The sequence below is a fragment of the Hevea brasiliensis genome, chromosome 3 (genome assembly GCF_030052815.1).
Source record: "Hevea brasiliensis isolate MT/VB/25A 57/8 chromosome 3, ASM3005281v1, whole genome shotgun sequence".
Classification (NCBI taxonomy): Eukaryota; Viridiplantae; Streptophyta; class Magnoliopsida; order Malpighiales; family Euphorbiaceae; genus Hevea; species Hevea brasiliensis.
This window is the reverse complement of record NC_079495.1, coordinates 6,566,694-6,638,782: the sequence shown is the minus strand read 5'-3', so window position 1 is coordinate 6,638,782 and position 72,089 is coordinate 6,566,694. Positions and strand designations below refer to the sequence as shown.

The following is a 72,089-nucleotide window of genomic DNA, read 5'->3' as shown; positions in this document are numbered from 1 at the left end:
GGTATGTGAGTGCTCTAAATTATCTTTTGTGCGAATATTATTTGAATTGTTTGGAAATATGTATGTATGTTGCATTTCATACATAGGAATGCATTTAGGCTTAAATAGTTATAAAAAGTGTATTTGAAATCAATGGCTCACTCTATGGGTTGAATGGTCACTCTTGTTCAACTATTTTTCCTTAGGTGATAGGTGGATTCTTTTAACTCCACCTAAGTAGTTTGCGCTTAGCCGGTCCCAAGCCCGGCTAAAGGAGAAGGGTTGTGGTAGGTGACAACCAGCCTAAAAATTTTGTCACACCTTATGATATGGATTCAAATGATATAAATATTGGGGCATCCTGTACTTACGATGCACTACATCGAAGCTCGGGTGTAGTGAGAAATATGCAAGGGTGTAGGGCGTTTGCCGAAAGCGACGCGCCATGCCAGTGCCCGGGTGTGGTGTTAAGTGAGCACGAGTTCCCACATCATGGACGGGAGTGGGTAAAGAAGTTAGTCCATAGGATAAATAGTAGAACAGATAGTGAAACAGAACACAAGATAGACATAGAAAACAATAGAAGATATCATAGAAAGAGACCAATTAGGAAGGAACAGGATAGGAGGAGGATCAGGATTGGTAGTTGGAATGTTGGATCACTTACAGGAAAATTAATGGAGCTTGTGGATACCTTGGAAAGGAGAAGGGTAAATATTACTTGCATTCAGAAAACTAAATGGGTAGGAGAGAAAAGCAAAGAAGTGGGTAATTCAGGGTACAAACTGTAGTTTACCGAAAAGGAGAGAAACAAGAATGGAGTGGGCATAATCATAGACAGGACATTGAAAGATGCTATAATAGCTATGAAAAGAGTAGAAGATAGAATTATACTAGTAAAGCTAGTACTAGAAGGATAAATAATAAATGTAGTTAGTGCTTATGCCTCACAAATAAGACTAGATAGTGAGAGTAAACAAAGATTTTGGGAAGATATGGATGATTTAATGCAAAGCATACCAAATGAAAAGAATGTTTTCATTGGTGGAGATTTGAATGGACATGTAGGAAGTGATAGGCAAGGTTATGAGAATGTTCATGGAGGTTTTGGTTTTGGCAGTCGAAATGATGAGGGAAAAAGCATCCTAGATTTTGCTATGGCATACGACCTAATACTAGCAAATACCTACTTTATAAAAAGAGTGTCACATTTAGTGACTTTTAAAAGTAGGCAACATAGAAGCCAAATCGACTTCCTCTTAATCAGGAAGACAAATAGAGCTCTATGCAAAGATTGCAAGGTCATTCCAAGAGAGGCTTTAACAAGTCAACATCGGTTAATGGTCTTGGATGTCAAGTTTAGGAACAATTCAAGTAAGGTCAGAAGAAATAGTGTAGCTCGAACAAAGTGGTGAGAGTTTAAAGGAGTAAAGCAAGTGAAGTTCAAAAATGAGCTTCTCGAGTCCGAAGCATGGAAGCTGGATATGGAGGCCAATGATATGTGAATACAGATGGCATCAAAGATTAGAAAAGTAGCTAGAAAAGTACTTGGAGAGTCTAAAGGACATGGACCACCCTCAAAAGAGAGATGGTGGTGGAATGAGGAGGTACAAAAGGCAGTGAAGAGAAAAAGGGAATGGTATAAGAAATTACCTAAATGTGATAATAATGAGGCATATGAACAGTACAAGATAACAAAGAAAGAGGCAAAAAAGGCAGTTAGTCAAGCAAGAGCACAGGCCTTTGAAAATTTATATGAGAAACTTGGAACTAAAGAAGGGGAGAAAGATATTTATATATTAGCAAGGAGGAGAGAAAGGAAATATCAAGATCTCAATCAAGTTAGGTGCATTAAAGATAAAGAAGGAAAAGTGTTGGTGAAAGATGAGGACATTAAAGAAAGATGAGGACATTAAAGAAAGATGGAGAAATTATTTTAATAATCTTTGTGATAATAGTCAAAATGGTAATAGCATGAATATAGACTATAGAATCATAGAAAAAAATGTGAATTATACTAGAAGGATTAGATCTTTAGAAGTAAAGGAAGCACTTAAGAGAATGAAAGTAGGTAAAGCCTGTGGACCTGATGGAATACCAATTGAAGTGTGGAAGTGTTTGGGAGATATGAGAGTGACATGGTTAACTAAATTATTTAATAAGATTCTAAACTCAAAGAAAATGCCTGATGAATGGAGGAGGAGTATTTTAGTACCTATTTTTAAAAATAAGGGAGACATACATAGTTGCTCAAACTATGAGAGAATTAAACTCATGAGCCATACTATAAAGTTGTGAAAGAGAGTTGTGGAGCATCGACTACATCATGATACTTCTATCTCTCTCAATCAATTTGGCTTCATGCCCGGTCATTCAACTATGGAAGCGATCTTTCTCATTAGAAGCTTGATGGAGAAATATAGAGATGTGAAGAAAGATCTACACATGGTTTTTATTAATTTGGAGAAGGCTTATGATAGTGTTTCAAGAGATGTTTTATGGAGTATGTTAGAACAAAAGAGGGTATTTATTAGGTACATACAAGTGTTGAAAGATATGTAAGAAGGAGCAACTACTATTGTGTGCACAGTGGGAGGGGACACAAGAGATTTTCTGATCTCAATTGGATTACACCAAGGATCAGCTATAAGCCCTTACCTTTTTATATTAGTTTTGGATGAATTGATGAAACATATACAAGAGAGTATTCCTTAGTGCATGATATTTGCGGATGATATTGTTTTGATAGATGAGACGCGAGAAGGAGTTAATAGAAAGCTAGAGCTTTGGAGAAGTACTCTAGAGTCAAAGGGCTTAAAGTTAATTAGAACGAAGACAGAATACATGCATTGCAAGTTCAGTGAAGGCCAAACTGGTGATAGGGAAGGAGTTAGTTTGGATGGAGTGGTACTCTGTCCTAAAGTAATCACTTTAAATATCTCAGCTCAGTCCTTCAAGTAGATGGGGGATATGAAGAGGATGTTAGTCATAGGATTAAAATTGGATGGTTGAAATGGAGACGTGCCACGGGAGTTTTATGTGATCACAAGATTCCCAATAAGTTGAAAGGAAAATTTTACCATACAGCCATATGACCAGCTATGTTATATGGTAGTGAGTGTTGGGCACTGAAGGAGTCATATGTGTCTAAAATAAGAGTTGCAGAGATGAGAATGTTAAGGTAGATGAGTGGCCATACTAGACTAGATAAAGTCCATAATGAGAGTATTAGAGAAAAGGTAGGAGTGGTGCCAATTGAGGTTAAGTTGAGAGAAGGAAGATTGAGGTGGTTTGGGCATGTGATGCGTAGACATACAGAGGCTCCAGTTAGACAAGTAGAATACATTAGGTTAGAGGATAGAAAGAAAAAAAGGGGTAGACCTAAATTGACTTGGAGGAGGGTAGCACAACATGACCTAAAAGCATTACACATTTCTGAGGATTTAACCCAAAATCATTTAGAGTGAAGAAAGCGAATCCATATAGTCGATCCCAAATTTTTGGGATAAAAGCTTAGTTGAGTTGAGTTGAGTTGACAGGTGGATTCTTTGAAAATAACATGCTTTCTTTCTCGCAGGTCTACCAGAGAGTTTAATTGTGTTTTATTTCCTTGTTGAGTATTTCTAGAACTCCACATGTACCAGTAGTGTACTGATCTTGTTTGGGATTATAATAATTTAAATCTTTTGATGTTGTAAACTTATTATATGGGTATATTTGGATGTATGAGATAAATATTTCATTGGATGAGGGAGCTGAGCTCCCATTTAACTACTTATCTGCTTGAGGATTGTGACGGTGAGCTGAGCTCTTTAAATTGAGTTATTTTGTGTTTACAGGTCGGGTGAGTTAATACTCCCCGTTGGATAGTCCAATTTATGACTGGACTTTGTCTGTTTGTTTTCTTGAAATTGGACTATAGTTATGAGCCTTATGATTAGGCTATGAATAATCAGGCTTACTACGGGTTTTGGAGGCCTTATTCTGACCTAAGTCCTAGTGTCAGTCTAATCCAAAATTTGGGTCATGACATTTACACTATATTATACCTTAGTTCCTGTAATTTTAATATATAGAATCATTTGATTTTTCTATCGATGGATGAAATTGTTGTGAACATAAAACTTATAATAACTAAATTATTTTATACATTAAAATTAAAGGACTAAATAATTTATTTTTCGCAATTTAAGAACTAATGTATAACATAATACAAAATATAGAAACTAAATAATTATTTTCTAAAATTCAAAAACTAGCAAAATTCAGGAATCAAATTGTAATTTTTTTTTATTTAACTCGATGGGACTATATGACCCTTTCTATAATAATATGCTAACTAATTTCTATTGATAATAAATTAGTATTTATTTAATAATAAATAATTTAAAAAATAGAAATAATAAAATTAAAATAATATGTGAAAAATATTTATTTTTATTTTTTTAATAACAAAAAAAATCAACAATAAAATATAGAAGGGCGTGCTATGAATATATAAATTTAAATTAATTTTAAATTGTTAAATTTATTTGCTTAGAATTATTGGATGCAACAAAATAGCTAGCTAAGTGAGTGTTTTGGCTAATTATTAGGTAAATTAGAGTATTAAAAAATAGTACTCCATTAAATACAGTAAAATAATTTTTCTAATTATAGAGAGGTAAAATTTATATTTAAAAAAAAAATGATATATATACATCGGGTACACCTAATAATCTTTCGATATTTTGGGCATTTGGAATGCCATCTAACCATGAAGTTTTAATTAATAATATGTAATAACCTAAAAAAATTTTAAAAATAGATAATTTATAAATTAGACTATTGTGATATTATTTTATTAAATAAATATATTTCATGAGATTATTTTTTTTAAGTTTTAAAATTTAATTTTCGGAACTTTTAAAAGTTTCTATGATTGTGAAATTCAATAATTTTATATTTTAGAAATTTCAAATTTATTATTATTATTATTATTATTATTATTATTATTATTATTATTATTATTATATTTTAAATGTATTAAAATAAAATTGGACATAGTTGAAAAGAAGTTTTGGACTTGTTTGAAAAGATCTAGAAAGTTTATGGATTATTTTATAGTTTTGATTTAAATTAAAAAAAAAATAAAAGTTAAAAACTACATCAGCGCGTCCCCTCCCCCTCCCCCACTTTCTCTCTCTCTCTCTCTCTCTCTCTCTCTCTCATTTTCTTTCTTTCTTTCTCTTTTCCAGCCATAACTTTCTTCTCCGGTCACTGTTTTTAATGTTCTTGATATCAAAACGCTCTCTCTTCATGGGCATCACGTAGATACCAAGTTTACTTGGTATTATTTCCCTGTTTGTACGAATTAAGTTTCAGAAGTTTTAGCCTATTTTGACTTCTGGGCTGAATCTCTCCCAAACTGTAAATTCTATCAAAAATCTGATACCACCAGCATGCTCTACTCGTCGAGAGCTTCGCAAAAACACCAAGTTGAAATATTTCTGACATCGAAATTTTGGTAGGTCCCATGAGCTTTGTAGCATTTTTTTGAGCCTTTAATGAGTTTGTTTAATTAAATAAAAATTATATTCTAACTCCTGGTATTGTGGACTTCGCGTAGGTGTTCTCATTTCCATAGGCAGACGGCGGGCTGCCAGACTCACTTTTGAATTAGCTCAATGTTACAGTACTTTCCACTATTTTCAGACGCTCCAAATGCATTCCGGTGTCAGAATTGGCATAAGTAACTCCGAACTTTAAATTGCCTTATTTAACTAAAGTCGAGCTTAGGATAAAAATTCATAAAATATTCATAGGCAGTCAGAAAATTATAATTCCTTTTGCAATAGCTTTATAACATCGTTAAGGACTACAGGGCATGTTTATAGAATTTTTGAAGTTGGTTTAGATAATTTTTGAAAAATGTTAATTTTAAGCCTTATAGTTAAATTGCATAATTACTTGAGTTTTGTCTCGATTGGCTGGCCCAGGAGGGGCTATGTGATGTTGTTGGAATGTAGGCCTGAGGCCTTTGATTTTAAAAGTGTCTTTAAGTTACTTTGCAAATTGGATAGGTCATAAGTACAAGGGAAATTTCGCTAGATTTTTGGTATAAATTAGGATATCTTTGATTCTTTGAATTCTTATTTTGTGTCAATACTGATGAATTCATTAATATAATTGTTTAGGTGATCAAAATCAGCCTTCTTCTTCCTCCCAGTCACCGCAGTGATATCTAGTGTATTGTGAGTAGATATTAATTTTATTTACAATTTTAATATTATTATATATTCAAGACATGCTCATGCATTCACTTATAAATATATTTATATAGTTAAATACTAGGCACGCTTTGTGTTGTATTTTATTTGATGAAACTATTGTGAATGTTGCCTTAAGGTAATTTGGAATTGTGTGTGTGTGTCGAGTAGTATGTTTATGGATATGGGTAGGACGGGTAGTCGCGGTTGGAGCTTGACTCACTGGGACCTGATCCTTGTATGTGGATAAGTTGGGGTGAGTACGGCTTTGAGTTAATCTCGTTGACTCCCGCACTTGGATTATTAAGAGAAAGCCTGGCTCGAGTTGATCTCGTTGGTAGCCATTGGAATTGTAACAACCAAAAAAAAAAAAAAAGGATGGGACTTGGAGTGTGACAGTGGATTTCCACTGTCACTGCCAGTTTTTTTTTTTTTTTAAAAAAAAAAGGTCAAAATCGGGAGGACCCCCCCCCCCCCCCAATTTTCTCTCCTCTCCTCTCCTCCTCTCTCTTCTTCTTCTTTCCTTCTCCGGTGACCGGCCGGCGACCTCTCAAGCGGCTCCCCACCCGGCCGGCGACCCTCCAGCGACGGCCAAGACCACCAGAAACGGCGGCGAGAGAGGGATAAGAGAGAGAAAATGGGCGCACAGTGGGCAGCGGCTTTCCGGCGCGATTCCGGCTTCATCTGACGTCCGATCGAGGCGATTCAGGTGGCGTTGGAAAGCTTGTTCCAAGAGCTTTCTTTTGATACCAATTTTGCAGCAAATGGAGGTCGGATGAGTGAGATATGGAGGAGAGAAGTTTTGGGTTTTTCAAGCTTTTTCATCATATCTAGGACGATCCGACCGTTGGATCGACGATCCGAGACCACCTATGGACTGAGGAAGAGGGGACGAACATGATGGTATGATCAGATCCAGCAAATGTCACCGGCGACCGGCGGCCGGCCACCGTGCATGGTGGCTCCGGTGGGCTTTGGAGATGACTCAACTTCCAGAGGCTTTCTCATAAATTTTTGGAATTTTTGAGACACAGATAAACTTCGGGTAAGATTATTTTCATTATTTCTCTGTCTGTGGAGCATAAATACAGTGTTTCTTAAACAGGAAAATTTGGAGAAAAATTCTAAGAAAAATATATGATGAAAGTAAAATTATTTGGAGATATTCTATGGTGTTTGTTGAATTTTTGAGTGATTGTAGAATATTTTTGAAAAATATAGATAGATTTTAGTTAGATTTTTAGCATATGGGCATATAAGATTATTTGAAATTAAGATATTTAAATTTTATATGGTTGGTTGAAGCTTGAAGATGGAGGTTTAAATATGTGAATATTGAATTGGGTTGAATTAAGAATATGTTAGCTGTTGGAAACTTATGAAATTGAGTAATATTCTCGAATAAAATATTCATGGGTGATTAGAAAATTACAATTCATTTTGCAATAGCCTTATAATATTATTAAGGATTGCAGGATAAAATTTTAGAATTTTTAGAGCTTGTTTGAGTAGATTTTTACAAAATATCAATTATAGGGACTAAAACGTAATTTTTAAGGTTTTGAGTATTGCTTGGTTTGGAGGGCCTAGGAGGGGCCATATAATGATGATGAGATACGAGTTGAATTTAGAAGTGTTATTTGAGCCTTTTTGCAAGTTGGGTAGGTCCCAGGTATAGGGAAAACTCTGACGGATTTCCGGCATAATTAGGCTGTCTGTTGCCTCTTTAGAGTTTTATTTTGACTTAGTACTAATAAATTTATAATTTAATTATTAGGTGATCGATGTCAGCTATTTTTCTGCATCCAGCAACCACAATAGTCATCGGTGTATTGTGAGTAAAATATTAATTTTAATTGTAATTTTGATATTATTATATGTTCAAGCATGCCCATGCATCACTTATATGCATATATCTATGTAGTTAAACTCTAGGCACTATTTATGTTGCATTCATAACTGTTAAAGTGCCATGGATGTTGTTGTGGTAATTTGGAGCAGTGTGCGTGCGTTGGCGTGCGTGTGATGTGGTGTTGGCTATGGATAGGACGGGTAGACACGGCTTGAGATCTTCCCTGGGACCCGGTCCTTCGGGGTAGACACGGCTTGAGTTCTTCGCTGGGACCCCGATTTGGTTATTAAGTGGAAGTCTTAGCTGAGTTCTTCGCTGGCACAGGTTGGATTTAAGAGAGCTGTATAGGGGATCAGCTCCCATATATTTATAATTTGACATTACTGGGTGCTTGAGTGCTCCAAATTACCTTTTTGCCGTTATGATGTGAAAATATTGCTGATGTTGCATTTCACTCTACAGGGTGCATTAGTTTTAGATAGTTATAGAGATTATGGTTAAAATTGATATTTTACTCTCTGAGTCGAACGCTCACTCCTGTTCAATATTTTTCCAGGCTACAGGAGGAGACCTTTTTCAGAATAACCCGTCCCTTTCCTCTCAGGTTATGAAAAGATTACTTAATTGTATTATTATTCTCCAAATTTGTAATTTAGGACTCCGCATGTGCTAGTAGTAGCATTAAGCCTGTCAGGGACTACATGAATTTAAGTTTTCGTATTAATAAATGATTTTTTTTTTTAAGTTTTAAATGGTTGTAAATGAGATAACAGGGTTGAGCTGGGCTCCCCTAATTTTAGTTTCTGATAATTACTGGGTTAAGTTGGCTCAAAATACAATTATAACAGTTTAATTTAAATCATTTTATATGCATATTGGGCCTAAATTGTGGGCCTAGTCATGAGTTTGAGAACAGGAAGGCTTACTACGGACCTCGGGGGCTTTATGCTGGCCCAGGTCCTAGTACCGGTCCGGCCCATAGGTTGGGTCATGACAAAGTTGGTATCAGAGCTTAGGCTCTAGATTCATGGGAAATAATATAATTGGGAGTGTAAAAGGAGTCTTGTTAGGATGTTACATGCGGAGTATAGGATTCTGTTTCATCTTTTTCTGTAATTCTTTATTTCTAGATTCTGCGTTATACCTCGGGAAATATAAGAGTACCTCAGTTAGTGTTTTGATTTTCGTGGAGTACATAGAAACATGAAATAGATTTAGCAAACTTATTGAGGTCTACCATGGAAACACGTACTCCAATAAATACTATATTTTTATCAGTATGGGTTTAAATGGTGTGCCCATTTCGTGCAAGGCACGAGTACATAAAGGTGAGTCTTGAAAGTACAGTTGCCCTAGATAAGGATGAGGATACTACTGCTGGCAGTCATTAGTGGATGACCCAATCAGAATAAGTTTATGATAATAGAAGATTCAAGAGAGATAAGAGATTAAGAGACCTAGTCTGTCAGGACGTATCGTAGTAACTATACAATGTTCTCGATGTCTGCTCTGTAAGCTGCAGATTACAGTACCGACATGAGATTATTGTGTAGAGCTGCGTGCATCCCCGTGGTGCTCCATAACGAGGGTGTTTGCGGATGGCCTCTGTTTTGGTACAATTGTGCCAGAACAGAGTTTTATATCTGCAAAGGAGTTGGGAACTCCTGGTTAGGGATCTAGAGCTAGAATATCGAAGGTCACAGTTGGGTGGTAACTAGAGTCAGTGACTCAGTTACCCTAGCATGAGCTAGAGTTGCATTAAGAGTTGCCATCAGACTAGAGGTTTCAGACTAGTTGCAAAGTAAAGGTGACACCTATAGAGTGAGACCATCTAGTTTTCGGTATGGAATTTTGGATGGTTTTTGCAAAACGACAGACGTTTTGCTTAGAGCTTAGTGAGAATAGAATACCTTGTGTGTATTAGCAAGGTGTAAAGTACAACCCTACTACCTAGGGAAGGTCGAAACTATGAATTGATGATTCACTGAGCTATGATATGATAGGAGAGTCATTAAATTGACATGGTTTGGGCAAGGTGGTAAATGTAGTACCTTTGTTGCAGTAAGTTAGGTATAGTCCTATCTTTTTAGAAAGGATCGAAGGTTATTACTAATAATGGTGACCAACAAAATAGTGCCCCATATGGGACTATAGAGTGTGGTAGAGAGTAGTTGGCTTGGGTATTCTGGAGAGGATACAAGTTCCATTATAGGAATCATATATAATCAGATCACGATGGATGTAAATCCTTTGAATTGGATGATGGGTTTGGGTGCCCGGAATCTTAAGTTTTGGCTAATTGAGTAAACATGGAAAAAAAAATAATAATAATAATAACAAATAAGTAAAATTACTGCAGAATCAGTTCTCGAGGTAGTAAGGGTATTATGTAAGTTAAAGGATAAGAATAGAAATCATACGATAAAGGTATGACTGCAATTTCCTGAGTTCCTTTCTAACTTCATATTGTTCAAAACAATAGTATAATCTAATTATAATAGTGTTAAGAGAAATAAATTAGCGAAGATAAATTATAGAAGGCCAATGGATAGAGAAAGTGCAGAATGAATGTTTGGACAATTGGTGCCAGATGCAATATAATCTAAATGCCAGTGGAAGTACTAGCTAGAGTGGTCAAAGGACCAAATCTGAGTAGCACAGATATGTGATAAAACTCTGAAAGATATAGTTAGCAGGTACAGCTGTCATGTTAGGAAGAAGAATGGAACCAGGGATAGAATAGTCAAGTTCTATTTTGGGTAAGACAAAGGAAATAAACGGAAGGACAACCTGAAGAGCGCATAATAAAAGGAACAAAGTTAAGATATAGGTTAGGCTAAGTGTTATTCTTGGCAAGGAGAATGACAAGGATGGAAAACCCAAAATGGGACCATATTAGTGAGAATAGTGATGGAGGTATGGAATACAATAATAATGAGTAAATGCTAAAAGGTGTGCGATGGTATTGCGGACTACCTAATTAGGTAGAGAAAGAGAAGTTAGTAAGTAGTAAGTTGAATAAAAGTCAGTCTAAGGGATCAAATAGGTATAATGAGAGGAAAAGAATGATAGATAATGACACATAGGCTTTAGGTTAGACTTTTGAGATAGTGAGAAGGTAGTTAGGGGTTCGTTATGAATGTCAGGCAAACATTTTTAGTGTGATCAACAGAATCACTTTGCAGTGAAGCAATAACGACAGAACAACAGTAGGGGTAGAATGAAAAGTGACAAGTCTGGGTGGTTATAAATCACTAGAAAGTTCAAGGATCAAATTAATGACCATAGATAAGGGTGGAATTAGTGCTGGAAGAATCTATTAGTGAGAGAAATCTTTCAGGATTCAACAAATGTTAAGGGCCCAATATAAACGATGATAGATATGAATCATAGGTCGAGTATAAGTAAAGTTAATAAATTATAAAATATTATGTCAGGAAGGACAATGGTACGGTAAAGGGTTCATGCAAATGATACCTTATAGGTAGAGCACAATTGTGCTAGGAGATGATGAAATTTGAAGAGAAAGACCAAGAAACATAGGTTAAACGTTATTATGTGGACAATCGGGCGTAGTTGAAAATAAGAGGATATTTTTCTTTCTTTTCAAGTTTAGCTTGTGCTTTTGGTTCTAGAAGGTTATATAAGGAACAGAGACTGAGTCAAGGAGACCTAGTTATTTGAGAGTTTGGTAGGCACCAATTCATACACAATTTCCTGATATGAGAATGACAGTAAGTACGTACCTAGTGTTAAGTATGAAAGGACGATCAGAATAGTGACAGGAGTCAAATGGAGTTAGCTACCAAGGCTTGCAACCGTTTTAAACTATGAGCTAGAGGAAGTACTATTTATGGATGAGTTTCAATAGATGAAATTGTTTCTAATGGGAAAAGTTGAGGCTGAAGTTTGGAAAGCTATAGGCAGTATATGTGATTATATTAAGGAGAATGAACACATGAAGTATTTTGTTTAGAATTAAGGCATGGCACACATTTCCCACAGCCGTGTTAGTTCAGATGGAACTTATAGTTTCAAGGGCTCCTATCCATCCAGGATGAGCAATTTCCTACTGAGGCTGGTGGGGAATGATAATGTTCTGATAGTTAAGTTGGGAAAGGGGATACAAAAAGAATTTTCTATGGTTAATTATAAGTGTTACAAAAGGTGAAGAATGTGCTGGTAGGAGTAAACCGTAAGGTTAGAATTCCCGAAGTAATGGAACTAATAATCAAGATAAGACTAAGAAATAAAATGAAAGTTAAAGTTGATGATGGGATGGACATCCTTGAAGGAAAAAGGTGTAAGGGTGAAATAGGACTAAGATTAATGAATAAGTACAGCATGTTGAAAAGATATCAACAATAGCAGAAATAGGAAAAGGAAGTGGATAAGATCCAAAGGACAAGAAGAAAGCACGATAGAGCTAGTTATAATGATGAGGATAAGAAGGAATAAGTATGCTAGGAACACACTAAGAGGTGTTTAAAATAAGTTATTATGAGATGATAGACTAAAGGAGTAGTGGAGCCTCAATCTAAGTGCCAATGTGTCAGAAGTAAGCCACATACTAAGAAGCTATAGGAAAAAGTCTAGATATTCTCATTCCAGAGGAGGAGTAAGAATTGATAAAGTCGCATGGATTGAGTTGTCAAGGAATATAAACACTTTTGTTACCTAGAAGAAGAGACCCAGTTCACTTTCCAATGTTGATAAAATGATACACTTGGCCCTTGGAGGAGACTCTACCTGACTAGTTACATAAGATGGGCAAAGGTTGGTCTACAGACCTTAGTAATGACACAAAAGAGATTGAAAAATTTGAAGTATCATGGGAGTGAAAAGATTTATAGATATTGACCACTGAGGTCATAAAAAGAGTGAAAATCTCGAACAAGATGCATAGGTGCTAACCATTGAGGTCAAAGGACAAGTAAAGATTTAGAATAAGATACCTATGATAGGTCCTACAGGAAACATCTTATAGAACATAATAGGGTAAGGAACATAAGTTATGTTTTGAGAAAACAGAGATTATCAAAACAAAAGAATGAGGACTAAAGTCACCAAGAGACACATTAGGGCGTAATAAAAGTGAGATAAGCGCCAAAGTTGATTGAAGTTATGAGACATCAAGTCAAGAACAATGAGGTATAGCGAATATTTGAAATGTCAGAAAAATGGTCAATGAATAGTTACAAGATAAAAGCATCTCTAGAAAGAGATGATGACAAATAGGACACTATAGTAGAATCAGAGAGCAGTAGAATGTCATATATAATATACGAAGAGTTTGAAGAATAAATGTTTTACCAATCTCTGCATAGCTGGAGGAGTAATGATTGCACTTGTTCTAATAATCTTCTTTTCCTTATTTCTTTGTTTATTCGAAAATTCGAGGACGAATTTTTCTTAAGGGGGGAAGAATGTAACAACCAAAACAAAAAAAAAAGGATGGGACTTGGCGTGTGACAGTGGATTTCCACTGTCACTGCCAGTTTTTTTTTTTTTTTTTAAAAAAAAGGGGTCAAAATCGGGAGGAGGACCCCCCCCCTCCCAATTTCTCTTCTCTCCTCTCCTCCCCTCTCTTCTTCTTCTTTCCTTCTCTGGTGACCGGCCAGCGACCTCTCAAGCGGCTCCCCACTGGGCCGGCGACCCTCTAGCGACGGCCAAAACCACCAGAAACGGCGGCGAGAGAGGGAGAAGAGAGAGAAAACGGGCACACAGTGGGCAACAGATTTCCAGCGCGATTCCGGCTTCATCCGACGTCCGATCGAGGCGATTCAGGTGGCATTGGAAAGTTTGTTCCGAGAGCTTTCTTTTGATACCAATTTTGCAGCAAATGGAGGTCAGATGAGTGAGATATGGAGGCGAGAAGTTTCGAGTTTTTCAAGCTTTTTCGTCAGATCTAGGACGATCCGACCATTGGATCGACAATCCGAGACCACCTATGGACTGAGGAAGAGGGGAGGAACATGATGGTATGATCAGATCCGGCAAATGTCACCGGCGGCCGGCCACCGTGCGCGGTGGTTCCGGCGGTGGCTCCGGTGGGCTTTGGAGATGACTCAACATTCAGAGGCTTTCTCATAAATTTTTGGAATTTTTGAGACACAGATAAACTTCGGGTAAGATTATTTTCATTATTTCTCTGTCTGTGGAGCATAAATACAGTGTTTCTTAAACAGGAAAATTTGGAAAAAAATTCTAAGAAAAATATATGATGAAAGTAAAATTATTTGGAGATATTCTATGGTGTTTGTTGAATTTTTGAGTGATTGTAGAATATTTTTGAAAAATATAGATGGATTTTAGTTAGATTTTTAGCATATGGGCATATAAGATTATTTGAGATTAAGATATTTAAATTTTATATGATTGGTTGAAACTTGAAGATGGAGGTTTAAATATGTGACTATTGAATTGGGTTAAATTAAGAATATGTTAGCTGTTGGAAACTTATGAAATTAAGTAATATTCTCGAATAAAATATTCATGGGTAATTAGAAAATTACAATTCATTTTGCAATAGTCTTATAATATTATTAAGGACTGCAGGACAAAATTTTAGAATTTTTAGAGCTTGTTTGAGTGGATTTTTACAAAATGTCAATTATAGGGACTAAAACGTAATTTTTAAGGTTTTGAGTATTGCTTGGTTTGGAGGGCCCAGGAGGGGCCATATAATGATGATGAGATACGAGTTGAATTTAGAAGTGTTATTTGAGCCTTTTTGCAAGTTGGGTAGGTCCCAGGCATAAGGAAAACTTTGCCGGATTTCCGGCATAAATTAGGCTGTCTATTGCCTCTTTAGAGTTTTATTTTGACTTAGTACTAATAAATTTATAATTTAATTATTAGGTGATCGATGTCAGCTATTTTCCTGCATCCAGCAGCCACAATAGTCATCGGTGTACTGTGAGTAAAATATTAATTTTAATTGTAATTTCGATATTATTATATGTTCAAGCGCCCATGCATCACTTATATGCATATATCTATGTAGTTAAACTCTAGGCACGATTTATGTTGCATTCATAACTGTTAAAGTGCCATGGATGTTGTTGTGGTAATTTGGAGCAGTGTGCGTGCGTTGGCGTGCGTGTGATGTGGTGTTGGCTATGGATAGGACGGGTAAACACGGCTTGAGATCTTCGCTGGGACCCGGTCCTTCGGGGTAGACATGGCTTGAGTTCTTCCCTGGGACCCCGATTTGGTTATTAAGTGGAAGTCCGAGCTAAGTTCTTCGCTGGCACATGTTGGATTTAAGAGAGCTATATAGGGGATCAGCTCCCATATATTTATGATTTGACATTACTGGGTGCGTGAGTGCTCCAAATTACCTTTTTGCTGTTATGATGTGAAAATATTGCTGATGTTGCATTTCACTCTACAGGGTGCATTAGTTTTAGATAGTTATAGAGATTATGGTTAAAATTGATATTTTACTCTCTGAGTCGAACGCTCACTCCTATTCAATATTTTTCTAGGCTACAGGAGGAGACCTTTTTCAGAATAACCTGTCCCTTTCCTCTCAGGTTATGAAAATATTACTTAATTGTATTATTATTCTCCAAATTTGTAATTTAGGACTCCGCATGTGCTAGTAGTAGCATTAAGCCTGTCAGGGACTGCATGAATTTAAGTTTTCGTATTAATAAATGAATTTATTTTTTTTTTAGTTTTAAATGGTTGTAAATGAGGTAACAGGGTTGAGCTGGGCTCCCCTAATTTTAGTTTCTGATAATTACTAAGTTAAGTTGGCCCAAAATACAATTATAACAGTTTAATTTAAATCATTTTATATGCATATTGGGCCTAAATTGTGGGCCTAGTCATGAGTTTGAGAACAGTAAGGCTTACTACGGACCTCGGGGGTTTTATACTGGCCCAGGTCCTAGTGCCGGTCGGGCCCATAGGTTGGGTCGTGACAGGAATTAAGAGAGCTGTATAAGGAATCAGTTCCCATATGTATATATGTTGTTGAGACACACAGGTGTGTGCGTATTTCAAATTATCTTTTGTACGAATATTGCTTGAATTGTTTGATACTATGTGACTATGCTGCATTTCATATCCAGGCAATGCATTAGTTCTAGATAGTTATAAAAATTGTATTTAAAATCAATATCTTACTCTACGAGTCGAACGCTCACCTCTATTCAACTATTTTTCCATAGGTGACAGGTGGGCCCCTTTTGTGAATAAACTGCTTCCTTTCTCGCAGGTTTACACAGCAACAACTTATTTGTATTTTATTTCCTTGAATTATAATCTAGAACTCCGCATGTACTAGTAGTATTCTAATTGTGTTGAGACTGTAATAATTTATTTCTTTTGAAGATGAAAACCTATTATATGGATATGTTGGAATGAACGGGATGAGTATTTACTCTGATCGAGGGAGCTGAGCTCCCATTTAATTATATACTTGCCTTGAAGATTGTGTAGGTGAGTTGAGCTCTCAAAATTAAAATATTTTGTGTTTACATGTCGAATGAATTAAAACTCTCCATTAGATAATCCAATTTATGGCCGAACTCTGTCCATTTATTTTTAAAAAAATTGGACTATAATTATGAGCCTTATGGTTGGGTTAGGAACAGTTAGGCTTACTAGGGGTTTTGGGGGCCTTATACTGACCCAAGTCCTAGTACTGGCCTAATTCGGCCCATTATGGATCGTGACATAATATTACAATTACTTTTATGGTAGTTAAATTATGAGTTTAAATTTTAATTAAAATCTAATTAATAAAAATAACATAAATTTGACATTTGTTAATAATATATTATAACGGTTGGGGTGAGAATTGCTCTTCTCCCCATCCTATAAAGAATCAAAATCGAGACAAAAAAACTTTTTAAGAAAGAAACACAAGTGTTTTACGGAATTTTTTAAATTTTTTATTTTAATTTACCATTATAAGATTAGCACTCAAGAAAATTAGCAATTATACAAATCCAAAAGATGCAACTATGCAACTATAGAAAGTTTAAATTTATATGAAAATAAATTTAATAATTATTAAATTAAGTATTTATCTCTAAATTCATGTATTTATTGTATACACTATAATTAATTTTGTATAAATTTCAAAATAAATATTTAATCTACTTATTATTAAATTAATTCTCATATAAAATTGATCTTATATTAGATAAACTCAATTAAAAAAAAAACAACAATTCTGGCACAATTTATTAATATGACAAGGATGTATGCATGTCCTTTTCCAAGGCCCAAAAACAAGGTTGTCAAAACCTAATTGCCCTCTCAATAATTACTTTTGATTTGAATCCTGCAATCTTTTTGTAACATCTATATTCTTTAGGCTAAAAGATTGCCCAATTGGAATATGAGATTTGCCCAATGCATACGCAATGCCTCAACACTCTTGTCTTGGCCTACCACCACCACAACTGCCACCACCGCCACCACTAGGCCATGGATTGCCTTTAGCTGCATCATCTGTTTTCTGCTTAATCCAAACTAGATGTAGGGATAAGGATCTACCCACCAAATACACTTAAGAATATAAAAAATTTAGAATATATAGACCATTATAATTCTAATGAAAATATTAATGGAATATTGAAGAAGAAGTTTAATTTCCATAGTGTAGGGATTCTATGGCCTTGGAGCCCGATGTTTTGTCCAAAAACTATTCAAGCTTTTTAACACATAATTTTATATAGAATTTCAAACCTTGGTTGCGTGACTTTGCTACCATCTTTATCATATATGTAAACCAGTTGGAATTACAATGGTTTAAGTTTTGGTTTTATAACTTTCTTTTTTTCTCTTAGGTTTAGCGGAGACATAATAGATTATAAAGTGTTTATCCACTTGTATTTTACAAAGGGAGAAAGACTAATCAGATTACCCCTCAACTAACCGTAAACCTCTTCAAGATTTTTTTTTTATTTTAAGGTTCAATATTTAAAAAAATCTAAAACTTTATGCCTTTTTACAATTGTAACCAAACTTTTTTTTAATTAATTTTAAACTAATTTGAAATATTAGTATTTATAATAAAATATTAATTTTTTAACTTATAAAATTAGAAAAATTGACAAAAAGTTAAAAAAATTTCAATTTTTTAATTATTAAAATTATACTAAGTCAATAATAACATATAAAATAATAATATTTTTATCACGTCAATAATATCATATTAAAAAATAATATTTTTATCACATTAGCACCTCAAATTCCTAATTTTAATGGATCATAATAAGTGTTAAATTTTTAAATTGAGTTAAAATTGATAAAAAAAAATTTATTATAATTATAAAAACTAATGTATCTATAAATAAATTATTCATTTTATTTTAATTATAAAAAAAAAAAAGTTTAAATGGGTAGAGAGTCTATGGTCTAAGCTAAGACTTAAACTGTGTTAGTAAATTTCCATGACAATTAATTTTGTTATAATTTACAAATGTATAGATAAATCATAAATGTAAAAAAGCTTCTACTTATAATCCAAATTAATATCTATGCGATTCGTGGGTTTAATCACTGACGATTTTTTAAGTAGACTTCACCTAAATCTCTCTTTATTATTTCTCCTATATCATTCTACATTTCTAGATACTTCTGAAGTCTTTGAACCTCAGACTCATTTTAGAATCAGCAATGACTAAACAATCATCAATAAAAAATAAAAAAAATAAAAAAAAAAATCTTAAACTCAATAAGGGTGAGTTGGTATGTTTGAGTGTAACTCAACTCGCATAAATTTTCTGGTAGAGCTGAGTCTTGAAGCTCTCACGTCAGTTATAAAGCGTACGTTCATATAATTTATATAAATTAATATATCTTAATAAAAATATTATAATTTTACTAAGAAGTATGTTCTATTCTTAAATCATACATGTGTATCTATCTTAGAAAAAAAAAATACTTCTTCTTGATCGGTTTGATTTCAATTGTATTTAAAACTAAAATCCCGTAATTTAAAAATAATATTAATATTATTAAAATAAAATTTATTAATAAATTCTTTTCTATTAATAAAAATAGAGTTAGCTAATGGTATCCATCAAATCAAATAGGTGAAAATATTTCTATTGCTGGGAATTGGGAAATTTAAGCTTTAAACGAACCGAAGGAATCCATGATAAAAGATAAAAGGAATTATTTAAAAGGAAGTAAGCAGAGATATATTTAAAGGTCTGAAATTTACATAAAATTCTACACAAGATAGCATGTGTATTCTGCTATCAAAATAATAATATTTAAATCTTATATAAATATTAATTTAAAATTTAATGAACTCATTTTTGTTAAAAAAAATTTAGCTTATAATAATATTTATTTTTATTCCTATTTTAAATGGCAGCAGGTCATATATTTTTAATATTTAAGTTGGAATAGCGTATAATTGTAACTTTGATGCGAAGTTAAATTTAAGACTTCAACCACAGAGCATGGTAGACACCACTTGATGATATGGTTAAATCTCACTCCGATTCTCTGTACTGATAATTAAATATTATATTTACTTACAATTACAGTGAGAGGCGACAGCAATGATTTAAGTTGAAAAAATTATGACTACAATAAAAAAAAAAAAAAAACCCTGTTTTTGTTATAGACAAACAAAAAAATTTAAGACTTCAAAACTCCATAATGCATATATCATAAATCAAATATTAAAAAAAAAAACGATTACTAAGAAATATAATTTGAGTAATAATATATATTTTTTTTCTTTTTCTTATTGTCAAACATTAGACAGAAAGACCGGAAAAAGAAACATATCTTTTACACATGAAATCACAGAATTACCCTTCTACAGGCTCAAACGACGTTAGATTCCTGAAATTCTCCCACGTCTTCTCCCAAACCACCGCCTCATACTTCTTGCTGGCTTTTCCCTCTTTTACCGCCAATATCAGCCGGTAATTCATCCCTGAAACCACCTGCTGTTCGCCCTTCACCAGCTTTACCAGCGTCAGATGGGCGTTCGATCTCTTATTATACTCCTCCACCGCAAACTGCCCGATCTCTACAACGTGCGGGTCTTTCAAATTCTTTATAGGCTGCCATCCGCCGAGCACAGCGGCGGAAGCGATGGCAGCAAAGAGGAGAAGGGCGAAAAGGAGGCAATGGCGTTTCATTTGTAACCGTCAGTCGGGGGTTTCGAAAAATGGGGCAATCTTGTATGGGAGAGCGTGGAGAGGTAGATGAAGGTATTTATAACGGATAGTTGTGAGATGATTAGACATTGGGTCTTACATTTGGGGAAAATTACGGGTAAACCAGATACGCGGCAATAAATATTGGTGGCCGCCCACCACCCCACCGTATTTAGATTTAGGTCCGCGTGGATAGTGTCTGGAATGGACGTGGACCAGTGGTTTCACTTAGCTGCTAGGTGAAGATTACTACCAGTGGGCCCCATTTTCAAGTTGGAGATTTGTTTTTTTTAATATAAAAATAATAGGATTATCATAACTTTGGTTTTTTTATTTTTATTTTTTATTAATAAAATTATTTTTTATTTATATTATTTAATTATATAATATTCATATAAATATTTAAAAATTAAAAAAATAATTTATAAAAAACTAATCTTAAAGAGTAAATAAGATAATATTATTATTTTTATATTTAATAATTACTCTAACCATTATTTTCAAAACATAAGTATTTATTATAAAATAATTAATTAACTTCTAAAAAAAATCTCTTCTAAAAAATCTCTTATAAAAGTTATAAGAAAATTGGAAGTACTAATTATCATATTAAATAAATATATTTTTTGATTCCTTAAGATGGGATTTATTAAACCTTCATCCATGAAAGTTTTTGTTATTTCTTTTAAATTCATTAGAATTAATTTCAAGATTTGAGTTTTTGATAATAGTAGTGATTTTATTAATAATATTCAAATGATTAATTTTGTTAAAATATATAAAATTTAATTATGTCATATATTATAGCAGTCGAGTGAAATACTTTTCTCATCAAATTATAAGTTTAAGAGTAAAATTTACGATTCATTTAAATTGATTTAATGAATCTAAATTTTAATTAAAAAAACTAAACAAATAAAATTTAATATATTTAATTTAAAATAATTCAAATTCATAAAACTCAGCTAATTCAATCCTGTTACAAACTAAACACGCATGAAAAGAAATTCCAACCTTTCTTAGTGGGTAGTTTCTTGGCTTTTTTAGTTGGCGACAGCTCAGACCAGCAGTGAGGGGAAGCGCCACTTGCCACCCATTATTGATTTGAAGCGTCCAATAAAGGGTGAATTATAATTTATTTTTATAATTTAACATAATTAATAAATTATTTTTTATATGTTCAGATTTAAATGAATCAATTTTTATATTTTTATTTGTTAATAACATAATATTTTTGTTCATAACGATATACTTCTATTTAAAATATATATATATATATAAAGGTATTACTATTTAGACTATGCAATAGATTTTGAGTCATACTATTGTTTCCTTTGAAACTTATATTTTCTTGTTGAACCCAAAACTAAGGCATTCATTAGCAATGCCACTAACCACTTGCTATGCAGGGAGCTTAGAGTAAAGGATAATGACATACACTAAGCCGATGGGCATTTCTATCAGCCAAAAAAAAAAAAAAGAAAAACCATTGAATAAGGCATAACATATCTTTTCTATGTGACAAAGGTGGCATGATAGCAAGCAGATCATAGCAAGCATCTCACTACGAGATACCTGCAAAATGACACATGGGCCATGATCTACCATTCTTACAATTTACTTAATTCCTTCCTCCAAGACAATCATCTTCAGCATCATTAGACCTGCCCCAAATTAAACAAACATTTTGTTAAAACAATTCTTTCATAAAGCTCTCACAAGAACCAAATGTGTAATACATTACATAAGAAAGCACATTCAAATTCTAGTAAAAGCATATGCAATCAAGAAACACAAAGGACATTTACACACGGAGTAATCACATCAGAGCCCAACCTAAAAATGTTTTGGAATTAGAGCAATAACTGTTTATGAATCCAATTTCTTGGGGTATACTTGAGAACCACAACTTCTCAATCCTATGTTTTGTAAAACAAAGTTTGCTCCAGTCTATGAATTCAAACAGAAACTCTCATAAACATAAAACTCACAGGGGAAAACATAGCACAGGAATTTCCAGTGTATATCTAGATCTACAATTCTTCAACATATTCAGTGTTTGAAACCATATCCATAGGTTTAAAAAAGGAATTGGATAGGCAAAGAAGGGTTTGCTAGATGGTCAAGAAAACATTAACCTGAATTAATTTAATTTAGAAAACTATAAATGTCAACATTAAGCCTTTCACAAATTATCATATGCAATTAGAAGGGTGGAACGGAAAACTTCAAAGATATTTTAACCACAGGTTCAAGACTACTGAATTCAATGCATTTTTAGAAAGTATCCATTTTTTGAAAGCTTTAATATTGTTTCGGCAATGCTTTATTGAAACTGAGTAAAGTTTTTATTTTTTCTATTCGACTAACCTTCCACCATTTGGCTGTGACATACCAGACCAAAATGATCCATATTGTAATAACCACAAGTTACAAAAAAAGGTGACATATCATATAAAAAAAATTTAAGGAAAAATCCGCGGAAAACGTGATGCAAGTAAAATTATTACCCAGCCTGGATTGTCAACGTCTTGGTCTAGGCTTGCAACGAAATTCAGCTAAAAGAGCTATATGATCAGAGGACCACTCTGGAGAAGGAAGGGCTGTGTCTTTCCTTAAGCTTTCCTCATCCAAGAGTTCCAACAAGGACTCCACTGTCAGAGAGTCCGCTGAATGCACAGAAGATACGAATTCAATTTGTCAACTATCAACACTTTCCAGTAAAGTTGGAATTGAACAGCACGACATGGACAATTGGGACAAAACACAACCATGGATGGAAAGAGATGGGAAAAAAAAATCGTCTGAAAGTTCACCTGTGTAAAATATGTAATCTAGGGTGCCAATAAAATCTCTGGTGCAGTTTGTAAACAAGGGTTCATTCGTTGCAGGGTCTATTCTCCTCCTCTGCTGCTCCAAACCAAGACCAACGCCCAGCCTTACCAAAGATGAATAAGCACTGACCTGCAAGACTAAGCATGTCACAACCAGTAGAATCCATAGAAAGCCAGAACAAATGTGAAACTGAAAAACAGCCCACCACCCAAAACAGCTCTTCCATTCCCTTTAATATGCATTAACCTTCCACTCTCCACACAAAAAAATCCACAGAAAAGAAAATGCATTGCATACAATCGCATGGACTTGCCATTGCCAAAAGATACTTTACCAGAGGTAGCTGATGTGTAAGCTTGCTGTAAGGACGTAAGATTCCAAGAGGATCTACCACTAAATCTGGATGCAAGGGATCCACCTTTCCCATAGCAAGAAGTGCATGAGGAGCACTGCAACAAAGTTCAACACTACCTTGAACCAAGCAATATAAAAATAATGGTACAAAATTATTTGTCTACTAATTATTCTAGAATTATATAACAGCTGGCAGACCTTCCAGGGACGGAATTGAAATCTCCACACACTAACATTGGAATGTCTGCACTGGCAGCTATTTTCTCCAATCCTTTCAAGAGAGTAAGAACCTAATTTCACATAGAATAAAACACAAATGAATAATAATCTTCACCATATGAATATACAAAGGTTTATATCGAAAGGCTAAGGGATAAGAAGAACCTGCCAAAGCTTGACGTCCTTTAAATCTTGATGGACATTCACATGTGTATTTGCCTGTATTTGAAAACCAATACAAACATGGTCAAAGATAATTAGAATAATATCCATGCATGGCACTAAAGAATAACATTTCTTGCAATTAGATCAGCAGTTATTTAAGGGCAATAAAAGGGAAAGAACATGCATGCGTTCAAGCAACCAATGTAAGATATACAAATAATCTTACGATATAGGGAGAGAGCACTTGAAGAATGAAAGAAAGAGTATTATGGTCAACAGGCTCATCAACAAGTTAAGGATAAAAAGTTGAACGTTTTGAAGCATGAAAAGAAGCACAACTGTTTCAATTGAAAGAACAATTGGATACAATAAAAAGTATTGAAAATATAAAGACAAAAAGTCTTGAAAAAGCAAGGCAACAACAAGAACAACAAGAGAAGCTTGATTGAACATACACCTGTTGAAGAGCCTATTCTTAGAGCAAGAAACTAACGAGGTTATTCAAGCCATGGAAACTTTAACGGAGATTGAAGAAAATTAAGTTATTCCTAATGATTTGAAAAGCCTTTCAACTATTAATAAGTTTGATTTTATTTGTCCAGATCCTTTTAGAGATGCAAAGGAAGGCATGAAGTGCTTGATTTCAAGCTTGTTGCTACCATACAAGAATGAAGAGTTGATTGTTCTCCTAATGCAGATTTTGATTCTTTCGCACTTCAAGACTCGAGGTCGAGTTTTTTCCAATCAGGGGATAATAATGTAAACTAGAAAGCTTAGAATTTCATTTAGGAATTTTAATTATTAAAGAATTTAGGAAATTTAAAGATTTTTTATAGTTTAGAAATTTTATTATTATTAGGTCTATTATTTCCTAATTTATCTTATTTAGTATTCCTAATTAGAGTTAAATTAGAATTTCTATTCCTAATCACAAACTATCTTGAGAGGAAGGAGAAAAGAGTTTTAAGTTATAAGACCATTAGAAACCTCAAATAATATCTAACCCAGAGTATGAGCATCCTCAAATACAAACTGTTAAATTCGAAGAGAATGCTGGACAAATTACACATTAATTCATTTTAATATAAGTTTATATAAGTGATTGGCAGATTGGGTTACTTTACTTATTTAAATGATTAGCCACTTCAGTGTCACAATCTAACATTTATATTTACCCTTTCAATCTTATATTTTCCCGATGTGGGATAACATTCCCAACACAAACCTTATGACACGATGCGCAAATCAAGACTAGGCCTAAAAACCTACGTTTTCCATATTTCACAAGAATTTCTAATTTTAGTTAGATTCTTTACTTTCTTAGGTAAGTTTTATTTATACTTTCTATTTTATTTAGGACTATAAAATAATATTCCTATTTAGTTTAAATTTTTTAAATTATTTCCTACTCAAATTAGGATTTAGAACTCTATAACTATTCATTTTATTATCATTATGCAAAATCTTTCAAAATTATTCCAATGGAGTTTTCTTCTTTATAAAGTTGTCTTTACTTTATTTATCCTTACACTTTGGATTAAGTATTATGTTTATCCTAAGATTTTGGATTAAACCTTATTTATTTTCAAGAGTTTAACCGCGTATCAATCCTTTTTTACACTACACACTGTGTCAAGTGGTATCAAAGCAAAGATTTAACCCTCATTACAATGGCCAATGATGGTGGTGGTGGTGACAACTAATCTCGTGATGATGATCAGACGTTATGAACAACAAAAATCTAATCACAATATTGAGGAGCAATTATTTGAGATTTGAAAGCTAATGCGAACTGTAGTGGGAGTTGGTGACCATGAGAATAGGAATAATGCATTGGATCAGGTTGGAGCCACAGCAGATTCAACAATGAACCTACTCTTTTAAATCCTAGGAGAGCAAAAGTTGAACAAAGAGATATACTTCAATTAGAAAAACAACCTGAAATTGAAGCTCCTAAGCTTGAAGGATAACTCAAAGATTTTGAAACTTTGGTTAGTCTTGTCTTTCTCTACGGTGGATGACGAAGAATTTGAAGAAAACGTCCAAGGGAATGAACAATGAAGAACAACAAACCATGGAAATTGAAGAGGAACAATCCATGGAGACCATAGTGGAAATTAAAAAAACTAAAATCATGGAGTTTATGGAGATAGAAGATTTTTCTAACCCTTCAACTGTTATTATCTTGGTTGATTTTATTTGTCCAGATATTTCTGTGTATAGAAAGGACAACATGAAATTGCTCAATTCAATTTTATTCAAGTCAATCTTGTTCATATCATTCAAGAAGAAGACATGGTGCAATCTTCCAAGAGTGTTTTTGATTATTCAATACTTCAAAATTTGAGGTCGAATTTTTTTCAAAGTGTGGGCAATGACGCAATGCGCAAGTCAATACTAACTTGAAGAACTACGTTTTCCATATTTCACCAGAATTTCTAGTTTTAGTTGGATTCTTTATTTTCCTAGATAAGTTTCATTTATATTTCCTATTTTATTTAGGACTCTAAAATAAAATAGTTGAGTTTCTATCTTATCAACAAGTTATGACAGAATCCACACCCTTTACCATGAAGTAACAATTTTATCAAATAGTGGAGACTGGAGACACAATGTGAAAAGTAGTCAAATAAATGAGATGCAATCTCTCATCAAACCACAAAAAATTGCATCTTTCTTATCAGAAAAACAAGCCATAGTTAATATGACCATTGGCCCAGTGGTATTTCATTCCAAGCCTTAGTACTTGGGAGTAGTGATGTCCAAGGGTCAATCCCCATTCCCCAAAGCTTTAACTCCCTTGTGGATGATGAAAATTACTATTCTAGTTAATCTAAGATGAAATGGACACTAAGACACACACAGGCAATTTCAATACAATAACAGTATTTAGAACGTGATTACTCACAACACAAAGAAGTTGCCGTTTCCCCAGATTATCTGCACCTTGGTTACTGAATTTTGCTTCCAAAACCACTATCAACGCAACATTATCCTATTAACAGAAAAGAACTTACATGAGACTGTTAGGCCAAATATACATTATAAAACTTGTCCGCAACACAAACTGTTAACAAGCTCACTGCAAACTTACCTTGACCAAACGATTTAAAGCAGTTTTTCTCTGAGCACTTGGAACAACAGCTTCAGTCAAGGACTGAGCAGCTTTATTAAACTCAACCTGCATGTATGTGCACAGCCTCTTAACACATGAAAGAACTATATAAAAATAAGCTCCACATGCAGAACACTTCCAAACCTCGTATTTCTTGACATGTGAAAACCTATCTCTTCGAAAAAATGTCGCACAACCATCAATAGTATGGGTATTTCCACTGTAAACCTGCAATTATAACATGAATTAAAATTATAAAAACAGTTTGTAAATTGCTATGACAAGACGAGGCAAGACATTCTAAAACAACCTCATTGGTTTTTCTCTTATAAAGAGCTTGGTAACCATGTTTGTCCAACTCAGGGGCAAAAAATTCCTCATAATGATCGCTTTGAACCTGAAACCAGAAAACAAAGAAGCTTTTATTACTGGTGGTAAACTCTTTATAATATTAAACACTCATGATAACAAAGACCATTTTGAGCTTAATAAAAAGCTAAAATTTAAAATAGGAATTTTAAGAATGCTAACATTCATTCAGTTCACACCATTGCTGGGATATAGAACTTGTAAGAATTCGATCCATTTTTCACTTTGTTGAACTAAAAGAAACAAAACTACTAGTTTAGTAGTAAATAATAAAAAGAATGAAAACCCAACCTTTTTCCCTATACTAAATTTCTATAATTTTTTTAGCTAGAATGTATGTGGAAATAAAAATCTGACTAAAAATTTCCTCACTCACTGGTAATACCCCATAAATAAAATTACATGATACTAATTTCCTGTTTTACCTCCTGAAGACAAACAATGTCAGCACGATATCCAACTATTTCCCGCAGCAAATTCTGCCGGCGATATGGCCAAGATAGAGCCCATGAAGGACAATAACTGTATGTCTCACTTGTTGCATAAACATCAGACAAAATGTTGTAAGAAAGCACCGTAAATGTTCCTGATGATGAAATATGTCCATCTGAATCTAAATGCCCCATCACATCAACTCCACTGACTGAGATCAAGCGACGTGGAGTAGGTGAAGGAGCAGGAATCACACGAGAAGTTAGAATGGTGTTGGCATGTCCTACAGGAGATTTAGTTTCAACATCTACCACAACGCATTCAAACTTTAGAACATGGCCTATATCATCAGCTGATGGAGTATATGTTTTAGACCGTCCAACTTCAAACCATGTTTCACCACCATTTCTTTGTGTAACTGCTGCAGGATATAAAGGTGCAGAACCATTAGCCAAGCTAGCACTTGACGCAGAACCAGACAAACTAGTATTAATAACTCCAGATCCAGAATTATTGAAACGCCCAAATAACTCTTCCTCCTCATTTCCATTTTCATTTACAGCACTTGCAGCACGGTCATGTAGAACACGGTGATGCTGCCATGCATCAGAGAAGCACTTGGGAGAGCAATGGTAACTTTTGGCAACAGGTATTTTGGCCTTCACACAACCTAGGCACTGCAATGTGGCTAGCTCAGATGGATGTACACTACATACAGCAACTTTTCTATCACTTTGTATACGATACCTGCAAAACAAGCACAAGAATGAAGAACTATACACCATATCAAGCAACATGCACTAAATTTCAAGTTTTAAACTGTTCACTAATTAAGACAGATGCCAAATCAGACACTATTAAATGAATGACCCAAAATAAACAAATAAATAGTCAACAACAAACCTATATGTTACATAATAATATCAAAAGGCAACTCTTCCGTCTAAAGACTAAAATTTGAACTGTTGTGATTAATATACAGCAAACATGTTATCTAAAATGAGACAACACAATATCCTCAACCATGTTCCTAATGAAGTTTGAGGGCAACCAAGTTTTCAGCAGGATAAACTAAAGTGCTAACTTCTAGTTATTTATTAAATAGTTGGATTTTACCATTAATACTAAGATCAGTTATCCATTATCAAATCAAATATATTTGGTTCAATCCTATTGCAATCTTTACCCGATGGAACTACAGCCTGTTTTATTACTTCTATGGGATTTGCACAAACCTTCATGACTGCAGCAGATTTCCAAGAATCAAACCAACTGTTCTCCCATAACTATACTAACCACTCATTCATGTTAAACGCACATCTATGTTAAGGCATAAAGTTCCACACAGCTCGCAATAAAGATGACAAATCATACCAGGTCCAAGTGTATCTGATGGCATAACCTGACAAACCTCCTCCCCAGCCAGCATGTTTAACATGACAAGTTCCAACAATGCTGCTCTTATGCATAAAAAAAAAAAAAAAAACACAAAGGCATATCCAATAGACCAATAGTACATATCCAATCATCAAGTTGCTGAATTTATATTTTCTCCAAGTCAGCATCTCCTAAATCTACTGAATTCCCTATTCTGAATTTATTTGCTGGAATTGCCTCAAGGTCCTCAAAAGAGAATCTGCTAGTATTAAATCTCTAGTAGCAAAGGATGGCCAGATCTGAAAAAACTTTTATGTAATATGATTCAAGTTTTTTAAATGGTTGAGGAAAAAATATTTGTGAGATTATACCTTATCTACGCTTATATAAATTTTTGCATTTAATGGATAGCTTTAAAAATTTTTTTCCCATTCACCAAATTGTTAACTTTCAAGGAAACTCTAACAAAAATAATTTTTGAAAAAACATATTTAAGATGTTGGCAAAACTCTCCATATATATTCTAACTAAACATGATTGCATATTATACAGGGAAATAACTAGCACAACAACTTATTCTATCTATTTATATGGCAGCTAATGGGGTAGATGCCCACATCATATGTTGAACACAACCATCCATCATTGTATCCATAGCATACAGAGCATATTACCCCTCATTGCAAACTAGCCATTAGAAACGGGGTGTCAAGTACTCAATACCAAGGCCAGCACATGGCTTAGGGGCATGCAAATGCAATGGCCAAGGCACAGAGGCAGGGCTGCCACATGTCGCCATGCCTATTTCCATGCTCAAGGCCAGGACATGGGGGTATTGGAAGCTGCGGTAGTTAACTCCCCAAAGGATATGAAATACACCAATACCACTCTGTGGTAAAATAACATATAAAATTAGAAGATAGAAAATCAGACTTTTATTTAAGGCTATTTTCCCATACTGAATTTACAAACACAATCTTGAATAAATCCTAAGTAAGAAGGAATAGAAAATCTTAGATGATGATGAGGAGGAGGAGGAGGAGGAGGAAGAGGAGGAGATAAATTCAGAGGATAATCAAAACAACGTTATTTTCACAATCTAGTCAATGACTTAGGAATTTGAAAAAGAATCTAATCTTTATTACCAATTTGTCCTCATCTTTATAATTCTGCTTATGATTTCATCTAATGCTTTCATTTTTCATTGTCACCTCCACATCATTCTCATCAAACATGCTTATTTCTTCAATTATATTGCAGAGACAACTGTTTGCATCCTCAAGTAATGATATTACTGTAAAAAAGTATTGGATGTACAACAAACAACCCACACTAGCCTAAACCCACACTAGCCTAAAAAATAATAAAGTACTCAAACTAGACAAAGGAACTGTAAACAACATCCCAATGAAGGAAAACTTTCCAGAACTACATAAACACTGTAAATCAGTTAACTAAACATGTAGCCAGTTCAAATGTTTTCAGATGAAATTTAAAAATAACAACTTAGAACTTGCTAGGTCACTTCGAATATGATATAAAATAGGAATTTAGCAATGTCAACATTGCAGCAAATTAGCTATTTGCCTATTTCAATTATATCACCCAGATGCACCAAGATCATTATCTTTACAAGGGTTTGACAAGATTCTTCAAAGCACAATTTTTTACTTTTATATATAATTTTCCTCTTCCAATTAATAAATAATAACAACTTACCAATTGGCAAAGAGGATGATTTAGCATTCATTACCCATAACACATCAGTACAGTGCCAAAAATTGAACTGATATAGGAAGCGGAAAAAATAGTGTTAACTAGAGTACACAACACAGAAAAGTATCATGTTAGTTGTGATGCTTTAGTTCTACCATAAATAATGCAAGACCACTTTTCTCAGCCGATATAACAAGGTCAAACGAACATTTTCTACTAAATAAAAAAAATTCCAAAAAAAAGCTCAACAATTTAGAAGCCGCTCCGAGAAGACCAAACAATGCAAAAGTAAATCCTGACAAATTGAATTATTATTTCAATTTTCCATGTCCTTGCCACGACCTTCGTTATAAGCATAAATTCAATCCAACATGAAACATAAAATGATAGTCTCATTAGTATTGCTTTTGGATTTCATAAAAGTTTACCCTTTCCAAGTACACAATCGAAAACGTAGATCATTTGGATACTAGCACTTTATGCTAACACTTCACATATTTATTTGTCCAAAATATAACTTTTCCAAAATTGCAAAATTAGCACGAATAAAATAGTGAAACAAAAAAAATTAAAAATTTCTTCTAGCACATTCAGATTTTTGCCTAGAAACATATTTGGCAGCCTCATAGCTCTTGAGCATGCAAGGAAATAATGATAAAGGAAGGTTCATTTATTTTATTCAATGCTTTTGACATCTTCATAACAGAAATTAAGCAATGGCATCAATTATTCTTGACAAAGTATTAAAACTGTATAGGTTGTTGGCAATTCCTCTAATTCGCTATCTAGAATAATAATGTAGTCAAAATATCATTACTAATGTTAAAAAAAGTACAGAACTTGAGAAAAAAAAAAAAAACATGCTCCCCATTTTGTACTTAAAATTTACTAATGTTGCAATCTTCATTCTTATGGCGACCACAATATAGCAACCCCAATAATTAATCACTCAAGACTATTCATTGCCAAAATTCCCTATCAATAGGCAAGCAACTAAACCAAATATACATGGAAAATCTATTAATAATAGAACTCAGGCACAACTCACCACCAATAATGTCCACAAAGTTCCCTCCTTTATAACTGTGTACAACGCGAATTTGATAAACACCCACAACCTTATCACAAAATCTGAATAAAAGACGACTAAAATGGTTCACATCTTCACTAAAATCCCAAACTATTGAAAACACGAAGACCCTAATTTCACAAAATCAAAAACAAACGTCTGGGGGGAAATGAAAAACCTAAATAGCAAGGATAGCAAATTACCACTTATATCTCAAGAAATGGCCGTCGAGAGGGGCCGACTCAAGGACATCGTCGGTTGTGACGGTCTTGTCAGGTCGCCGTAAGAGGACGTACGGCGTTAACTCACAGCCTACAATGGGGATATCCGACGGGAGGTGCACACGTAGCACGCTGAGCATGCTTTTTCACTCTTCTCTTACCTCACCACTGTGTAACTCTATCAACTCCAACTCCAACTCCTCCAAGAAAAACAGACAAGAAAAGGCAGCAATTAACAGTGGGCGGATACTTGGCGGATCCGCCATTTACTTAACCCAAAATACACGCCAGCCTTGACCGTACCCCCGAAAACACGGCGATTAAAAGAAAAAGCAAGCAAGAAAACAATAACACAGATCTTGTAATCAAGAGCAGATAGGCGACGGATTTCAGCACGACACAGAGAGAGAGAAGGAGAGAGCGCTAAGAGCTAAAGAAAGAAAGTGAGGGTTTGGGAAGAGTGATGAAAGTAGATCGATAGGCGAGAGAATCGAGAATTGTAGAGAAAGAGAAGTTGGAAATTTGGAAAAAGAAAAGGAGGAATCGACAATTAGGGTTTTACAGAGGAAAGCGTATCTATGGAGATGGTGGTAATGCGGGAGAGGTGGTGTAGTGGAGCCCTTGTATGTTTTGAGACTTTGAGACTTCGAGAGAAATGGGTAAATATTACATGCGATATATATGATTTTTTTTTTTTTTCTTTTCTCTATTAACCTTTGCCCTATTTTATAAAAACTTATTAATAATTAAATAAACTACCTCACATAATTATTTTTTATATAAATAATTATTATATTTAATAAAAATAAAAAGTAAAATTAAAAAAATAATTAATATGTTTTAATTTTTAAATATAATAAATAATTTTAAATATAAGAAAATTTAATTAAGACCGATAAAAATAAACAAAAAAATATATGGTAACTTAAAATTTTACATTGAAATTTATGAACTTATTATTTTAATTATATATATATTTTAATTAATTTATACGAATTTAGTTATAAGTATTTTATTTAAAATTATTAAATATATTTTAATATAAAATTAAATTTATATTAAATGCATTCTTAAATTAATTAATTAAACATAATTGATTTTGTATAGTTACATGATTGGAATTAATTGTTATGTAAAAGAAATTTATAAATTTTAATCATTTAAATTTAATTAATTTTGAGTTTATGGAAAAAAAAAGTGTGGATTTATACTATGCAATTATTGCATATGATTGCAATGCAAATAACATAACATATACATTTAGAAATAATCAATATTCTTATATTTATTATTTTTCAAGAAATGGCAAAAAATCCAAACAAATTTAAAATTTCATGCCATACGTCAATGAGGAGAGGTGAAATGATGGCAAGTTATAAAATTAAAATTTTACCATTTAGGATTATAATAACTTCTTTTTGTTACTCAAAACATATAATCTAATCATAAGGTGAGTCCACTTTAAAAATGAGGAAAATATTCTAAAAATAGTTATTGAGAGGTGTCCATAAAATGGTAAAAAGAAAAAGTGAATGGACACCAAGGTGTTCTTTGATGTGTCTATTTTTTGTAATGCTAGAAGAAATACTTTTTTATGGGAATGTCATATAAGAGTAATTCTTATTTACATTTGAGTATATATATCAAGCTAATTATTAATTGTTATTTTAATTTAAATTACGGTGGGTTTGACTTAAAAATACATAAATATAATTTTTTATTAATTGAGTATTTACACTTTATTGTAAGTAAGAAATTTTCAATAATGTAAATCTATAATTTTTTTTGGATTGAAATACTAGCAAGATATAGATTTACCTTTTTGCTATTATTTAGGAGCCAATAACATTAAAATGTGTTAAAAATAGTAAGATCAACTCAAAATTTTTATTTTTGTATTTTTTTAAAACGATAATTAGAATGAGGATTTTAACTTGACATCCTGTCAGATGAATGACGTATCTTTAACTATTAAATTAAGTTAGATTAGACCATAGTTTCAAATAATATAACAGTTATTGCACAACATAATGACCATTATTTACAAGGTTTTTGCAAGCCTTGTTACTGTTACTCCATTATATATAGGCAAATTTTGAATTTAGGTGTAATAATCGTTATTACCGTTATGTAGTGGTACAATTAAATAATGATAATAGTTGTTACCTCAATTATGTATTTGCCACAAATTTTTTTTATTGTTTGGTTGCTTTAGCTTTTTCATCTGTTGTTTTTTTCATATTCTCTCAAAATTTTGCTCAAAAATTTTAAAGTTTCTTCTATAAAACTGTCCCCGTTATTTTATTAGCTAAGATCATTAATAAATACATCTATTCTCCAAAGCTACTTCTTTGTAAAAAGTGAGTTTTTTTTTTAACTATTTCTTTTCATTATGTGCCCTTTTTTGCATATTTGATGAGGAAAATTATTGTTGCTGTTAGATTTGTTACTAAATTTATAGTTTGAAGGATTAATTTGATCGAAATAAGGTTAGCTTTCTATCATATTTAGCTATAAATTATTTAATACTAATGATGTCTAAAAATAATAGATTTAATGTCCTTATTTAATATATTTATGCCTATTATATAATTGTCTTTTTTAGTTTTAGTTATATCTATTAATATCTAGCCATTTTATAAACTTTGTATTTTTTTTTTAATTTGCATAATACTGAGTTGTAACCATTACCTTACAGTTTTTACAAGCCTGTTTCTAACCCGTGACTACAACGGCGATTTAAACCATAGGCTAGAGTTCAATTTGTATTATTGATGGAGAACAACATTATAAAATTAAAAATCATCCATATTTCCCAATTTAAATGCTCTTAATCTTGCAAAGATCATGCATAATAATTTACAGTACAATCAATAAGGAGAGAAGAAAAAAACACTACAATTAGCTCATCTTGGGGCATGCAATCTCTGCCAAATCATGAATCATCTAAGACACTATCTTTGGCGTCGGCATGTTCAGAAGTGAACACCAGAGGAAAAAGAAGCTGCTGAACGGGCGAGGCTGTTTGCACAAAAATTGCCCTCTCTAAAAATGTGTAGAACAATAACATTTCGGCTACTTTTAAGCAAACTTTAAAAATGTGTAGAATAAGAACATCCCAACCATTGTTAATTGGTAAATTTTTATTTAGACGAGTTAATTACAGATCTAAAATATAAATATATGAGATTTATATATTTAATAGATGGGTCCTATTATAAATCCTGTATCTTGTGTTTATGGTGAATCCGATTTAGGTAAGAAAAATATTTGTTAATATAATTGTTACGTATATATAACTCTCAGGTGTATGCAGTGGCTTGAATATTTTTTTAGTAATGCTATAAATAATTATTAATTATATATAACACTAAATAAGGTATAGTCATCTAACATTCCATATTTTGAATTTTATAATTTAATTTCTATAAAAAAAAAAAGTTTAGTTAGAATTATAAAACTTTATGAAAAACTTAGTGACTTTGATATGGAGTTGGAGTTTCTAACTAGAATAAATATACTAACTATAAATATGATGTCGAAAATAGACCAATTTTATATCACCCTTCAATTGAATTAGCAAAAGCAGTATCTCATTGCATGATATGGATGCAAAACATTCATGGTTTAAATGTAAATGAGTTGAATTACTTATCTCTTGGTCTATTAGTGAACTATCTCTCAAGGAATTGTGAAAAATATTCCACTAAAAATATTATTGTTATTGCTTCGACTCATATTCCCCAAAAAGTGCAGTAACAGCTTTTTGAATCTATTCAATTTGATTTGGTATTTTATCCATCATAATCATTAGTATTACAAAAAATATAATGTCTTTATCCATTCAACTTGCCTCATGCAATTTATTTATTGGTTTTAAAATCATAGTAGCATACTTCGTTTGGTATCCTCATAAAGCGAGTTTCAGAGGTGTCTAATCAGGTTTGGGATAAATTTAAATTTAAAAAATAATATTTTAATGAGTTTCGATCGAATTTAGATTTTATATATTGGGTATCTATTACTCATATCATTTATATAAATACATAATTAAATATATAATATATATTTTTTATAATATTATTTATAATTTTCATATATTTTATTTTATGTAAAATAAAATTTAAATATTTTATGAAATTATTAAAATTTTAAAATATAAATTATTAATCAAAATAATTTTTATGTAGATTATTAATTAAAATATATAAACTTAAATGGATTCGGATTTTTTTTAATAATAATTGGATTTTTTATAAGTTCGGATAGTTGAGGATAAATTTTAATTAGGTTTGAGATAGGTTCGAGTTTTGAGAATATTAATTAAATTCGAGTAGGGTGATTTTTGTAGATACTTTATAGGTTGCCATTCCTTAGTAAATTATTTATTAAATATTTAATAAAATTATGTCTAACTATTGCTATTGATTTCTACTAAACTGCTATTGATATGCAAAATAATTAATAAGAATATATATCATATAATTTATTTGCTATTGAGATAAATATATAAATATTAATTTCTTATATTGTATCATTTATTTTATGTTTAAAATAGATAAATAAAAATTAAAGAATAAATCGCCAAAAAAAACCCTTAATTTTTGATAATTTTTATAATTCTACTACATCTTTTTTTTTTTTAATAATTTCACCCAACATTTAGCACCCAATTTTATTCTACGACATACAAATGATCGAGATTGAAGAACAGTTTGGTTGTTGCAGCTATGCATAGGTTAATGGTGTTATGGGTCTAGAAGCTAATACTTCTCGATGGGAAGGAGTTAAGCTTGGTGTAGACGTCAGTTTCTCCAGGATTTTTGCACCTTTTCCTCTTTGCTTGAAGGCTAACCCCATGGCCAAAAGAAATTGAGAGGCCAGTAAGTAAAACCACGTCACTCGCCTAGCCTTGTTTGCAATGGTGATAGAAAGTCAATAGCCATTTTTGGTGTGAGCTCTAGAGGTCCTTGAGTGGTTCACATATTCTCTTTGAGTCTTTAATCGACAGAGTATCTTCCTTCTCAATCAACATTCCTGCTTGGTGCAGAGAGACGAGTGGTAGACTTGATTCTCCTTCACCCTCAGGTTTCTATTTAGATTTGGGCTACGTCTATTGTTGTGTTGAGTTGGCTGTTCTTCATGAAATCTCTAAAATATTCCCCTCTATTATTCTTTCCTCCTTTTTCTTTTCCTCTACTTTTCCCTTCTTTTTCTTTTTCTTTTAAGTTATTTATTTTTAATTTCTTGGCTCAATTTTTTTTCTAGTCATATTTGTCATCATTTTCTTTACTTATTTGATTTAATCTACAAAGTAAAAAAAAAAAAGATTTATTGATTAAAAAAATTGTTGGTTTTGTTTAAATATGTTGAGTGTTTTTTTTTTTTAATTTTTTTTATTAGAATTTCAAACAAAATAATGAAGCTAAGTTGTATATAAGGACAGTAATGCCATTTCAAATTCATTTACAATATATTTTTTGAGTGCATCTAATATAAATTCGAATTCATATGAGAACGAATCTAATAATCGTTAGATTAAATATTTATATTGAGATGTATAAAAAATTAATTAAAGTATATATATATATATAATATATGAATTTATATGTAAATACTTAATTTAACAGTCAATAAGCCTATTCTTATATGAGTTCAAGTTTATAATAACTGCACTCTATTTTTTTAATAGATAAACCACGTAATAAATAAAAGCAAAATACATGGAAATTATAATTTAAATTTAAAACCAAAAAGAATCTACTAATAATTATAATTTCAAAAATTAAAGCATCATTAACTTTTTATTTTAAATATTATAACAATTAATTTTTAGTTAATTGGTCGGGTATTTTTTTTTAACGATTTGGTCTTTAAAGTTAAATTTTATTAAAAAATTAATTATTATCGTTAATTTTTTTTTCAATTTAAATAATTTTATATTAAATATAAAATAAATAATTACTTAAATATAAAATTTAGATATAGAAATTATTTTACTAACAAAATAAAACTTAAAAAACTATTTTATCAATAAAATAAAATTTCAAAAATTGAATTGTTTTAAATTGAAAAGTAGTTAAAAAAGAGCCATTTAGACGGCAGGGAATAATTAATTAACATAATTAAACTTTAAGGAGCAAGTTGCTACTTAAAAACATATCAAGAACTAATATGTAGGTTGTTTTATATCTCATAGATTTAATTCTAAATTACTCTCTTATTTTCAAAGTAATTAAACACTTACTACACTACAAGAATTTAGAAGAATGATCAAAATTGAAGTTGCTAAACTAGATTTGATCGGATCATTAATAAATATGTTATATATATTTTATTTATTATTTTCTATGAAAATTATTTTAGAAGAAAATATTTTCCATTATTTCTTTACGATATTAAAATATTAGTACCTGTAACATTATTGGTATCTATTTATAGGGGTGAGCATTCTATTCAAACCAAACCGAATTGAACCGAATCGAATTAAATTATAAAAATCGAATTATATATTTTAGAAATCAAATCGAATCAAACCGCTCTATTTCGATTTGATTCAAATCGATCGATTTTGATTTTTAATTAATTTTTTAATTTAGACTTGATTTTCAAGTTATTTACTCTAATTTTGACTTTGATTTGAACCTAAAAACCATTAATCAATGAAATTAAACAATTTATATATATATAATTAAATATAATTCATAAATTTTTCATAAAAATAAATCAATTCAAAAATCGATTCAGTTCGATTTAATTATATAAAATTACCATTCGATTCAATTATATAAAATTACCATTCGATTCAATTCTATTTAACTGATTTTTTCTCTTCAAAATTGAACCAAACCGAAATAACCAAAATTTTTATAATATAAAATCGAACTGAACCGATTAAATTTTAAAATCGAACTGATTGAACTGAATCAACTCGATTCGTTTCGATTTTTCAATTTAAACCGAAATATGCTCACTCCTACCTATTTATGTTATATATATACAAACATTTTCATATTTTAATAAGATTGTCGAAATCAAGAAGATAACTTAATTCTTTATTTGACTAGAAAAATATTTTATATTGACTAATTTTTATAAATGCTCCAAATGTTAGAAAATATGAAAAATATTTTCCAGGAAATATTTTCCATAAAACAGAGCCTTAAAATAATTAAACTTTGTTCTATATGCTATGTGCTTGTATTGTCTCAAATCAATAACATAACCCAGCCGTAAAAACCAATTCTGGTTCACTACAAAATCTATTGATGATGAATGAAACCCAAGTAGAGTATGGAAGGCCCCAATTCCACTTTCAAACAAAAAAAAAAAAGAAGAAGTGAGACCCAAAATCCACACATCCAAACACCTCAGAATTAAAAGTTACTATGATTATACAACAGTTCTCTTTTTTCTGTCACAGAGGAGTTTGCAAAACCAACTATTATGTGATGAATAAATAGTACCCAAATAACATATATTTCTAGGAGTTCTATCACATGATGGCAAATAAACTAACAAATTGTTCTTTGAATGTCTTTGTCCTTCCATATTACCTCACCATGATTGAAGATTTTCACCATGCCCTGGAAAAATCATTGATAGGTTTAGCATCCAACAAAAACTGGCTGTCTGAGACATGAAATTGCTTGTCCACATAAGCGTGCCTGATAAGGGTTCAACATTAAAACTCAAGTAATACAGCTAAGTGTAGTGGTTCCTGGCTCTAGCCCTCTATCTATACTATATGATCACAAATTCACAATCAATTTGTCGACATACCCTTAGAGTAGATTTAAGATAATCAAGAACTAGATGGGGGCAAAAATCAGCTACCAATGAAACTTGTTCAAATAGTCTTCAATAGCATTAACTAATATAATATGTTTTACTATGATGACGCACATAACCAGGGCAACCTGAAGCTTAACGTGGTTTTACAAGAGCAATTCACTAGCACAAGAATAAAGGAAACAAGATTTACATCCTCAGGAGCAAGATCAGGTACTGACATTACTACAGAGTGACACCATCCACCACAAACAGGTGGGCAACACTTAGGGGTCCATTGGTGGGGCCAACTATGAGTGGGAATTTTGATATAAAATTAGAGCACAAAATGCTACCTCAATAGATCATAGGAATCCTGACAACCAGAAAAAATTGGAGATCAAAGAGAATAAAATGATGGCATAGAGCATTGCCCCGGCAAAATCGAAGGAATCATGGCACCCAGCACCAGAATTAACTGGTGATGTAGATAGAACGTGAAGCAGAATAATTCTAAATCAGGAAAGTAATAAGGCCACTTCCAAGGAATCAAACATCAGGACCATTAATTTATATTTCTCGTTATCCTTTTGTTCAATAATGCCATTAATTTATTAACACGGACATTAAGCAAGAGATATAGGGCCAACATTGTGCCGAGAAGAATTTGATGTGGCATGAACCCCCACATTAGCAAATTATGACAGTGTTGATCCAGGTACAATTTTATAAATTCATACCACATCCAGCTGAGAATCAAATGCTCAATAGGGAAATGTGATAAGTTAGTAGGGGAAGGAATGAGAAGGGGAAAGGGGAGGGCTCAGATGAAGTGGAGGGAAGTAGTATCAAAGGACTCACAAGTTCAAGATATTGATGCGGACCTAGTATTTGATAGAGCTGAATGACGAAAAATGATCCATATAGCACCCCAACTAGTTTGGAATTAAGGTTTAGTTGTCGTTGCATACCACATCATCTCTATTTTAAACATTGACAGAGGATAAAATTGTAACACTAATTGAAATTTATGACCTTAATAAAAATACAAGAATTTGACATAATTGTAAAATATGCAGAGGTTCACACATGTGTTTGCATTTTTTTGTCATTAATCCAACTCATAGTGTCTCACCCAAAATAAAAAATAAAAAATAAAAAAAAGGAAAAAACTCAAGTGGATTTATTGTTACCATTTTGCATGGCATCTCTGTGGCTTGCAGATGGCATACAGAAAATCCAATGTATTACAAAGAAACACACCTTTATGTGAGGATATAGCCACATGCAAATTTCCAGAGTATCAGCTGTGTACTTTGAAACACTTCAGATGAGGAAACAACTGAAGCAATTCTTCCCGGCTCCGTTTCTGCAAGAAAAATTTGTACTCCACAAACTGATTGAAATATAAGGGGAATGAATGGAAGAAATAAATAGACTTAAGAAAGTGATTAAAAAAAAAGAAAAGGACTCAAAAATGAAATCGTTTCAGACTTTTCACTGATGAAAGTCTGAACAAGTTTTTGTGCCTACAGTAACGCACTGCAGATGTAGACTCACTTTAATACAATTTTAAGCAACTTCATAAAAAATCTGTCATAGCATCTCATCAAATATCTTTTGCTATCCCCTAGCTCAATTACTCTTGCCACCCAAATCTTTTGTTATTCATATTTTCTAATCTTTAAGCAACCAAGTAGTAGAACTAGCAATTGAAATGACAAAATTCCATTACAAAAATATTTAGCAAATCACCTTGCATGATTTGGTGATGGATTACTCCAGTGTATGTGTATCAAAATTAAGTTGTAGAATTGACCAAAACCAGGAATTTCATTATCTACAACACATTATTACAAAATGTGGAAGGAAAAAGGTGATCGAAAAAGAATATGGCATATAACATAGCAAGAATACAATGACTGTATTAGGCAGTTGGAAGAAACTGCATCACTGGGATCAACTTTATTATTGTATTTGAATTGCATGAATAAAAGATTTAGCCATTTCAAATAAACAATCAGCATTTTTCCCATTGACCTTGTGATCAATATAATTCTTGGCAGTTCATACTCAGCATAGTCAAAGTAAAAGAGGAGCAGGAAAATCTCTTTTTTTTTCCCCTATTCGGGGGCCAAGGGAGTCACTGGGGTTTTCAGTTCTGATCTAAAAGCTTTTTAATAAAGACCTGGCAACTATTAGCTTGCAAATAAACAATATACAAAAGATGGTCAGAAGCCCTTTGCAACAAGAAATAGTTGGATACCTTTATGCCAATGCATCCATTTACATCAAGGGTTGTAATTGTAGTTGAGCAGAACTTTGAAAGTGCCTCCAGGCACTTGTCAGTCACACCAACAATTCCAAACAAGCTGCATCATTCTTTCAATCACATCAGAGACGAGACTATAGCAAGAAAATGCACATTGGAATGAGAGCACAGAATATACCACATGCTCATCAACATAATCTACAAGGGGTGTGCCAATTACCCTTGGGGGGTGTTTGGTACGGGATTATCGAGGCGTAATTGTTACCCTTGTAACTTTTAACCATCATTAATATTGTTTAGATATTTAAAGAGACTAGGTTAACTTTTCACCTCATTAATATTTTGCCTTCTTGAGGAGTTAAATGTTAATCTTGGGGCACCTACGTTAATAATTACCATCTTTAAAGGTTAAAACTTACAAGGGTTTAACCTTTGATTTTCTAACCTTCTACCAAACACATATTTAGTGAATTAACCAGAAGACATTATGACAATATCCTCTATCAAGGAACGTATCAATAAACCCAAGTTATTTGTTAAATTATTCTAGCATGAGACTTTTAATTTGTAAAATTTATTATAGTATTAAGAATATCACAATATCAGGAAAATACTTTACTATGATACCTGCAATGGGAACTTTCAGTTAGCAGCAGAATGGTCAGACAATTACTAAAGTATCTAAGTGAGGCACAGTTGCCAACTAAGTTAAAGCTTGACTAGCATCTAATAATGCTTGAACCATAAAGCAGCGAGTTCAACACACTCTTTGGGAGATCAAATTCAGACCATTAGCACTATAATAAAAAGTGCTCCAGCAGGCCAGCTGCTTTTAGGGGTTTGAGAGATATAAAGAATGTCTTGACTATTGCTAGGTGCTCACTTGAACATAAACATCTCAAGACAATAATACTATTTCTAGTATTTTTACTATGATAGTCCATGCAAGGAAGAAAAAGAAGTAGGTACCTAAGAAACTCAAGAGAGGTGCAACCTTCAGCAATTGCTATAACCCCCACATCAGTGACTTGAACACACCTATCAAAAGAAATATAAGTTTTTGATGTAATTATCTCTTCTCATTCTAAGAATTTTCTATAAATGTTTTATTTTACTCACCATGTCAAATTTAGTGAGACAAGATTTTTGCATTTAGCTATACAAGAAAGTCCGTCATCAGAGAGATTCTGAAAGTTAAAATTTCAAATCATATGAAGCTTTAGCTTATATTTAATGTAAAGCTTGTTCAGGGAAAAAAAAAAAAAAAAGATTTTCACCTGGGCACCACATAAATCTAAAAATTGTAGATGGGCTAGATTTGATATTTTCTTGTAAGCTTTGTCAGTGAAGCTGAAAAGAATAAAACAGAACATAAATGCCATAATTTGGAAATACAAGTACTAAAATTACACTTTACAACCTTTAAAGACATCAGTACTAACGTGGAAAGGGCATAAAGATTTAAACTCTGGAGAGAGGAGCACTTGACCAATATTTGTTGCAAACCACCATCTGTTAGCTTGATGCACCTGGAAACACCAGAGACAATTACAAGATGCATAAACCTTCATGAGCACTATTCAAATTTGACATCTCACTAGACAATATTTGGACAGGCAAACAATCATTCGACTTCGTTGTTAAACAATTTTTGATGGCCTAAGATTTTGTCTAGATACTAATAGCAAGAAATAAATTGATAAAATGCAGAAGCAGACAGAAGCCTTTTCTATTGATATAATTTCATCTAGTATATCTGATTTCAAACAATTACATACCTAGTCAGATTCAATGACTCTAAGTCTTGATAGTTGTCAGCAACTAATTGCAAACTTTTGTCTGATATATTCTGCATAACAAAAAACAAAAATAAAAAAAAAGAAAGGAAAGAAAATTTATTATTTGCCTAATTCAGTTGTAGGAAACAAAGTGAATTTTCAACTATCTACACTTGCTTACGTGTTATCTCCTTTTTCCTATTATTTTCTGCCAAGAATTTAAAAATTATATAATTACATCATCTGTGTATGGTACATTTTAATTATAAGGATATTGTTCAAAGCCTGCACTCAAATACATTTTGATTTTCTCCATACTCCTGCATGGTACACTGCAAATGGGACAACAGATAACCAGCATTAAGTTGGTGATCAAGTACCTTACAGCCACTCAAGTTCAAATCAACTACATGTTTGCCATTCTCCACCAAATGATTTATACCAACATCTGTCACCCTGAAGCTCAATCCACATGTGAACTTCTTAGCAATGAAAGAAGTTTGGCTCTACTGATTTATTTGAACTACTAATATGCAAATCTTGTAAATCTTCAAGTACCTCACATTCCAATAAATAGAGAAGACCTTCAGTTTTGGACAAGCACTGGTTATAGCTTCTATTCCCTTGTCAGAGATCTTCTGGCAGCCATTCAAATTTAACGACTCCAAGCTTTGAAGAGAAATGATAGACTGAAATGCTTAAATTTCATCACTATAATCTTCAGAGATAGCAAAAGCATTTAAACTATTTTAAATTGTATAAAGTAAACTGGGATAAAAATTTTTAGATGCAACAATCAAAATCAAGGTAAAATTCCTCTATTAAAATCGCTGTTTCAGAAGTAAATTTTGGGGCCATAGATCTTCTATGCATTAATAAATGTTGAGTAATTTGAAAACTCAAAGGCAACTCGCCTATGTTGTTTTCTGTATGCTTGAAATGTTTCAGCCTAAACTTTTATCAGCGTGTCAATATTATGATAACTAGGTAACACTTACAAGCTGACTTACCAATATTGCAAGAAATAGCCACAAGGATGCCACATTTTTGTTTCTACTCATTTTCCTTCCCCTAGTTACGCTTCTAAATCTATTGTATGCTACAGTGACAACGAGGATATCTCTGCATTTGGCACCACAAAATAACAAGTTCAGTCCACTTATCAAAAATTTCTAGATAAGGCCATCATCCTGAGTCACTCCTGTTTAGTCAGCTCTTGGGATGAGTTATCCTGATATTTTCTGTACTTATGCTTGTTAGTTTCTCCCTGGCTTATAAAGATAGAGGATGAAATTAAGCATAAAACCTTTAATATTTAAAGTTCAAGCACTCAAGGAACCTAGATTCACCTAGCTGTTTATATATGAAGTAAGAGCAATCTAATTTGTCAACATTAATGCCACATACCTTGTTTTGAAGGACTTCAAGATGTCTGTCTTCAATATCTTGTGCAAATTCAAGGTTAATCTGCTTCACATGCTGGTATCTTGACTGCAAAAACACAAGAAATAAACCACCATAATGTTAATATCTATAAAAAGTTACAGTAGAAAAATATTATCAATTTAATGCTCCCAAAAAGGCAGCCTATCTTTTTTTTTCCCCATCACTTATATTTCAAAATGAGCAGCATCAAAATATCAATGGATTTAGCAGATTAAAAAATCTGTGACAATTTACCAGTGAAAGAGCCCTTATAAGTCTATCTCCAGCCTTATTCATCTCACGAAAATCAAGAACCTTAAATAAAATCAAGAGGAACCCAGATCAAGTAAACCATTCAAATACTGTTATCAATTGAGAAGTGACCAAATTTAATGGAGAGAGAGAAGGATGGAGAAAAATTATACCAGCCAGAGAGAGAGATAAGAGATGAGAGTGCGGTGGAGCCAAGGGCTAACAAGCAGAAGAGACACAAGGTCTCTTTGAGGGAGTCTCGTGCTGACTATCTTCATGACTCTTGGGATTGTTTCTCTGCTCCATGTTAGCTCGTCTTCTACATCCTTTGTTTCCATTCTTGTGAGCTGTGAGGGCAGCCGGGAGAGCGCCACACTAGACAGAGAGGAGTTTAAAGGGGGATCACAAATATGGGAAAATTAATATTTAACCTCTGTATTTTAACAAAATTAACCGCTTAACCTTGTATTTTAAAATATATTATTTAATACCCATCAAAATATTTAATCATCCAGTAAAATTTTTTATTATTTATTTTATTTAAAATATTATTTAATTTTTCTATTTTAAAGAAATTAATTAATTCTTATATTTTAAAAAATATTATTATTTAATTTTTATATTTTAATAAAACTAATTAATTAGTTCATGTATTTTAAAAAATTATTAGGTAAAAATAAAAATTTTAATATATGGAGATTAAATATGAATTTATATTTTTTTTAATTTTTAATTTTTAAATATTATTTTTATATTTTATTTACATAAAAATAATTTTCTTTGATTACTTATAAATTTAAAATAATTGAGTTAACTCTTTTGTACAAACAGCTTGAACTATTTTTATCAATAGATGAAAACAAAGAAATAATGAGATAAATGTGCGGATATACAAGAGAAAAAATATGAGGAGAAAGAAATAAAGGAAGATAAAAGAGAAATAAGGGATAAAAGATTAGGTAATTTGGATATAAAAAATAATTATAGGATTAAATAGTTAATAGAATCAAATTACAATAACGAATTAATATGTTTTTCTAATATATAAGAACTAAATAATTAGCTTCACCAAAATAAAAAGATTAAATAATAATTTAATTAGTATTAAGTGATAAAAAAAATTGATGAAATGATTAAATAGTTTAACAAAAACAAAATACATTAATTAAAAAAATATATTTTTTAAAATAAAAAATAAATAGTACATGAACAAAATAGTAATTTATCTTATAAATAATAAAATAATAAATTATTTTATTTTTAATTTACTTTAATTATACTTTATCTTTTTTATTGTTAAATTAAAATTTATTAATTTATCTAATAATAATTATTAAAAATAAATAAGAATAATAATAATTTACAATATATGCTTCAAGGGTCATGCTATTTCAAAATTACCAATTATATTTAGCACAGATAATTTATAAAATAATCTCTATACTTTATTATAATTAATGAGTTAATTTCTGAATTTTTTAAATTTAAATGATTTAATCTTATAATTTACTTTGTTAATGAATTAAAAATTTTTAAGGCTCATGAGCTAATTACATAAATTGGGTTTAAAAACATACATAAAGGAGAGAGAATGTCCAAAACCAAATCAAAACAAATTATACTCACAGCCCAGCCCATCCTCCCACCCAACAACCCTAGGAATAGGGAAGAAGAAACCACGCTGCTCTTCTCATAGCAACAATCTATACTGCCGTCTAGAGAGGAACCAACAACATCCGAAGGTCACAAAGACCAAACACAAGCGAAACACTAATTCCTATCCCAACCACAAATAGACCTCCAAGTTCTTCCAAATAAAACTCGACTTTTTGGCCGGAGGGAGATGCAGCAGAGCTCCTCAGCCAGGTCTACTTATACTTTTCCGTCCTCTTTCCCTCTCTCTTGTTTTGCCTCCCTTCGCTCTACTCTTTGTAGCTCTCCCTCTCTCCTTTATCTTTCTCCTTTTATCTCGTCTCTAAACGCAACTAAATAATTATATAGCCACACATTAATATTTACTTTTTTAGATTCTAAAGTTTTTTTACACATTTCAAAATTCTTTTAAAGTTATGGATCCATAAATGTTTGAACAATAAAGATATTATATTTATTTTAAGTAATAAAAAATATAAATATTATTTTTTATTGTAATATAAAAATTAAAAAAGTGAAAATTTAAATATAATAATTATTAAATAAATGATATATCTTCAATTACTAAAGCCAGTCAAGTTAAGCACTAATCTTGCATGAATTATATAAGAATAATGATTCTATTAAAATTGTTATGATTTTAACAGTGATTTATTTTCATCACTAATTTATATGTGCGTGTATTATATCTATTAAAAAAAAAAAGATAGGCAAAACTATAAAATATGTTGATTGTTAACTTGTTAATTTCCTCAATAAACATTAATCTTTTTTATAAGATCACATTAATTATCAATTTTTAGTCTCAACCCATAAAATTTGTACTGCAATGTAGTTTATATTATGACATCAAACCATAAAATAAAAGAGAAGGAAGAAGATGAAACATCAATCAAACATGGGGACATTGGCTATTAGTCAGATTTCAATTCAAAATTCAATAAAAAAATTATATAATTATTTAATAATATTAGAAAAAACATTATTATTTATTTATACTAATATGATATTTATCAAACTAAAAAAAGTCATAGACTAATAGTGTCACGACCCAATTTATGGGCCGGACCGACACTAGGACCTGGGTCAGTCTAAAGCCCCCGAAGCCCGTAGTAAGCCTAATTATTCCGTAACCCAACTCTAAGGCCCATTTGGGCCCAATTTCAAGAATTCAATCGGACAGAGTCCGACCATAAAGTGGACATTTAACAGGGAGTTTTTTACTCACTCGACCTGTAAACACGATATATAATCAATTGGGGAGCTTAGATCACCCTCCACATACTCAATGTCATAAAAATAAATGAGAGCTCAGCTCTCTCATCCAGTCTATCAAACATGCATATAATAATACGTTTACAGGTCTAACATGATAATTATATTATAGACCCAAATCAAATAAATATTTCTAACACATGCGAAAATTTTAGGAGTTAATAAAATTACACAAACATTAATAAACAACCTGCGAAGGAGAAAAGTAGGTTAACCACAACAAAAATTCTCCTGTAGCCTGAAAAATAATGAACAGGAGTGAGCGTTCGACTCAGAGAGTAAAATATCAATTTTAACCATAATCTCTATAACTATCTAAAACTAATGCACCTTGTAGAGTGAAATGCAATATCAACAATATTTTCACATCATAATAGCAAAAAGGTAATTTGGAGCACTTACACACCAGATAATGTCAAACAATACATATATGGGAGTTGATCCCCTATACAGCTCTCTTATTCCAACCTGTGCCAGCGAAGAACTCAGCTCGGACTTCCACTTAATAAACCAAATCGGGGTCCCAGCGAAGAACTCAAGCCGTGTCTATCCCGAAGGACTGGGTCCCAGCGAAGATCTCAAGCCGTGTCTACCCGTCCTATCCATAGCCAACACCATATCACACGCACGCCAACGCACGCACATTGCTCCAAATTACCACAACAATATCTATGGCACTTTAACAGTTGTGAATGCAACATAAAACGTGCATAGAGTTTAACTACATAGATATATACATATAAGTGATGCATAGACATACTTGAACATATAATAATATCAAAATTACAATTAAAATTAATATTTTACTCACAGACTTGACAGCAGTCACTGTGGTGGCTGGGCGGAGGAAGAATGCTATCCCGGCTCACCTGACAATTTTATTACAATCATTTAATAAATTTGACTCAATACAAACTAAGAAAAAGACCAAAGATGTCCTAAGTCGTGCCGAAAATCTGGCAGAGTCTCCCCTATACCTAGGACCTACCCAACCTGCAAATGGGTTTAAAACACACTTCTATATCCACCAACCATACACCCATAACTCAATCATATCACACAGCCCTTCCTGGGCCCATCAAAACAGTCATCAATCACAACATGTAAAATTACAGTTTAGTCCTTGTAATTGACCCTTTTTGTAAAAACTACCCAAATAAACTCTAAAAATTCTAAAACTTTGCCTCGCGGTTCTTAACAATATTACTAGGCTAATGCAAAAAGAATCATAATTTTCTGAGCTACCACGAATATTTTATGGATTTTTAATCTCATTTAAGCAGTAGAAAATTATGAAAAAGTAAAGTTCGAGTTTACCTATGCCAATTTTGACTCTGGGGACGCTCTCGGGACGTCTGACAATGGTGGGGTAGCCAAAATCTCGATCCAATTTGGGGACCTTTTCGGTAGCCGGTTTGTCTGGCTGGAAATTCACAAACCCAGACAGCTGTCGAATTTCCGCTAATTGAAGATACCTACACGAAGCTCACAACACGGGGGTTAGTACATAAATTTTACGGAATTTTCTAAGCTCATTTAATACTCGAAAAAACACTACGAAGTTTCGTGAGACCCATCGAAAAATGGTGTTGGAAAATTTTGAAATTTATATTGCCGCGAAGCTCTCGACGAGTGGAGCGCTCTGGTACTCTCGGTTTCCTCTTGGGATTCACGGTTTTCAAGAAATCTAGCCCAAAAGTCAAAATGGGCTAAAACTTTCCGGACAAAAATTGGACAAACCGCTTGATGGATTTTGGTGTTCTTGGTATCTATGGAAAGCTCTTGAGGTGTAGATATTGTTTGACACAAGACCTGGCCCAATCGGTGGCCGGATCGGCCTGATTTCGGCCTGGAAGCCCAAACAATGCCACCGCAGAGGAGCTTTCGCATCGCTTCCGACCACCGTGGGGAGGCGTCTGGCGCACGGCGAGGTGGGGAGAGGCGGCACCTGGGGTGAGGGAGGAGAGAGAAAATGGGAGAGAGAGGAGGAGGGACGGGACGCGCGGGGAAGGGAAGAAAAGAAGAAGAAGGCCGGTTCGATCTGGTCCGGTTCGATTCGGTCGGTCCGATTTAAGATACAAAATTTTGAATTTTTACTCTGCCTTGGGACCGAAAACGAGACCCAAAAATTTCGAAAAAATTCTAAAAAACTCAGAAAAATTCGTAAACTCTAAATATATTTTTAGTTTTGCCACGTGGTCTTTAAATTAATTTTTAAAAATCATCAAAGTTTTATATTTTCGGAAAATCGAACCCAATTTCTAAAACCCGAAAAATCTCAAATAATTTCCTAAAATTTAATTAAAATAAAATATCAATATTTACCCAAAAATAATAAATTTAAAAATTAGGGGTGTTACATTCTTCCCCCCTTACAAAAAATTTGTCTTCGAATTTTACACAAGGCAGAATAAAGTACAGGATTACACATTGAATAGATAAGGGTACTTGCTACATATGTCCCGCTCTGACTCCCAGGTGCACTCTTCAACTGACTGACTCCTCCACAAAACCTTAACCATAGGGATCTGTTTTGATCTTAGCTGCCTCACTTGGTAGTCCACTATGGCTACAGGTTGATCCTCAAACGTCAGGTTTTCTTTTAGCTCTATTACATCTGGCTGTAGCACATGAGAAGGATCAGGAATGTATTCCTTGAGCATGGAGATGTGAAATACAGGATGAACGTGAGAAAGGTTGGGTGGTAGCTCCAACCGGTAGGCAACTGCTCCAACTCTATCAGTAACCTCAAAAGGTTCAATATACCGAGGTGCCAACTTGCCCTTCTTTCCAAATCTCATGACTCCCTTCATAGGAGAAACCTTCAGGAATACATAATTGCCCACTGCAAACTCCACATCCCTCTGTCTAGGATCTGCATAACTCTTCTGCCTACTAAAAGCTGTTTTTAATCGTTCTCTGATTAAAGGAACCATCTCTGAAGTGTACTACACTAGATCTATATCATGCACCTTTGCTTCTCCCATTTCTGTCCAACACAGAGAAGACCTACACTTTCTTCCATATAGCGCCTCATAGGGTGCCATCCTTATGCTGGAATAATAACTGTTGTTGTAGGCAAACTCCACCAAAGGTAACTGATCATTCCATTGACTCCAAAATCCAAAACACACATGCGGAGCATGTCTTTCAGTGTTTGAATTGTCCTTTCGGACTGCCCGTCTGTTTGAGGGTGGAAAGCAGTATTAAAGTTCAACTGCGTGCCAAGTGCCTCCTGTAACTTTCTCTAAAACCGAGAAGTGAACTGGGGCCCTCTGTCAGATATTATGGAAGCAGGAACTCCATGCAATCTGACGATTTCTCGAAGATAGAGTCGGGCATACTGTGCAACAGAATATGTGATCTTCACAGGCAAGAAATGAGCTGATTTAGTTAGGCGGTCTACAATTACCCATATCGAATCATATCCTCACGTTGTACGAGGCAATCCAGTCACAAAATCCATAGTAATCATCTCCCACTTCCATTCTGGGATAGGGAGCTCTTGCAGCTTCCTTGACGGTCTCTGGTGTTCAAACTTCACCTTCTGACAAGTCAAGCACTTGGACACGAAGTCTGCTATGTCTCTCTTCATGCCATTCCACCAATAGCTATCTTTCATATCATGGTACATCTTGGTGGAGCCTGGATGGATATTGTACATTGTATAGTGTGCCTCTTGCATAATTTCATTTATGAGATTGTCCACATTGGGCACACATATCCTAGAACCTTACACTAGGGCGCTATCATTGGCAAATCCAAACTCACCACCTTCACCCTGCTGTACTCTTTCTATGATCTTTATCAATTATTGGTCTCTGTGCTGAGAAACTCTAACTCTGTCTCGCAAGTCTGGCCTCACTGAAAAATGGGCCAACAATACCCCCTCATCTGAAAGATCTAGGATTAAATCTTGATCCATCAACTCATGTATTTCCTTAATCAACGGTCTCTTCTCCACTGATATGTGTGCCAAACTGCCAGAAGATTTTCTGCTCAAAGCATTTGCTACTACATTGGCCTTCCTAGGGTGGTACTGGATGGTACAATCATAGTCCTTCAGAAGCTCCATCCATCTTCTCTGTCTCAAGTTTAAATCCCTTTGTTGAAAGATATACTTCAAACTCTTATGGTCGGTGTATATCTCGCACACTTCACCATACAGGTAGTGTCTCCAAATCTTTAGTGCAAAGACTACAGCCGCTATTTCTAAATCATGGGTGGGGTAGTTATGCTCATGGCTCTTCAGCTGCCTTGAAGCATAAGCCACCACTTTTCCATTATGCATCAAAACACACCCTAAGCCAACTCTGGAGGCGTCACAGTACACGGTATATCCTTCACCACTCATCGGTAGTGTCAACACAGGGGCGGTGGTTAGACACTCCTTAAGTGTCTGGAAACTCTTCTCACAATCATCTGTCCAAATGAATGGAACATTCTTCCAAGTTAACTTAGTTAAGGGAGCTGCTATCCTAGAAAAATCCTGCACAAAACACCTATAGTAGCCAGCTAGGCCCAGAAAACTTCACACTTCAGTGACTGTTGTAGGCTTAAGCCAATCAGTTACAGCCTCAATTTTCTTGGGATCCACTTGAATGCCTTCACGAGAAACCACGTGTCCCAAGAATGAGATGCTTTCTAGCCAAAATTCACATTTTAAAAATTTGGCATATAGCTGGTGCTCCCTCAAAGTCTACAACACCATCCTCAAGTGCCACACGTGTTCTTCCTCAGTCCGAGAGTATACCAAAATGTCATCTATGAATATGATGACAAAACGGTCTAGGAATGGCCTGAACACCTTGTTCATCAAGTCCATGGAGGCTGCTGGTGCATTAGTGAGTCCAAAAGACATCACCAAGAACTCATAATGACCATATCTCGTCTTGAATGCTGTTTTGGACACATCCTCATTCCTGATTCTCAACTGATGGTAGCCTGATCACAAGTCTATCTTGGAAAAGAATCTAGCCCCTTGGAGCTGATCAAATAGATCATCGATCCGAGGAGGTGGATACTTGTTCTTCACAGTCACCTTGTTCAGCTGTCTATAGTCAATACACAACCTCAAGGACCCATCTTTCTTTCTCACGAATAGAACAGGAGCGCCCCAGGGTGAAGTGCTCGAACGTATGAAACCCTTGTTCAAAAGCTCCTGTAGCTCCTTTAACTCTTTCAATTCTGCTGGTGCCATCCTGTAAGGTGGCATTGATTTGGGGTTTGTACCCGGCACAACATCAATGCAGAACTCTATTTCCCTTTTTGGTGGCAACCCTGGAAGCTCCTTAGGGAAGACATCCATGAATTATCTGAAAACAGGAACATTTTCCATGTTGACACCTTCTACAGATGTATCTCTCACCAATGCCAAATACCCTTGACATCCACGCCTCAATATTTTTCTAGCACTAATTGCTAACACTAAATTATATAGAGCCACGCTCCTGTCACCATCAAAGCTAAACTCTTCCACACCAGGTATGTGGAAATACACCTTTTTTTTTTCCTGCAGTCTAAAGTGGCATAATGAGTTGCCAACCAATCCATCCCCAAGATTACATCGAAATCTATTACTGGTAGAGGAACCAAGTCTGCTGGGAGAATATTTCCATCCACTACTACTGGGCTATCTGGAAAAACCATATCTACATCTATGTTGTCACTAAGTGGGGTAGCTACAGACAAAGGGCATTCTAATATTATAGGGTTCCTACCCAATCTCATGGCAAACACTGGGGAGACAAATGAGTGCGTAGCACCCGGATCTATTAAAACACGAGCCTCATAGGAGCAGACCAGAAGAATACCTGCCACAACTGCATTAGAAGCCTGAGCATCCTGATGGGTCATGGTGAAAACCCGAGCTTGACCCCTACCCTGGGTGGCGTAACCACATCTTGACCTCTACCTCTCGACCGCCTCCAATTCCACGTCCCCTTGTCCTCACCATGGCCATCAATTGACTACCTGCCATGCTGGAAGCACCAGGATACAACTGACGAGGAACATTTGCAACAGAACCGTGTGACCCCATCTGTGGCTCGCTGAACACAGGGCATTCCCTAGCAAAGTGACCTTGTTGGCCACATCTGAAGCATACTCCTGAACCCATCATACAAGGTCCTGAATGTCCTCTTCCACACTGTGCACAAGGTGCAAAGGAGGATCCTGAACCAGACCCAGAACTGCTGTATCCCGAACTATGACCACTGCTGGATCCGTACCCTGGTCTGAATACTCGAGATTTGTGTCTAAAACCACTCCTCATATTCCTGCTTCTTCCTCTGTAATTAGTTTGGCCACCACTATTCGTAGTACCCATGTGGGAAACACTTGAAGAACTCTCTGCTCTATTTTTCTTTGCCCTTCCATTGTCATCCACAGCATAGCTAATCTCAATCTGTCTGGCTCGATCAACTACCACATCAAAAGACTGATCAGACATCATGGCCAAGTTTGCATACCTCCTGTCAAGCCCCTTTAGGAACCTCTTCACCTTCATAGTTTCTGTAGCTACTGTAGGGGCATACTGCTCTTCGAATTGCAGAGCATATTCATCTACAGACTTGCCATTCTACCTTAAGGCCTCAAAGGCCCACTGCTTTTGATTTCTGAAACTTTTTGGTACAAACTGGTTGATGAATAGTTCCACAAACTGAGTCCATGACAAACCCTCCATCCGAGGTAATATGTAGTCATTCATCCATTGTCTAGGCATAGGCCCCATGACATACTACACACACTCAATAAGTCTTCTATCAGTCAAATGCAACTCTGTTCCTGCCTGTCTGCAGGAATTCAAAAATCGATATGCATCGTCTGACACATCATACGTACCAGGCACTAATTTCTTGAAATTGATTATCTGTTTGTAAGGTTCCCTTCTTGGTGCGGTGGACTGCTGCTGCTGTGGAGGGTGGACCATATATTGTGCCATCATATCGATGGTTCTCTGCAACCCAGCTAGAGTAGCTGCCATTGGGTCCGTGGGACCCTGTGCCATAAAAGATTGATCCTGAATTGGTGGCAGCTGCTCTTCTACTTGAGCAGCTCTAGGCCTCCTACCCCGCCTCTTCGGGGCAGGCGCCTCATCCTGTGCCGACACCTCATCAGGTACATCTGGTTCTGGTGTAGTAGCAGCTCTCCTGCTTCTACGCATTTTCCTGAAATTCAGCAGCATTAGCCCACAAAATTCAAAACAGCATGTTACACAGCTCTATAGACTCATATTTATACATAATTATATGAAGCAGAAACTAGAAGCAAAGATGACAATGCAAGAAGAATGTGGACCCTATTTTCCGCTTGTGACTCCTAGTAGACTCTTCCCAACACTTTAGACAATTATTCCCTATGAATCTGGAGCCTAAGCTCTGATATCACAATTGTTATGACCCAACCTATGGGCTGGACTGGCACTAGGACCTGGGCCAGCCTAAAGCCCCCGAGGCCCGTAGTAAGCCTAACTATTCCTTAACCCAACTCTAAGGCCCATTTGGGCTCAATTTCAAGAATTCAACCGGACAGAGTTAGGCCATAAAGTGGACCTTTCAACGGGAAGTTTTTGACTCACCCGACCTGTAAACACGATATATAATCAATTGGGGAGCTCAGCTCACTCTCCACATACTCAATGTCATAAAAATAAATGGGAGCTCAGCTCCCTCATCCAGTCCATCAAACATGCATATAATAATACGTTTACAGGTCCAACATGATAATTATATTACAGACCCAAATCAAATAAATATTTCTAACACATGCGGAAATTCTAGGAGTTAATAAAATTACACAAACATTAATAAACAACTTGCGAAGGAGAAAAGCAGGTTAACCACAACAAAAATCCTCCTGTAGCCTAAAAAATAATGAACAGAAGTGAGCGTTCGACTCAGAGAGTAAAATATCAATTTTAACCATAATCTATATAACTATCTAAAACTAATGCACCCTGTAAAGTGAAATGCAACACCAGTAATATTTTCACATCATAACAGTAAAAAGGTAATTTGGAGCACTCATACACCCGATAATGTCAAACAATACATATATGGGAGCTGATCCCCTATACAACTCTCTTATTCCAACCTGTGCTAGGAAGAACTCAGCTCGGACTTCCACTTAATAAACCAAATCGGGGTCCCAGCGAAGATCTCAAGCCGTGTCTACCCATCCTATCCATAGCCAACAACATATCACACACACGCCAACGCACACACACTGCTCCAAATTACCACAACAATATCTATGGCACTTTAACAGTTGTGAATGCAACATAAAACGTGCCTAGAGTTTAACTACATAGATATATACATATAAGTAATGCATGGGCATGCTTGAACATATAATAATATCGAAATTATAATTAAAATTAATATTTTACTCACAGACTTGACAACAGTCATTGTGGCGGCTGGGCGGAGGAAGAAGGCTATCTCGGCTCACCTGACAATTTTATTACAATCATTTAATAAATTTGACTCAATACAAACTAAGAAAAAGACCAAAGACATCCTAAGTCGTGCCGAAAATCCGGCAGAGTCTCCCATATACTTAGGACCTACCCAACCTAAAAATGGGTTTAAAACACACTTCTATATCCACCAACCATACACCTACAACTCAATCATATCACACAGCCCCTCCTGGGCCCATCTAAATAGTCATCAATCACAACATGTAAAATTACAGTTTAGTCCTTATAATTGACCTTTTTTGCAAAAACTACCCAAATAAACTCTAAAAATTCTAAAACTTTGCCTCGATATCCTTAGCAATATTACTAGGTTAATGCAAAAAGAATCATAATTTTCTGAGCTACCACGAATATTTTATAGATTTTTAATCTCATTTAAGCACTAGAAAATTACGAAAAAGTAAAGTTTGGGTTTACCTATGCCGATTCCGACTCCGGGGATGTGCTCGAGACGTGTGACAATGATGGGGTAGCCAAAATCTCGATCCAATTCGAAGACCTTTTCGGTAGCCGGTCTGTCTGGCCGAAAATTTACAGACCTGAACAACTGTCGAATTTTCGCGAATTGAAGATACCTACGCGAAGCCCACAATACGGGGGTTAGTACTTAAATTTTATGGAATTTTCTAAGCTCATTTAATGCTCGGAAAAACACTACGAAATTTCATGGGACCCATCGAAAAATGGTGTCTGAAAATTTCAAAATTTATATTGCCGCGAAGCTCTCGATGAATGGAGCGCTCTGGTACTCTCAGTTTCCTCGTGGGGTTCACGGTTTGCGAGAAATTTAGCCCAAAAGTCAAAATGGGTTAAAACTTCCCGGACAAAAATTAGACAAACCGCTCTATGGATTTTAGTGTTCTTGGTGTCTATGGAAAGCTCTCGAGGTGTAGATGTTGTTTGACATAAAACCTGACCAAATCGGTGGCCGGATCAGCTAGTTTTCGGCTGGGAAGCCCAAACGGCGCGCGAGCGTAGAGGGAGCTTCGCGCGTCGTTTCTGGCCGCTTGGAAAGCCGGTCGGCGGTGGGGAGGCGTCGGGGCGATGCGCCGGCGAGGTGGTGAGATGGCGGCGCGGCGGTGAGATGGCTGCGCGGCCTCGGGGTGAGGGAGGAGAGAGAAAACGGGAGAGAGAGGAGGAGGGATGGGACGCGCGGGGGAAGGGAAGAAAAGAAGAAGAAGGTCGGTTCGATTCGATCGGTCCGGTTCGATTCGGCCGGTTCGATTTAAGATAAAAAATTTTGAATTTTTACTATGCTTTGGGACCGAAAACGAGGCCCAAAAATTTCGAAAAAATTCTAGAAAACTCAGAAAAATTCGTAAACTCCAAATATATTTTTAGTTTTGCCACGTGGTCTTTAAATTAATTTTTAAAAATCATCAAAGTTTTATATTTTCGAAAAATCGAATCCGATTTCTAAAACTTAAAAAATCTCAAATAATTTCTCAAAATTTAATTAAAATAAAATATCAATATTTATATAAAAATAATAAATTTAAAAATTAGGGATGTTATAAATAGCTTCGTATAAAAAAATTCAAGAATTATTAAAATATTATCTGTGTAATTTGAATCATCCAAATCATAAAAAAAAATAAATTAAAAAGAAATTAATTATAAAATATTATATTTAATTAATTAAAAATTTTCATTGTAAGTATTAAATTAATAAAGGAAAAAGAAATCGACAACTTAAGGTCACATGAATTTTATATTATTTAAATTAAAAATTAAGATTTTATGTTATAAATTGAATTTAAAAAAAAAAAATATTGAGCATCTAATCAAACGCAAACGGCACTCCGTTTGCAAATAATAATGTCCATGTCAAAACGACAAGTTTTTTCCACAAACATAAACGACCTGCCTTCAGAGGAGGACTAACTTTCCCTCTTTGTTTACAGGCAAATCTCAATTCTTAGCAAAGACAGTACAAACTCATCCAGTGTCCGCTGAAAATCATTGATGTCAAAGTTTTGGCTTCTGTTTTAGGGTTTTACCATAAACCCAATAAGCAACAAGAAACAAGAAGCTATTTCTCAAAAGAAGGAAAAAAAACAGATCTTGAAAACCCACGAATCTTTGCTTACAATGCAAAAACTATTATTGCCAAAAGCTATATTTGTACCCAACAACAGCAACGGCAACCATCTTTACCATTTTCTTCATTATCGATCCATAGTGAAGGTGAGGCTTAAGTGGGTGAAGAACCGTAGCCTAGACAACATAATTGACAAAGAGACCGATCTCAAGGCGGCTTGTCTATTAAAGGACGCAATCAAACGCTTTCCTACTGGTTTTCTCACTGCTAAGTCCGTTGCTGATTGGCAAAAGCTTCTTGGCCTTACTGTTCCTGTTCTTCGCTTCTTGCGCAGGTATTTTGCTCTTTTTATCCCTTTTTTCCCTCTCAAATGGACTCTTAGTTCAGTATTTGATTACCCATTATGCAATTTTGTGCCTTTTTCTCGATAGTTTGTTAATCACATGTATTGGGATTATAGAAATGGATTCATGCAATGAAATGTTGAGTGGCAAGAATACAACGGCTCTGAGAGTTTATTTCCATTTACGGATTCTGCTTTTGCCTTTCTTCATAATCATTGGCTGTTGTATTTGCAAATCATACTCCCAACATTATGAGAATGTAACTTTTGAATAGATTTGTAGAATTTCTTTGGAAATGTAAATATTTACCATCTCTAGTATTCATTGCATATGTATTGATTTTACGTGAAAGGGATTTATTGGAATGGTTTTTAATCCATCAATGTGTAGGTACCCAACTCTCTTTAGTGAATTTCCACATGCCCGCTATGCGAATTTGCCTTGTTTCCGGTTGACAGATACTGCACTCCTGCTAGATTCACAGGAACAGAGCATCCACCAAAATTATGAGAGTGATACCGTGGAGAGGCTTTGTAGAGTGCTTATGATGATGAAAAGTAGGACAGTGCCACTTCAATCGCTACATCCCTTGAAGTGGGACCTGGGTTTGCCAGATAATTTTGAGAAACTATTGATTCCAAAATACCCTAATTATTTTCAATTTGTTAAGGCATTAAATGGTGTTACCTGCTTGCGCCTTGTCCAATGGCAAGAAGAATTTGCAGTTTCCGCATTGCAGCGGAGCAATGAAAGCAAAGAAATGGGTAACAAGTATGAGCAGTTCAAGAAGGGGCAGACTACTTTGGCTTTTCCTATGAGATTTCCAAGGGGGTATGGAGCACAGAAGAAGGTGAGAGCATGGATGGAAGAATTTCAGAAGTTGCCTTATATTTCGCCATATGAGGATTCAAGGCAGATTGACCCAAATAGTGAACTCATGGAAAAGCGAGTTGTTGGTGTTTTGCATGAGCTTTTGAGCCTTACAATTCATAAGAAGACCAAGAGGAACTACTTGAGGAGCTTGAGAGAGCAATTGATTCTTCCACATAAGTTTACTCGACTGTTTACGAGGTATCCAGGGATTTTCTACCTTTCACTGAAGTGTAAGACAACAACTGTTGCTCTTAGAGAAGGTTACCAGCAGGGAAAATTAGTGAATCCACATCCTCTTGCTCGTCTACGAGATAAGTTTTATCATGTAATGAGAACTGGACTTGTTTATCGGAATAAAGGTGCAAATATGATCCCTGAAGACATTTTGCTAAATGATGTTGAGGATGAGACTGGACCGCATGAATCTGAGGGAGAGTGTGAAACAGGTGATGATTGCTACGTAGAAACCTCTGAGATCGAGGAAGTGTCTGATGAAGAGTAGTTTTTGTCCAACAGAATCATCTACCTTGCTGCATACTTAGGAGATACCGAAATGATCTCCTGATGCTCAGGTAAGGGATGAATAATAGATAATTTGGATTGGCCCTTTTCAGAAGTTCCAAAACTCAAGTGTCTGTGAATATTTTACAAGTTGGTCTTTTATTGGGTTGCAATTTTCAGAAAAAGGAAAGTGCATTCATTTTGGGTGAAAATTGAGCTTATTGTTTTAGGTGTCCATCTTCTTGTGTGTTTTTTCATTGTCAATAAATTAATGCAGTTTCTATGTGCTGCCTTGATTGCTAAACTGGATAATATGCCTACAAAATATCTTAATTTGCTGCACAAACAGTAACAAGGAAGAAGTTCCCTTTAGGAATATTTAAACTTTTATGCCCGTCAGTAATGTGAGCCTTGCCAGCTGGCCATTGTTTTAAGGTCATGAAAACACCTGATGTTTATATTTTAACACTTTTCTTGAAAAAGAAAAAAGGGTATATGTGTATGTCTGTATATATAGACATACACGCACACACACATATACACATGCTTTTGCCCAGAATGTTTACATGCACTGTGGTATGAATGTTTTACTTCGAGAGGTTGGTTTTGTGATTAGGCTTTGAAATTATAGGAGATGTTGAGTACTAGAAAGTTGCACTGCAATTTGCTAATCAAGTTTGATTCCTATTACTCTTGGTCATGCTGAAAAATTCAATGAAACTTGATAATGATAGTGCTGATAAATAGTTTGTTATTCATGTCTTCACGACCATGTATTGATTGTTACGGAAGAATAAGAGACAATTTCCTTTGAAGTTAGGTTAATGTGCAAGAATGCAAGTTACAGTTCCTACTATTAAGAAGCCAACGGTATAATATGGCAGAATTTCTGGCTTCAATTTAAAATTGCATGGTTAAGTTTTACTCCAACGTCTGTTAATTACTCTGCCTCAGTGGGAGCAAAATCACTGTCATGTAATGCGACACGGAGAAGTTGTAGGTATGTTACATTTGGCAATCGATCTCAGAGGAAATATATATGAAGGGAGACAGGGTTGCTCTTCTTTTTCTTCATTAGTTTGATTGCCCTGTATTTTATGTTATATTGAAAATTTTCTAGGTGAGCTTGTTGGAAATCATGGATGGCAGCAGAACCTAAGCCTTTTAATGGCTGCTCTTCCTTGGCACTAAACGTGGTTGGCCTGCTGTTTTTCTCAGGTTCTGCAAAAAGTAATGAGGTTCAAGCATCATAACAAGTCAATTAATACAGGGATTACGTTAAGTCTGCAGCAAATACCTTGTGAGTGCTGGAAAATTTCAAGGTAAGAGAACCACCTCAATGATCATCAATCTTTAAGAGAAAGGATAAATCATATTGATTTGTGAGGGTTTATGCTGATTCACTTAAGTATCGCATGAACAATACCACTTGCTAGTTGCTACAGTGGCCTTTCATTCTTGAAGGGTAAGGTAATGTCTTTCTCAGTCATGGTTTCCTTAAATGATCTTCATGTGACGAGCGTAAGGATCTGTTAAGTTGGTATAGCAGTATAGCACAGCAAAAATTTCCTTATTTGAACTAGTTTATGACAACACGCACTATTTCTCGTAAGTCAGATTGCTGATTTCAACAGTTGAGATTGTAGTTGACGGTATCTTCTTTTTCTTCTTCAGTAGAATGTATGTATACCCGCATGGTCAATTATAATCTGACCCTTGATGGGATATATCTTCTCTTTTTTCCTTATACCTTGCTTACTTCGCTTAGATTTGGATAAAGGAAATGACCATCAAACTTTTTATAATGTTCCATTTAATTCCTTTTTTCTTTCCACACATCCAAGAGATGGAAACTAGATATCCATTTCCATGCCTAGTCTCATGTTTTCAATAATAAAGAATTTTGAGTGGTTTACTTCATGGGTATGCAAGCAATTTGTGCATGTTGATGTGGTACTAGTGAATTGGTAACATTTAAGTGCTTAGAGAATGTTTAGGAAGTCTTGAAATTCAAATTTTTAATTTAATTTATTTGCTAGATTTTCATGTTTGGATGGTATTTTTAAAGTCTTAGTTCAAATCTTAACGCCTAAAGGCAAAAAATGAGAGAGTTAAAAGAACAGAAAGTTATTCAAATAAATAAAAAGGAAAGGTCATTTTGCTTTAGCTTAGAGGATGTTTGTTGTAGTATAAGTTGATAAGTTTTAAAAATAAATTTATTTGGTATTTGATTTGGTTATTTATTTTTAATTTTTGATAAAATTATTTAAAATTAATTTTTAAATAATTTAAATTTTTGGTGAAAAAATCCTAAAAAGTTAATTTGTCAAAATAACTTCAAAGGGTAATTGAGTAATACGGTTCTTAAAATAGGTATAATGTTGTTATTTTTAAAAATTATTAAAATAATATATTATTTTACTTAATCAAACAATTATCTATTTTAAATAGTTTTTTAAACATATTAGTTAAATTAGAAAAAAAAAATTAAACTATAAGAGATTAGCTTGTCATTTTATCTCATTTATTTTTTAAAATTTCATGTCATTTTAATTATTTAATAATAAAAAAACAACACATTAACCGCTTATTAATAATTTATAATAATAATTTATAAATATTTTAACTAAATATATAATTACATAAAATTATAAATGCTTACAAGCTGAGCCTATCAATGAAAAAGAAACCAAAATGTATAGAAAATAAGATAATCCAATTCAGTTTTTAATTAGAAGTGAAACACTAAAATTCAATTGAATTCTGCCATGTTAAATAAGGGTATAAAAATAATCCTAATATATGAATTCTATCAGTAAATCAAATATAATGAAATGATTTCCACTAATAAATTTTAATTTTACTTTATTACATGATTTTGAAAATGCTAAATCTTGAATTATGGATGAGGTATATAAACACATTCATTGGGAAATTCTCATGTTCGATCCTGTAACTATTTAGTATGTTGGGTGGCATGAATACACTAAAGCATATTTGGTTATTTTCAATATTTCGGGTAAGCCGACAACAGTATAGAACACCATACAACTTAGAACTGAATGAAAAACAAATCAAGAACAATTTAGTTTTAAAATTTTGTTCCTTGATGCTAAAGGGTGGGGGAAAAAATTATATACTAATGAGAAATTGAATCCACTATAAAGTGGGACGCTAATCCCAAGCACTGGCTACACCCGGACCGTATCCCCCGCCGTAGCTGCCAGGAACCCCATATCCACCACCACCACCACCACCACCACCGCTATTCCCTCCACCATAATAATCTAAGCCTCTATTAAAAGAGCCCTCCCTTCTAAAGTCACGGCCACCAAATCGGCCACCCCCACTTCGCCGATTCTTACCACCACTATATGAAGCCCGTGAAGCATAGCGAGTGAGCCAAGCAGGCACTTCTTGATTTGCTTCCTGCATTAAATCAGCTAGAGATCTTGCAAGTGACATATTGTTCTCATTAAAGAAAGCTGTGGCTAGTCCTGTTTTTCCAGCTCGTCCTGTTCGCCCTATCCTGTGAACATAATCGTCAATGTCATTGGGAAGATCAAAATTGACTACGTGAGCCACATGAGGTATATCAAGACCACGTGCTGCCACATCTGTTGCTACTAAAATTGGCGTCTTCCCACTTTTGAATGATCTTAGTGCCATTTCCCTTTCCTGCAAACAGAAGTCATAACCTTAAAATAATTAGTTTGATGATGTTGCAACCACTAGTAGGGTAAATGCATATCACAAGGGGAAAAGCTGATAAGATACAAGGCCTTCAGTAAGATGCCATTTTATTACACTACAAGTAATTATAGTCCATAGGCCAGATGAGTCCTGCAATACATAACTCTTAAAGTTTCTACTAAAAATTCTGTGTGAAGATGGAGAATGTCACCTAGTTCCTTTCCTAAATCACAATGTTACTTGCTATAAACTCATGCAATAAAGGAATCTAGCAACCAACCATCATTACAGCATGTGTTACTCAAATATAACATTTCAAATTAACAAATTATAGAACATCAGTTTGTCTTCTCATCCTTCTAAAGAAATCTGAACCTGAACAACTCACCTGTTGTGTCCTATCACCATGAATTGTTGTAGCAGGAAACCCATTAACACACAACCAATGTTCCAAGGAGTCGGCTCCCTTCTTCGTCTCCACAAAAACTAATGTCAAAGATTGCTGCAAATTCAACAAGAAACTATTACCATATAGAAAATATTTTTTTAAAAAAATCAAAATGGATCTTTTAAACATTCACGCTGTACAGTGCAGATCTCTCTCTCTGCCCTTTTTTTTTTTTATCTGTTTGTCTGTGTCGTTCCATTTCTCATTTTTCCAACTTATTACAACTTTCCTTTCATGATAAATTGTTCATCTTTCTGCCTTGTTTTTCTCTGGTCTTATTACACATTTTTACTCTTTGCTACTGGATAATCAAATTTTAGCAGCTAATTTGTAATTAAACAACTTGGAAAGATACCAGTGGCATTACTTGGGACTTCCTAATTCATATGAGCAGAGCAAATCAACTGTAATTGCAATAGAACATAAGATATAAATCATATCAAACTTCCATGGGCAGCAAATAGTTTGTATTACCTTGCCATTAATTTCAGTTTCCCTCTGTGCATGAAGAAGGTCCATGAGATGGCTTCTCTTGTCAGTCTCATGAACATATTCAACTCTTTGAATAATTAAATCAGTACTAGAACCAACCCTTCCAACAGCCAAGAAAATGTAATTTGACAGAAAATCAGATGCAAGTCTCTGCATGTCAGCCAAATTGCCAAAAACAGTCAGTTGCATTTCGACATGTCACCACATGAATGGCTATTGCCTACAGCCTACAGATCTACAAGAGAGGAATTGCCTTAGCCTATTCATATAAGCATTCAATAGTTCAATCCACACCATACTTTATATCCTTTAATGAAACCAAAACTAAAACCACAACTTAAAAGTCCAATGCACATTTACTTTGAGACAAATAGCTTCAATTTGTCTTCTAATTTTCATCATTTTATAATACAATTATCCATGAGAAAATGCACAAAATGTGTACCTGATGAAAATAGAAACTTTTTCTTTAAGTTGAAAACAGATAGGTTTTCCACCTCTCTGTTCAATTTCAAGAGACAACCAGGAAAAGCCTCTATACGGAAAATCTGCTTTTCTGAAAACTGTTTGCTTTTCTCAACTCCCAAACACATTTCCTAAAAGTTCTTTATTTTAATAGAAAAATTTCTTGAAAATTTTCCAAAAGGAAGAACACCCTAAAATACTCTGCACAAATTTAAGAATAAAATAAATTGTCTTCAAAACTTTTAATAATTATCTCAAGAACTTATACTAATAACATCCAAAGATATCAGTGATATCATTAACTAAAATTCACACAAAAATGAGAGGTAACCAGCAGAATACAAAGTAAGCCTATAGAAAAACACCTGTATTTCTTTTGGAAAAGTGGCACTAAACAGCATTGTCTGTCTCCTTCCAGGTGAAGGCATATCCATTTGTTCCACTATCTTTCTAATCTGAGGCTCAAAACCCATATCAAGCATCCTATCTGCCTCATCAAGTGCCAAGTATCTAATCATCTGCAGTGACACTCTAGCCCTTTCAAGCAAATCCACCAGACGTCCAGGAGTTGCCACAAGAATATCAACCCCTCTTTCAAGTTCTCGCAACTGAACAAGCAGTAATTAATAAAGAGTAAGTGAACAATTAAAGTAGGCAACAAGTGCTCATAAAGTGAACAATTAAAGCCAGCACCAAGTGCTCATGAAGATACTTTATCACACTGCACAAGCAAAAGACGCCTGATGAGTAGAAAAATACGCGAAGACAAGCAGGAAAATGCATATCATAAGGGGAACAAATCATCTGACAATCATTATCACTCCCAAAACTAGTGTTTAAGTTTCTTTACAGTAAAGTATAAATAAGTTCAAAATTATCTCCTTCATATTTTCCTCTGGCCCACAAACCAACCAAGCACCAACACTAGGAAAAAAAAAAAAAAAAAAAAAAAAAAACACACACACACACACACTCAGTGGACGGGCAACACACACACACACACACACACACACACACACACACACACATCATTATCTCAGCGAGGCTTATATCTTGCAGGAACTAAATCAACACAGTGAACCCAAACGAAAATACCTTCCTAATCACTCACCCAAAAAAAAATAAAAAGATAATGCACAGAGTTAAAATAGAGATAAATTTCAATAACCGTCCTTGAACTTTAAGGGCTGTAACAGAGTAATCCCTGAACTTAAAAATATAACATAAAACTTCTTGAACTTTGAAATTTTGCACAGTAAAATCTTTTTTACTCCCAATAACCGATTTAAAAGTAACACACCAATGTAGACGATCTAAAGTGGCGATAACATTGACGATTGTTGCTTTTTTTTTTTTAAGGCAGAGTCCCTCTAATCAGCTGTTATACATCTAGTGAATTATTATCTAATATGGATGAAATTCTTTTTATTGATAATTTGTGAAGAAAATCATAGTTGACTTTGCCACTATCACCTAAAGAGAGAAAATTACTCATGTCACTGTTATTCTGGATTGCATAAACCAGCTATTGAGGATTAGAAGGATTTTACTGTGCAAAATTTCAAAACTCAGAGAGTTTTATGCTACATTTTCAAGTTCAGGAACGATTCTGTTACAACCCTTAAAATTCAAGGACAACCCTTGAAATTTATACATTAAAATAGAGAACTAACAAATAATAAATAATTAACACAGAACCAAAAAACTGCAGCAACGACAAGGTAGTAGTTATAAGTCCCAGAAACACATTCACAAAGAAGCAAGTGTAGTAACTAAGTTATTTGTATGTACATGAAATAAGCAAATGTCATTAGTGGATAGCTACAGCCGATTGAACAGGTTGGGTACAGTGTTATTAAAGGTACCGGGATAGGCGCACTATAGTTCCAAAAGGCGAGCGGCTCTCTCGCCAAGGCACTGAGGCGCCAGACGAGGTGAGGCACCCCTCTTTCAAAGTAAGTTTTCATTTTCCAATTTTTTAGGGTTTCTCTACTCTCCTCTCCTTTTTCTCCCTAAACCCCAAACCCTAATGAAGTGGAGTTAATTAATCTTTCTTTAAATTTCATTTCCTTTCCATAACCTTATTATTTTCTGCTTCCTATTTTAATTATAATACATATAGTGCAAATAATATGTGTTTTTTTCTTTTCGATTTGCTTTTAAACAAGTTAAAAAAAAGTGTGTGTGTGTGTGTGTAAGCTATGGCACCTCACTTCAAAAAGGCTCTCGTCTCGCCTCTCGTCTTAATAACATTGGTTGGGTAGAGTTGTATAGGGCCATAAGCACTTCCTCAAGGTGGCTAACATACTCAAGATTATTAATGCTGAAAAAGCCTTGAGGCTCCCCTTCCATGAAAATTGTCTCCTCCTTTAGGCAGTAGTTATGTCACTTCCACTAGTATCAGATATACTGGTTCGCCTATTTGTTACCCCCAGCCCCAGAACTCTCTCTCTCTCTCTCTCTCTCTCTCTCTCTCTCTCTCTCAAAAGAAAAAGAAGAATAGAGGGGTACATGATACATTCCACAATATTGTAAGGGTAAATAGACTCTTTGATTGCTACTTTTTTGATGCTTGCCTGTATCCTACTAAAAGTATTGTGTCCTAGGATATATGAATGGATAATTTGTCCTAAGAGCAGTTATCTTGTGATATGCACCCTTGTATTTACCCCAGTAATTACCCAGTCCCTGCCCTATGCAATCTTGTTTTCTTATATTTTTCTCGTAACACAATTCAAAGCTCAAAATCTGCTGGTTTGTTGGATTCATGTTCTGTGTAAAATATCAAGGCAGTTATGAAAGGGAAATTTATAAGCCAGATAATCCAATCTTTTCTACACCTGAGCAGCTAAGCCTCCATAACAGCTCTTGCTACTTATGCACTAGCTTCCTAAGTGCCTCCCTCTTGCAAATGTAAGATCTTCACCACTTCATGGCACATGACTCAGTTACTCAGGGAAGACGAACTCTATGATGTTGCTTTTTATGATAATATTCATTTATTTGATTAAAGCCATATTCTGACTAAGCCATAAGCAAGGCAACTGCTGAATGCTGCGTACCAAAAACTATATGAAGTAATCAAATAACTCTAATGGCAATGTCCACTAAATTCTCATAAAAATTACTTAACATAGACCACCAGAAAGGTAGAATCGTTTCAGCATGATTTGGGGAAAAACATAAACGGCAACATAATAAAGGCCTAGAGCTATCTTTAGAGGAAAATATGGAGGAAAAAGAACCAGAAATTTCTGTACAACCATTAATGCATGTAATAGCACAAACACAACACTTGCACACATGCTTGAAGCCTTGAAGCAGAGACAAGTTCAAAGAAAGCTGGAGAGTAGTGGAAGAGCATCTGGCAAAAGCTGCCCATAATAATTTGAATGTACAAAACATTGATTATAACTCATGATTAGTGACACAAAGAAGACAAGCAGTAATGTCTTACGCCTTTGAATATCCAAATCATTGTAAAAGCACATCTGTATCTCATTAACATGATAATTAATCAACAAATAAATGCAAAATCATGGACAAAACACAAGAAAATTGAGCATATTTTTGTTAGATCTATTAAAAATGGTTTGAACTGTGTGACTCTAGTCATGTTTTAGTTCAGATACACATGGTAAGGAATCCATTTTCTCACTAACCCAGAAAAGAATTAACTAATATGAATATTCTTTCTTTTGCTTATCCAACACAAGCAGGCTTTCAATTATTCAACTCCAAATACCAATTTTTCAGAAAATTATGTTGAATTTTTTCGATGTTTCACAATTAATCTAGCCTAGAATTTCAACTAAAAAAATAAATTTCAAAAAATATTGAGAAAATCTATAAAAGAGAAACAATTTATGCCAATCATTTTGCTTGTGAACATAGCAAGTTCCTCTCTCCTAAAGGGGACCTCTTCTCTTATCTCTGTTCTTTTATAAAAAGTAAAACATATGAGAGAGAGAGAGAGAGAGAGAGAGAGAGAGAGAGAGAGATCAATGAAAGATAAATTTCCCAAGAACAAAATCTATGTAAAGGCAATTTATTTGAGAATAAGATAACCAGTATGCAAGTAGATATAATGTCATATGATCTAAACCTGTTGGTTTATTGGTGCTCCTCCATAAGCAACTACCACCTTAACACCAGTTTGATAAGAAAATTTTCTGGCTTCATCGTGTATCTGAAATTAGAGGTAACAGAAAAAGTTAAGAAGATTAGCCACATTTTAAGGTTGCATACTCCAGATATGCACACGAGTAGCATGAATTGCACCTGACAAGAGAGCTCCCTTGTAGGGGAGAGGATAAGAGCAAGTGGGTATACAGTCCTTGGCCCACGTGATCTCTGTACATACTGCTCTCGCATAATTCCACTAATGATTGGAAAGCAGAAGGCAGCTGTCTTCCCTGACCCTGTCTGAGCACAAGCCATCAAGTCACGCCCTGCAAGTACTATTGGGATTGCATTACGCTGAACTGGAGTCGGCTTCACATACTTGCACCTCCGAATATTCTGATTCAATGCCTCACCCAAGTCTATCTCTGCAAAGGTATTCACAGGCAGCGGCACATTGTCCCCACTTGTCTCCACCGGAATATCCTCATACGCATCAAAGTTAATGCCTGTATTTTCTTGTTCACCAAATGTGCTCTCCACTTCACCATCATCATTGCCAAATGGATTCACCTCGCGCTCCCTCCCGCGGTCCCAACCACCACTTCTATTGTTCCAACCACCACCAACACTGCTGCCACCAGTTCGAACACCAGAAACATATCCTGGACGCCCATAATCAGGTCTAGGAGCACCAGCCCCACGGGAACCTCCTCCAGGTCCACCATAACCTACACGATCATTGAACTGTGATTGAACAGCAGGTGACGAAGCAGGAAGATCAGTTGAAGGTGTACGGTTACGAAGGTGTGGAGGAACGTAAGTGGCACGGGTAGGACGTTGTCCGCCATTGTTACCAGAGGAAGCAGGGGCTGCACTCTCTGATGCAGAGTTAGCTGCAGAATCCGCCCATGAAGTTCTCATAATTTCTAGAAATCACAATTTTGACTTCCAAAATTACAAACCTACACTCTAATCCACCAATAATGATTACAAAAATTGGTCTCCTCCAAGTCAAAATCTCCTTTTATACCTTTGCTCTACATAAATTCCAGATGAAAAAATCCTAAAAAATCAAAATGCAACTAAAATCAAGCCAAAGCAAACAGCAAAATCCCATAACACAATGGTGCAGCATAATAATCCATGCAATCAATAAAATTTTTACTTGAACCCCTCCCCAAAAATAAAAAAGCAACTAAGCAGAAAAATCAATTAAAACACAAAAATAAATATCAAAAGCCAAAAGCTAAGAAAATAGAGAAATCAAAGAGCAAAGAAATCAGAAACGATCTTCAAAAGAGAAAGCGCAGTAATCAATCAACACAATGCGATAAAATAAATCAAAAGAAAGCAACCAAGCAACAAGGATTCCATTAGAAGAAGCAGCGTACATTTATTTATCCTTTGAAGTAAGAAAGCAGCAAAAACAAAAAGTGAAGCAAAATTAAAATCAAGCACCTAGGTAAAAGCCATCTAGAAGAAGAAGAAGAAGAGAATGAAACGAGAGATAGATGGATTGAGAGAGAGATAGAGAGAGAGAAAGGGGAACCTGTTTGATGCAATTTGATTAGAACTGAAAATGCGAGAAACCCTAGCGTCTTTCTATGAGATCAGACACGAATCTGAAATTTCGCTTTTTCTTCTTGTAATTTTCTCGAGAAAAGGAAGAAAGAGAGAGTGTGTGCGTTTATATATTTTTGATTTTATATTTTGAAAGAAAATAAGAGAGAGATGAGAACGGAGTCTTCCGTTTTTCGCCTTTCTTTCTGTAGCAGTGTCTATCTTTGTGTGTGTACCAAATGAAAGAGAGAAAAATCTCAAGTTGACGGTGTCCGTACGAATTAAACCAACGGTGTTAACTCTTCTATCTAACTTTCAGTCTTCACAATTTCCTAATTTTCTTTTTTTTCCTTAATTTTCTATTAAAAGTAAAAATAAAAACAAAAAAACACATAATTAAACACTTTTAATATTGTTATTAAAATTATAATAAATAAAAATATTTTTATAAATATATTAATTAAAAAATAATAAAAATTAATTTAAAATTAAATTTAATATTACTTTCATTTCATAATTATAGATGATTTAGAAAAAAAATTT

General features: G+C 34.1%; 5 protein-coding genes across 13 annotated transcripts; 1 reads left to right on the top strand and 4 right to left on the bottom strand.

Moving 5' to 3' along the window:
- Positions 1–19,771: 19,771 nt before the first annotated feature.
- LOC110655125 (cysteine proteinase inhibitor 5) lies at positions 19,772–20,359 on the bottom strand. Its single transcript, XM_021811318.2, has one exon. It carries the CDS (start codon positions 20,205–20,207, stop codon positions 19,872–19,874), a length of 336 nt encoding a protein of 111 aa, XP_021667010.2. The 5' UTR covers positions 20,208–20,359; the 3' UTR covers positions 19,772–19,871.
- A 1,337-nt stretch (positions 20,360–21,696) lies between these two features.
- Positions 21,697–32,757, bottom strand: LOC110655123 (carbon catabolite repressor protein 4 homolog 1). 2 transcript variants are annotated; one of them, XM_021811316.2, is made up of 12 exons: positions 32,080–32,757; positions 27,708–28,461; positions 27,224–27,310; positions 27,058–27,141; positions 26,893–26,979; positions 26,707–26,793; positions 23,799–23,852; positions 23,613–23,704; positions 23,395–23,509; positions 23,042–23,189; positions 22,736–22,894; positions 21,697–21,889 (listed from the first exon to the last, which is right to left on the bottom strand). In XM_021811316.2, exons 1-11 carry the CDS (start codon positions 32,235–32,237, stop codon positions 22,749–22,751), a joined length of 1,812 nt encoding a protein of 603 aa, XP_021667008.2. In that variant the 5' UTR covers positions 32,238–32,757; the 3' UTR covers positions 21,697–21,889; positions 22,736–22,748. The 2 variants fall into 2 exon arrangements, with proteins under 2 accessions (XP_021667008.2, XP_057999730.1); XM_058143747.1 differs by lacking the exon at positions 32,080–32,757 and adding an exon at positions 29,089–29,198.
- A 6,734-nt stretch (positions 32,758–39,491) lies between these two features.
- On the bottom strand, positions 39,492–45,993 carry LOC110655121 (F-box protein At3g58530). Of its 6 annotated transcripts, none has more exons than XM_021811314.2 (13): positions 45,768–45,991; positions 45,598–45,657; positions 45,325–45,408; positions 44,476–44,606; positions 44,298–44,373; positions 43,918–43,988; positions 43,582–43,668; positions 43,417–43,489; positions 43,259–43,326; positions 43,109–43,177; positions 42,134–42,239; positions 41,131–41,236; positions 39,492–39,683 (listed from the first exon to the last, which is right to left on the bottom strand). In XM_021811314.2, exons 1-12 carry the CDS (start codon positions 45,930–45,932, stop codon positions 41,171–41,173), a joined length of 1,056 nt encoding a protein of 351 aa, XP_021667006.2. In that variant the 5' UTR covers positions 45,933–45,991; the 3' UTR covers positions 39,492–39,683; positions 41,131–41,170. The 6 variants fall into 6 exon arrangements, with proteins under 6 accessions (XP_021667006.2, XP_021667005.2, XP_057999727.1 ...); XM_021811313.2 differs by having other exon boundaries at positions 39,498–39,683; positions 41,131–41,263; positions 45,768–45,993; XM_058143744.1 differs by lacking the exon at positions 39,492–39,683 and adding an exon at positions 39,943–40,243 and having other exon boundaries at positions 41,131–41,263; positions 45,768–45,993.
- A 12,863-nt stretch (positions 45,994–58,856) lies between these two features.
- LOC110655120 (protein WHAT'S THIS FACTOR 9, mitochondrial) lies at positions 58,857–62,568 on the top strand. 3 transcript variants are annotated; one of them, XR_009147547.1, is made up of 3 exons: positions 58,857–59,379; positions 59,780–60,834; positions 61,982–62,568. XR_009147547.1 is itself a non-coding variant. In XM_058143742.1 (2 exons), the coding sequence occupies exons 1-2, from the start codon at positions 59,096–59,098 to the stop codon at positions 60,762–60,764; spliced, it is 1,269 nt and encodes a 422-aa protein (XP_057999725.1). In that variant the 5' UTR covers positions 58,857–59,095; the 3' UTR covers positions 60,765–62,568. The 3 variants fall into 3 exon arrangements, 1 of the variants encoding a protein (XP_057999725.1); XR_009147548.1 differs by having other exon boundaries at positions 59,780–61,763; positions 61,884–62,568; XM_058143742.1 differs by having other exon boundaries at positions 59,780–62,568.
- Positions 62,569–63,745: 1,177 nt separating this feature from the next.
- On the bottom strand, positions 63,746–71,726 carry LOC110655119 (DEAD-box ATP-dependent RNA helicase 37). The gene is made up of 7 exons (XM_021811308.2): positions 71,536–71,726; positions 70,143–71,049; positions 69,967–70,050; positions 66,227–66,469; positions 65,379–65,546; positions 64,845–64,958; positions 63,746–64,441 (listed from the first exon to the last, which is right to left on the bottom strand). Exons 2-7 carry the CDS (start codon positions 70,905–70,907, stop codon positions 63,938–63,940), a joined length of 1,878 nt encoding a protein of 625 aa, XP_021667000.2. The 5' UTR covers positions 70,908–71,049; positions 71,536–71,726; the 3' UTR covers positions 63,746–63,937.
- Between the last annotated feature and the right edge of the window lie 363 nt (positions 71,727–72,089).

What these genes read in the sequence shown, in the direction of transcription:
- LOC110655125 (XM_021811318.2), bottom strand. Translation starts at nt 20,207, where the DNA reads ATGAAACGCCATTGCCTCCTTTTCGCCCTTCTCCTCTTTGCTGCCATC.
- LOC110655123 (XM_021811316.2), bottom strand. Translation starts at nt 32,237, where the DNA reads ATGCTCAGCGTGCTACGTGTGCACCTCCCGTCGGATATCCCCATTGTA. An exon ending in AACGGCAACTTCTTTGTGTT is followed by an intron (nt 23,853 to 26,706) that starts GTGAGTAATCAC and finishes TTTCAAATACAG; the next exon opens with GCAAATACACATGTGAATGT. An exon ending in AGATTACATATTTTACACAG is followed by an intron (nt 22,895 to 23,041) that starts GTGAACTTTCAG and finishes CTGTGCATTCAG; the next exon opens with CGGACTCTCTGACAGTGGAG.
- LOC110655120 (XM_058143742.1), top strand. Translation starts at nt 59,096, where the DNA reads ATGCAAAAACTATTATTGCCAAAAGCTATATTTGTACCCAACAACAGC. An exon ending in GTTCTTCGCTTCTTGCGCAG is followed by an intron (nt 59,380 to 59,779) that starts GTATTTTGCTCT and finishes ATCAATGTGTAG; the next exon opens with GTACCCAACTCTCTTTAGTG.
- LOC110655119 (XM_021811308.2), bottom strand. Translation starts at nt 70,907, where the DNA reads ATGAGAACTTCATGGGCGGATTCTGCAGCTAACTCTGCATCAGAGAGT. An exon ending in CAAGGGAGCTCTCTTGTCAG is followed by an intron (nt 70,051 to 70,142) that starts GTGCAATTCATG and finishes CTCTAATTTCAG; the next exon opens with ATACACGATGAAGCCAGAAA. An exon ending in CTTTTCCAAAAGAAATACAG is followed by an intron (nt 65,547 to 66,226) that starts GTGTTTTTCTAT and finishes GCTGACATGCAG; the next exon opens with AGACTTGCATCTGATTTTCT.
- LOC110655121 (XM_021811313.2), bottom strand. Translation starts at nt 45,932, where the DNA reads ATGGAAACAAAGGATGTAGAAGACGAGCTAACATGGAGCAGAGAAACA. An exon ending in TCTATTTATTGGAATGTGAG is followed by an intron (nt 44,374 to 44,475) that starts GTACTTGAAGAT and finishes ATTGAGCTTCAG; the next exon opens with GGTGACAGATGTTGGTATAA. An exon ending in ATGGATGCATTGGCATAAAG is followed by an intron (nt 41,264 to 42,133) that starts GTATCCAACTAT and finishes TATTTCAATCAG; the next exon opens with TTTGTGGAGTACAAATTTTT.